A 72,089-nucleotide genomic window follows, 5' to 3' on the forward strand; every position below is an offset into this window, starting at 1 on the left:
CTATTTTCTATTTTTATTTTTTGTGTAGATTTTTTATTTATATATACATATTTAGTTTATATTTTTTAAAAGTTTTTTTTTTATTTTTTTTTGTTAAAAAATCTATTTTTTATATAAAAAATTATTTTCTATTTATTAAATAAAAATTTTCTTATATTTGATTTAATTCTATATTTTTCAGTTTTAGGTTTAATTTTTTTTATGTTATTATTTTCTTAATGTGTAATCTAATTTATATTTATTAAGTTAAATTTTCTATTATATTTTAATTTAATTATAATTTTAGTATTTTAGGTTTAATTTTTATAATGTACGTTATTATAAATATTTGCTTAACTTGCCTATTTTTTATTCTAATTTGTGGTTATTATATTTATTAGTTTTACTATTTAATTATAACTTTATAGTGTTAGTTTTATTTTTAATATTCATATGTATTTATGTATTTGTTTCAGGCTTTTATCACTAGAAGTCGGTAAAAGATGCGTACGAGGATTAACAAGCAATATGTATAAATTTTTTATTTTTTTATATTATTTTATTTGTATTCTAAGAATAATATTGAATATGATTTACGAATATAAAATTAATTTGTTTGAATTTGTATTTGAATAAATTATTGAATTTGTTTTTGTAATCAATGGTTGAACAAATTAATCCATTTTATTAGCATTTGTATAAATTTTTTGGTTTCTTAATAGACAGATTTTTATTGATAAATAAATAATTAATGAAAATAAGCTGTGCATGTCTTTTAATTTTATTATATTTTAATGTGTTGTGGATTTTGTGTTCGGTTGAACTAGTTGAGTGGTCAAATTATTTTTTAATTAGAAAATGGATCCACTTTATGAGAATATGTTCGCATTATAGGCGAAACTCTATCAAAATTCTGGTAGAATCTTAGGGGTAAAAAAATATCCTTAAAAGATAATAATAAGAATTTTAATAAAATTATAACTAACATATCAGATGCCAAATTTTAGGAAAATATTATTATATAAAATTTCTACTTTTGATGTGTTTTTTTTTTAAATAATTCATGATGTTGGTGGGAATTGAGATAGCAAACAGATGCGCTCCTAAGGAGCGTCTAAGACAGCCTACTCCACCACTCTTACCCCTTATTATAGAGACGTCACAAACACATACATTTTCTTCTTCTCCACCGATTTCTACATCCACATCAAGCCATTATTGCCTCTACCACCCTCCATTATACCTACAACTTCTTTACCTTTTACTTCTATTCCACCATCTACCATTACTGGTCCACCTGCTACCACTATTTCACCTCCCATAATACCAGTGCTACTATCTTAGGGGCCTCACTGGTCGGGTCTTCGTCAGAAAGTTCAAAGTCCCAGATCTAGATTGAGAATGTCACACCCGTACTCTAGCTATAGGTATATTTACATTCATTTTTGTATTTCATTTACATATATATTGATAGAATTTAAGTATAAGTTAGTATATGTATAGATATAGTTATAGAGGAAATGACTCAATTGAAGCAAATGATTGTCCTTAATTGCACAATTGAAAGCTTGAGGGTTTATAGGTATCAAAGCCATTTCATTAAGGGCTTAAATGAATATTTTACCATTAATTTATCCAAATCAGATCTAGAGACTTCTTTAAATTCGTGACTTTTAGTGAGAAACCACATATGGAAAGAAAAGAAAAGAGAAGAGAAGAGAAAGGAAAAAAAAAAAGAGCTTGATGGAGGCTGCTTGATTCTTCAAGTTTAGGCTTGATTTGCAAGTGAAATTGGTGATCAAAAATACTTTTCAAGCTTTAATCTCATTCTAGAAGCCTTTGATGATCGATTTGGTAAGTAATTTTAATGTTTTGGTTGATTTATATTAGGGTTTTTAAATTATAGAATTCGGGTTTGATGATTCTGGTTTTTCAGTCTTATTGTTTTGATCATATTTTGAGCTAGGAAGCTCTAAATTGAGTGTTATCTGATGATCTAGAAATTTTGAAAGAGTTGTCTAAAACTATTCCTTTTTTAGCTTGATCTAATCTAGCTTCTATGTTAATTTAATTAAAGGAAATATTTTATTGCTTAATCTGTGAGAGTAGTTGAACTTATTGTAATTCGACCCCTATAAATCTCCTTGTCGTCACCCAATAGAAGTCAAATTTTTATTTCATGTACTAGACACATAAATATAGTTCTGATCAAAATCTTAGCTCAAAACGGCTTTTCTATAAGTCCAAGAAGTTTTTTAAAGTCAGATATGGAAGTAGCTATTCTGATTATGTGAACCAAGTTTACAGAGTTCATGAGTTAAATGTAGTCGAGATACTTTTCGTATATCTTAAAATAGAAAAATCCAATTTGAGCTTGGTTTGTTTATGAAGAAACTTGTGAGAATTTTTTTATAACTTTTTAGTTTTGAATTGGAGCTAATTCTATCTATAACATGATTAATCGAGGCCATACTTTTAATTGCTCTGTCTGTCAGGATTATCGAAGCTGGTTATGTTGAGCTATCCTTAATCCCTTTAATAGTCAAGCAATTGAAGTGAAATTTTTATTGAAGGTACTAGACACATATCTATTACTGGTTAAAAATTAAGGTTAAAATTCCTTCTCTACATGTCAAAGAAAATTGTTTTAATATAAGCCTGAAAACAACTCTTATAGAGTTAATAAGGTTGGTTTGTAAAGTTAAGTTAATTTGCATATTTTGTATATAGTTTGGGAGCTGCATGATTATATCAATATATGGAATTATTATGTTGATGAATTATAAATAAATTTCATGCTTTAGGTGCTTGAAAAGGCAAGGAAAATAAGGTGCAAACTAATCAATTCAGTGAATTGATTATGTGTATTTGTAGACTGTTTTGGTATCAGAGCTCTGACTGAACTGAGAAGACTGTGGTCTATAAGTGCCTGACCAAGTCCAAGGTCTTCTACTATATCTAGGTTGCACATTCATTTTACAGTCTACAAATACACACAATCAATTCATTTATTTTTTTGACACCTAAAATTTTTTTGACATGTTTGCTTAATATTTGACGCATAGAATTTTTATTTCGACATGTGTACTTATTTTAACAGATGAGATTTAAAATTATGTGTAATTTTTTGGTTTTATCTATTAATTTATTGATTAATAAGTTACATTCCTAATTAAATACTCATTCTAATTCAAGAAATAGTATATTAATAATAAATTAGATTTCTAATTAAATAATGATTATTTTAAAAAATAGGATATTAATTATATTTTAATATTAAATTAACTAATAAATTAGTTCTCTAATTAGATAATAATTCTAATTATAGAAAATAATATTTTTAAATATTATATTCATTAATAAATTAATTTTAATTATAAATTAATTTCTAATTCTAAAAATAGTAATATCAATTATATTGATGGTATTAATTTATATAATATTAGAATTAATAAATAAATATTTTTAAAAAAATATATATTATTGCAATACCAAAGGGAGCCGAGAGCTGCTCATTCTATGATTCTCATATTGTAAACTCAAGGCAGGAGAAATCCTTAAGCTAAGACCGTATAGAGGCACCTTTGCCATGAGAGGTCTTTCTGCTCTTTTGGATTCTTATAGCCGAGTTAGTCCTTTTGAATCATATAAGAACAGATCGTGCAAATAAATAGCTCATAGCCAATGGATCGAGAAGAAGAGATGAAGAATTTAGAAAGCCATGAGAAGAAAGAGGAATATTATGTTGATAGATGAAAGGAAAAACTTGCTTCCTTTCATTACTCTCGACTCCCCTTTATATAAGAAGGCTAAATACAATAAGACAGAAAATATAAGGTGGGAATCTTATCTTTGACACATGTCTTCCTCAGAAGAGGAAATGAGATTTCCCACTTACAAAAGGATAAGTCCTATCTAATAATACACTGACTTCTCACATGCATATTAAGACGATAAGTCTTAATAATACACTTACATATCACATGCAGAAAAGCAGGAAATAATACACCTAATAAGACGAAAAAGATAAAATTGAAATCTCATCTTTTTCTTACATCTTGAATTATTTGAGGAGAAAGATAGTCTTTATGGCCAGCTCACGAACCACTACCATTGCCAGCTCACAAACCACTGTCATCGCCATCATCATCCATAGGTTGAGAATCTTGCATAATGGCATCCTTCTGTTCAGTGGTCAGACTTGGATCATCTAGTGGGGTTGGTAGTATAGGAAAAGTGGAATGTTCAATAATGGAGTGTTCACTTCATAGATGTCCATTGTAAGTGCAGACAAGTGGTGTAGAAACATCGGTCCATCCTAAATTATTTCTTAGTTGTAGAGTGAGCTTTAAATCCCTTGTTATTGTTGGAGGGGCAAGATGTAAGGGCATTTCAATTGTTCTCCAATAGTGACAGATATTTTAGGTGGCATAAGTGTCTTATGAGAGCTGAAGGTAAGGCCTGTGAAGAATATAGATGGCATGATATCCTGAAGCCTTGAAGTCATTGTCTGTGAACAATTTATTTTCATGAATGATTTTGAGGAGATCCTTTTTCCATTGGTATGGGGTTTTGAACCAAGTGAGGTATTTCCATGGATAGGTTCCTGCATTTGTTTCAATATTGAAGAAGTATAGGAGATCCATGACTGGTACTTTCATAGCATGATAGCAAACTGTGGAAAGACACCATAAAAACCATAATTCACTTTCAATTTATGGATGGGTAAAGGAAAGGTGATAAATTAAGCACCAAGGGTAATCTGGATAAAAGAAATTGGGTTGGATGGGTAGTGAGAAAGTCTGTTGGATAGTTGCCAAATAATGAAACATCATATTTTTGGCAAAATCATTGACTTGTTTGGTTGTGAGATTTGTGGGAAGGTCTGGTGGTGAGGGAGGTTGCATAGGGTTTCTTGAGGACAAAGAGGCCATGAAGATTATAGGAAGATTAACTGTTGAGGTGAGGAGGACAATAGGTTGGTGTTTGGGTTGCGGCTTTGACAGTCTGGATAAGAAATCTGGGATGAGATTTCTCGTTCCTTTTATATGCTGAACTTCAAAATCATATCTACTAAACCATGATTTTAACCTCAATAATTGAGGTTCTGGTAAGGTTTTTTGGTTGGACTCAAGGATTTTTGAAAATGAAGAATTATCCATCCGAACCAAGAAGTGTTGACCAATCAGGAAAAATTCAAACTTTTTTATCCCGTATTTGACTGCCAAGATCTCTTTGTATGTTGAATGGTAATGCTTTTCTGATGGAGAAAATTGTCCTGATGCATAACCACACAGATGTTCCTTGTTGTTGAGGTTTTCAAGAAGAATGGCCCCCACGCATGATTAGATGCGTCAGTCTGTAGGATAAGATTTCCTGTAGATGGACTGGTGAGGGGTGGAGGATTGTGAGCCAATTCTTTCAGTCTCGGACAGTCTGTCTACATTCCCCGGGAGGGTCCTTTTTGAGCATTTTGGAAAGATGACATGTGTAGCTGGATAGGTGTAGTATGGCTTTCCTGACATAGTTGAGTATCCCAAGAAACTGTTGTATTTGCTTTACAGAGAGATTCTCATCTGGAAAGTAATCAAGCTCTTTTGTCAAGTATGGACCATACGTGTATTGGCCGTCTTTGAAATGCATGCCAAGAAACTCTATCTCTTGTTGGCCAATAATACTCTTTTTCTCTGACAGCATGATTCCATACTTTTGGATGATAGCAAGGAATTGTTTCAGGAGTTGATGATGTTCCTCAGCTGTCTCCGAGAATAGGAGAATGTCATCAATGTAGATAAGGGAGGAGTAAAGGATAGGCCCAAAGATTTCTATCATTATTTTTTGAAACTGAGAAGGAGCTGTTTTGAGCCCAAAAGGCATGACTGTCCATTGATATTGGGCGTTTGGGATACAAAAAGCTGTTTTGTATCTTTCTGGAGGGTGGATACCCAACTGCCAAAATCCAGCCTTGAGGTCAAATTTTGAATAGTACTGGGCCTTTTGAATGTGGACTTTTAGGTTCGAAATTCGAGGGAGAGGAAATTTGTTGTCTTGTAAAAAATGATTCAGAGGCTTGTAATCAATAACAAGTCTCTTTTTCCCCCTTAACTTTTCAGATCTTTTTTCCACATAAAAGGCTTAACAGGCCCATTGTGAGGTAGTGGGCTCAATGAGGCCTTATTGTAGTAGAGTCAAGCATTCCGATCTGGCAAGGGCTAGATCTGTAGGAGACATTCCTAGATGGGTGGCCTTTATTGGGTTGATATCTTCATTGAGCTTAAAAGGGAGGCTGATATAGAACTGGAGATTTTTTCACAAGGGAAGAGGGTGTTGGAAATGTGAATGGGATTCTAGACAAAAAGGAAGAAATTTTTCTTTGTATTGTAGAAATGGTGGTTTTGTATCTGCTATAGTGAACAGATTAGAGGTATCTGTGTATTGGCGAAATTGCCTCTTGAACTTTATTCCATTGGGAAGAATTTGAAGCTTTTGAGCTTGATGATAAACATCAAACCCTATTAAGAGGTCTTTGTTTGGGAGATCTGGGCCAATGATGTGCGTCCATACCACGCAATCAGGAAAAAACTGTATCCCGATTTTTTACCTTGTGATTAGAGTAGTCTTGAAAGTTTGACCATTTGCTGCTCTGAAAAACTGAATATGGGATTTTCAGTATTCAGATAGGAGGACTTCGGGATTCATCATGCTTCTTTGAGCTCCAGTGTCAAAGAAAGCTATAACTGGAACAGGTTTTGCATACTTTGAAGGCAAGACTTGTATAGGAACATAAGGAACTAGAGGAATTTTAGTAGCAAGCTGAGATAACTCAGGAACTGAATATGGAGAGAAAGGGTACTGCATCACATTTGTCAGAATGTCTTTCTCTTCTGTTGAGGGAAGATTGATCATTAGAATTGGAATCTCACTATCATCAAAATCTGAAGAGGACTCTTCTGAAGATTCAGTAGAGTCGTAATATTCTGCTTCTAATTCAAAGAGACTTTCTGGAGTAAGATCATCTTATTCTGATAAGAGAGACTCTATATCTTCTTCGAATGAAACTGGTAGAGACATAGACATGCTGACTTGTTGTATCATCCTTGCTGATTTTTCCGTATTTTGAGGGCAATTCTTAGCATAATGCCCTTTCTTTCGGCAGATGTAGCATCTGTCTGATTTGTGGCCTTGATTCCTCTTTTTTCGGAAGTATCTGAATCCTTTTGAATGTGGCCTTTTCCCTCTGAATTCTTTGCTTCTGCTGCGTGGGTATTTTTGATGTCCGATTTTCTTCTTGTGGCTAGAGCAAACGCAATTAGAAGCCTTGCATTTAATCTTGAGGTGGCTTTTGTTACAAGCCTTTTGAACAATCAAATCTCGCTGAGACAATCTTCTGAGCAATTCTTGCTGGTCACATAATCTCTTGATAGAGGAGAGAGTGAACTACCAGATTTCTCCAAGAGTAATGGAGGTGACTGGTTTCTTTATCGCGGTGATCATGTTGTTGACTTCTGGTTGTATCTCATCTGGTAATGAGGTGATGAAAGTATATTTCAATGTATCATTACCATCGTGCCCTCCAATGACATAATATAACTTGGACATGGCAGAATAGTGTCTTTCCAGATCCTTGATCTTCAACGAACAACATTTTCGATCAAAGTATTCTTATTTTTGTTGTCGTATAATGAGATCATAACTTCCAAGGAACTGATTATGGAGGACTGTGACCACAGCTGATAGGGTTGGTAGCGTCACAAATTGGAGCCTGGTATACTCAGGTTGTGACTGGAACCAATCTTTTAAACTCCCTATGAATCTCGTAACAAATTCAGCAAGAACCTTTTTAAGTGTGGCACTATCAAAATTTATTTGGAGATCAATCCATGCCAAAAATTTAGAAAGTTTATCCCTCCATTTTGATGGAGGCAAATCATCAAAGGTGAACCAAGGTCCCGTGCCAGTTGTCGGTTTTGACCTTGGGTATGAAGCTCCAGTAGGAACAAAATATGATTGTGCATCCTCTGTGCCATCTTCAGACTCTACTACTTCTGGACTGGGTTCAGTAGTAGAGGTATTCATGAGAATTTCTGTGATATCAGCCATCTCAGAGGTATTTGAGGAAGAATCAGAATCATAAGGGCTGATGAGTGATTGGTCTGGCAATTTATTTTCTTTAGAAACTGGAGGAGGAGATATTTTCTTTTGTTGAGTTATGGAGCCTTTTGGATATAGATATGAGAAGGTACCAAAGGGTTGGTAAAGAGTTCCTTCTTGTTCTGGCTGTGGGAGGAAAGGAAACGAAGAATAGTATGAGGGGGCAATGGCAGAAGATGTAGAAGCTGCTGATGTAAAGGAAGGGATTGTAGAAGACTGATCTTTTCTAAGGTCATGTTCAATTTGATCAATCTGCCTTTTGAGCCTTGTAATTTCTTTTTCCTTCTGGATGAAAGCTGATGTAATCGGTTGAGGAACTCGAAGCTCTCTATCCAATGCTTGATATTTGGCGGTTAGAGAAGAATATAGTTGGAGTACTTCTTGAGAGAAGGTGTCCAACTTCTGGTCCAACTTGTGATTCAAATAAAGAGCTTGATCCAATTTTCCATCTATCTTCTTTAGATAAGAATTCTGAACTATGGAATTTGAGGTCTGCCAATTTAGGACCTCTTTTGGTGGAGTGAGAGGCTCTATGGATCCTGAGGGAGTAATCCTTGAGGGGAGGATCTCCGATCTTTTATTTTCGGACTTCCCTAGGGGAGGAAAATCTTCAGGCTGGAACATGAAACAACTTTGGATTGGATGGGGTGGTTGAACTTCTGGTAAATCAGAATGAGTCTCTTCTCTGCAAGTAGTAGAAGGCTTTTTCCCAAACACAATTTCCATTTGGGCCAAAAGTACCTTCATCTCATCAAAGGTGATGTCAAGGACAGTCTTTCCTTCTTTTGCAAGAAGTTCTAAGGCTTCCTTATACATAGGAAGAGGAGCTTTACTCTGATTTTCTTTTTGTTTCCTGTGGATGCCAATCCAAGGATCGTCTAGATCTCGGTCATCTGGCCTTGGCTCCATGACTGAACATGGAGTTTCTAGAGTCATGTCTCTTGGAGTTTTCTTAGAGTGTTGAAAATATGGTTCAGCAAAATCGAGATCATCTCCGCAGGTGCATCCTGATCTGCACATTCCTCGGTCAACATCCCAAATAAAGTGTCCCTTAATTCTGGCAGCATAGATATGATGTCCAGAGGACTTAAATAAGTGAATAGGGATCTTTTCTCTAGGTCTAGACACAGGCTGTATCATTGATGCCTGGAAGATAGAAGGTGCAGAAGAAGATTCTTCCGTTTTTGTGAAAATCGTTTTCACAGTACCATCCTTTTGGTTAACAAAAAGCGGGTCAGTAGCCTGAACAGGCTTGGCCTGGGATGCCTGGAGTTTCTCATAATTGGTCACCCATTCAGTTGGGATTAACTTCTGCAGATCTTCTCTTTCCAACTGCCTTGGGGCCTGGACTATTGTAGGAATTTGACCAGAGTCAGACATAATAAACAAAGCATCAGAAGAGGCTTGAAAGCCTGGGATCTTAAGATTAAAGGCATGGTCCTGTAATCTGTAGACAATTTGGTGGTGCAGGGTCGCAGAGAGAGCATCGGTCACTTGATTTGCTCCAGTGATCTGGACTTGGACCTTGAGTGCAGTTGACAAATAGGGATCATTAAGACATAGATTAAAATTTGGGAAGAAAGTCAGAACAACACTTCCAGTGTTAAGTGTTGTGACTATAGTTCCGATTACTACATGCTCGTATCTAAGATATCTGGTATCCAAAAGCGACATACGGGCCGTAACTGGTAGACCCATCCTGCCATGATATGAGAGGACTAGCCTGAGAGCTCCAAGATGGAGGTGTGTGTATCCCTGTTTATTCCATTGTTCTATGAAGGAAGTGGGAATCTCAAGAGTAATATACTGCTCCTGAGTGGTAGAGGTAAGGGAACATTGTGAAAAAGAGGAAGATTGGACATACTCTTTAACAGATAAAGGTTGTTTGTGGATGATTTGGTTGAAGATTTTTCTGACAAAGTTCTGTTTCTTGAAAATATTATATGGGTTAATAATGGGTATAAGAGTGTTTTCGATTTGGACATTTTCAGGAATATGAGAAATTTCCACAAGATGGTCAATCTTATTGGATATAGTTTTTCTACAAGAAGGAGAGAGTTGTAGAATGGAGGTATGAGTGGTGATTTCTGAAGTCGTGATAGCTGAGTTTCAATATTAAATATTAAAATTTTTTATATCTATACTTAATTTTATAATCAAAATAACAATAAGGGTCGTGCAACGCATGTATAAACAACTAGTATATATTTAATCACTCATTGCGCGGACATTAATCTAGTATATATATATATATATATATAAGAGCAAGAATTTAACATTACTCTCTATCCTACGTGAAAAGCTATATATCCTACATGAAAAGCTATATAACTTTTCAACCTATTTTCTCAATTCTTTATTCAACAGTCACAGGCTGCCCAAGAAAACTGGAAATTACATATGAGTGGTACGGGGAAGGTGAATACTGATGCAGCAATCTTTATAGATGGAACTTGGGTTATGGCTTTGTAATACGTGATTTAGAAGGATTGGTTTTGATGGCAGGAGCAAAACGGGTTCGTATGGGAGGAAATAGCACAGTTGCACAAGCTTTGGCAATGCGTTGGGTGCCGGAAACAATCAGGGATAATTGAGGTTGGATGTGATAGCAAGGTATTGATAGAAAGGATGCTCAGACGTATAGAGTGAGCTCATAATTTGGGATGTTCATACTTTAGCTGCTTTTGGTGGATTTAACTTTTACAAGAACTTTTGTTGGCGGTCTTTCTCAATTATATTTTGTATTTTAATTACTTTTCTATACATTTGAATTAGGAGTTTTTCAAAAAGAACTTTCAAGTGGGTTTTATAACACTTCTTTTTTAACGCGTAATAATGACTTTAAGATGCTCATATAAAATTGATTTTTAAGATGCAATTACAGGAAAAGTCTTTCAACGGATTATTTAATTAGTTTATGTAATTACTTTTTTATGCCTTTTCTTTAGTCTTTCAGTGTATGCTGCTGTATGTTTCAATAGCAACATGTCCATTTCAAAGTGGCTTGCATTAATTATTGCCCAATGAAGAATTGGACTGATTATCATTTTAAATTATATACCTAATTATATATTTCGAAAAATTTAAAGATTTTTCTCAATAGGAACATGAACATTTGAATTGTGAGAAAATTCCTGTTAATATATAAGCCTCTTGAAGTAGTCTATATACTTATTTATGATGGTGCAATGTCAAATTAATAATTAATGCTGTATTTAATCATTAAGTTTAAATTATCTAGGTTAGCACTTCCTTTAAATTTGGTACATTAGTGCGCTTAAGATAGGTTCAAATCTTCTCTATGTTTGTATTTAGTTAATTCCTATTCATATAATCTTTTTAGAAATTTAAATCGACCATATATTACACATTATCATCATACAAAAATAAAGGAATAAATATAAAAATATCATGTTGCATTATATTTTGACAATTTTAAGTATGAATAATATAATAATAATAGTTGATTGCAGTAAATTCATTTAAATCTTTGTCATTTGAAATTTTTTAACAGTAAAATATTTATTTTTGTCACGATCTGTAATCATATATTTTTTTATAAAATAAAAGCACATGCTTAAAATTGTCAAAAATTAAACATTATAGAGTACCTTTTTGTAATTTTTCCAAAATACAAAACAAATGAACATAACTAAAAACTACAAAAGAAAACTTATTTTTCTAATTTCTTATACTTTTTACACTTTTATTTTAAAAAACTAACTGATGAATATAAAATATTTAGAATTAAAATTAATAACAAAAATTAGTTGCAACACATTAATATAGTATGCATTTTGTTCTATAATAATATGAACCCTTGTAGTTAATTAATAAGATCTTTTCAAAATATGTAAATTTTATATATAATTTACTAAAATCGTGCAACACATGCGCATTCAAATAGTTTAATTATAATATGGAAAGGATAAAGTAGAATCCTAAGTTATTATTAAGGAGCTAACCAAAAAAAAAAGAAATTATATGTATGAATCTTTTATCTTTTGAAGGAAAAGGCGGTCCATCTATATTTTAGTTGCCTAAATCTAGACCTTCATGATTTGTTTCATAAATAAGAGCGTGAAGAAAGGGTTTTGTTTTAGGTTGAACTTGATCTGAAATTTTTAATTGGGTATTTAGCATAATTATTAGACAACAGCAAATAATTTCTTGGTTCTCAACTACTACATTAAAATGTTTAATTATACTTTTTTTAGTAGTTACTGATCATTGTTAAATACTCAACAATTTTAATCCATAAGTTTCAATAAACTATTGGTTTAAAAGAGTTTTAGAATTTATAACAGTCAAAATTGAACAACTTTAATTCATAAATATCTATAAACTATGAGGAATAGCTTAGTTAAAATAATTTTAAAGCATGTATTAGGGATAATGACTGATAATGCAAGCTTTTTTTTTTTGCTGCGAAATGTTCATAGAACTGTTACAATGAAATGTACTTAAAACCATATATCACGTAATTAAAAAATATTTATAGAACTAACATTACGGAATATTCAATTGATAAGATGTAATACTTAGTTTGAGATGGAATCCAAATTCTTCTACAGAACTAATCTCATAATTAAGTAAAAAAAAATTAATTAAAATATAATCCGAGTAGTTTTACAAGAAACACAAATGTCTCAAGTTAATGATTGAAATGATTTCATCAAGTTATAAGGATTTGGATGGATCCTACTTTGCAGTTTATTAAAGTCCTCTACAAGTTCTCTAAAACATTTTGGTCTCATCGAATTTGCAATTAAAAGAGAGATTAATGAATCTGGACTTTCTAAAATCCAGTTTGCTATGAGCCAGCGTTCCCCCTGAAAATGGCCTTTGAAAAAGAAAGAAAACACTGCGGACAACATGTGATAGATGTGCTAATGCTGGCCAATTTCCATTCATTGGTTACACATTGGAAGAAAGTCAAAAGCTTGATTCACTAATTCAGATCGTAACCGCCAGAAAAATAAAATGACGGAAATACCCCTGACAATGCTTCTACGAAACAACAGTGAAGAAGCAATTGCACCCTCTCAAGGGAATCAAAACCGACCACTGATCCAACTCTGTTCTGACGCTGTCATCTGCCAGGAGACCATTCCCATCGCCCTCTTTCCTAGAAAATCCTCTCCTTTCCTTGTATATATACACACCAAGTCCTCAGAACAAATACACAGGACAGGAGGAAAGGAAACAAAAAGAAAGTCAAGAAAACAGATATAATACACATATAATACAATGGCAGGAGGTTTTGAAGACTTGTTGCCGGTGATAGCAAAGCGGCTTGGAGGAGAGGGCTTGACAGAGGAGCTGTGTAATGGGTTTAAGATGTTAATGGATAAAGAGAAGGGAGTTATTACAGTAGAGAGTTTGAGAAGGAACTCTTGCAGTGTTCTTGGTATAAAGGATTTGGAAGAAGATGAGATTGTTAGTATGGTTAAAGAAGGCGATCTTGATGGTGATGGTGTGCTTAGTGAGATGGAGTTTTGTGTTCTGATGTTCAGATTAAGTCCTGATTTGATGCAAGAATCTAGGGCGTGGCTTCAATATGCACTTGAAGAGGAGCTTAATAGCTGGGGTCTTTGATCATCTGTTTGCCTATGGATACGACGGCGTTATCGCCAGAGAAACAGAGAAACTTATTGCTGTTCTTTTTTCCTTTTTTTTTTCTCTTTCCTTCTTCACATATGTTTTCTTTTTGTTCTTTCTAATTGATGTCGAAGAGAAAGAAAATTACATGGAAAAATGAAAGGGAATTGGCTGTTTAATATATATTTCATTATACATTTACATTTTACAATTCCTTATTATTATTATTATTCTCTCAGGTTATCAGATGCTTTTCTATTTAATGCACTAGATTAATCCCCATATAGCAGCTTATTAACCTGTGCAATCACTCAATTGAAATTGAAATGTATTTCTTTTTGAATCAAAATTGAAATGTATTTAGTAAATCATAGTTTATAAATCTAATTAGGAGCATTATTATTTTAGTATAATATAACTCTTAGTCATATTAAATCGGGATAATCTATGTAGTTCTATGCTGAAAAATAATTCACTTTTACTTAATTTACACGTGCATTAAAAAATTATAAGTTTTTTTAGTTAATGCCATTAATTTATCATTATTACTTATGCAAATATTTTAATACTTTTATCTTTTAATTGCCAATTTTCTTTTACATTTCAGAGAAATATAAGTTTTCTATACTATTCATAATTATTATAAGATATTATAATATACAAGTTCTAAAAAGAAAGATAACAATTTATTAAAAACTCCCATGGAGGAGCATATAAAATTAAAAGAAAGTTCAAATCCTGTGTCAATCAAAAGAAAAATAGAACCCTTGAATATGGAGATAAAGAGCGATGGTCCCTTAGGAAAAGATTCGGCGCCGCCAATAGAAAGGGATGACCGGACAAGGAAAAAAGCGAAAACTCGGATTGAGGACTAAGATCATATTATGGATACATCAGAAATCGTAGTGCTGCCTGAAGCACTAGTGTTTTTTCGAGATAAACTGATGCAAGACTCAATGAATCTGGAAAAGAATTTAGGGAACGAGCAATTCGATGGAGAAGTTGATGGAGAGGATATTCGAGAGTTCTCTAAGGAAGGTGTACATGCGATTGCTATATGGTAGAGGATGAAAACTTACTTGGCCAAACCTTGGTGTAATGCAGTGGTGGTGAAACTACTAGGAAGACCCATTAGTTATAAGGCTCTATGCAGCCGGCTTGAAGGGATGTGGCCAACAGAAGAAAAATTTGCTATTATTGACTTGGATAATTATTACTTTTTACTTCAGTTTAAAACGGAAAAAGATGCACAAAGTGCCTTATTGAATGGCCCTCGGATGATTATGGGACATTACTTAATGGTGAGACCTTGGAGCCCGGAGTTTGATAGTGCCATGAATCATATTCAGTCGGTTATTATTTGGATTAGGCTACTCGGGATGCCTATACACTTTTATCATAGAAAGGTGTTGAAGGCTATAGGAAACATAGTTGGCAAAGTGATGCGTATTGATTAGAACACAGAGACCATGAAAAGGGGGCGTTTTGCAAGGAACGTAGTGGAACTTGATCTAGGAAAACCTCTGATATCAAAATTCAAAATAGATGGCAGAATGCAATTGGTCGAATATAAGGGATTGCCTCGCATCTATTTTGAATGTGGGATGTTTTGGTCATGTCATGACTAGTTGTCCAACTAAACTGAGTAGGGAGGAAGATAAAGAGCAACCTTCTGATACAGCACTGCCGTTAGGACAGAAGGAGAGAACAATGACAAATTTTAGTCCCTGGATGGTAGTTGCCAAGAAAGAAGGAAATCAAGGTTGAAGGAAGGTAATGCCTCATATTGTAATGGTCCCTAAAAAGGAAAGGATAGTAGACTTGGATCTCGATATGATATTTTGGCAAAGCTGGAAAAGTGCGAAAATTAAAGAATTGATGAAGATATGAATCCTTTTATTAGGGATATTCAACCTAGATCTAGAGTGCACCAAAATTCTAGCAAATAACCTAGCCAACCCTCTGGCCCTAAGACCAGGCCCAAAAACACCTCGGATTCCCTAAAAAGGCAACACCTCAGTAATGTAACAAATCGGCCTTCCAAAACTCCACATGGTCCATAAAAACTTAAAATCAAGCCCTTTGCCGCCATGCAAAACCATGCATCCTCAAGTAAAGATGTGACTGCCCTAGCTATCAAAACCAAAGATATATCCTATATCCTAAACACAACTACCTTTGACTAAAACAAACATACAAATGTCCATTTTACTGAATGTCGGGACTTGAGAAGTAATAAGCTCTCTAGCTCTATTTCTTAAAAGCATGACAAGGCTAGAATGGACCGTCGTAAAAATAGTGTGATTGAGATTGATAGACCGCTAGACACTTTTGAGGGAAGTGAACCTGTGGATGGCTGCAAGATTGACTATGGTATTGAGAGGAGTTTGAATTTTCAGATGAGGATGAGGACAATGATGAAGATGATGAGGAATTTGAGGGAACATAAGATATGGAGGATGATGGATAGAGAGAGGACGATATCCTCATGCCGTAATGCGGGTGTATGCGTCTTATTTCATTAAGTTTTTATAGATTTAAAAATCTAAGAAACATCTAAGAGCATATGTGATTCGATGAGGCAAAAACATCAAGGGGCAACAAGGGTGAAGCAGTCACATTTGCAAGCTCTACGAAAAGAGTTTGAAGTTCTTAAAATGAAGCAAGGAGAATCTGTCAGCGATTATTTTGCTAAAACTCTTACCATCGTCAACAAAATGAAGGCAAATGGGGAGAGCAAGGGAGATGGTGAAGTGGTAGCAAAAATTCTGAGATCAATGACTCCAGATTTTAACTATGTGGTGTGTGCTATTGAGGAGGCTAAGGATACAAGTCTCTTGTCAATTGATGAACTGCAAAGTAGCTTGCTCGTGCATGAGCAGCGTATGAAAAAGAAGTCTTCGCTAGAAGAAATTCAGGCTTTGAAGATTTCTTCTGGAGAACAATTTGGAGGCAAAGGTCGTGGTAGAGGAAGCTCCAGAGGGGAAGGGGAAGAGGCAGCCAAACATTTGACAGATCTACCATTGAATGCTTCAAGTGTCACAAGTTGGGGCATTTTCAGTAGGAATGTTCTGCCAAGGAGGTGAATTATGTAGAGTTGCAAGAAGAGATGTTGTTGATGGCTTATGTGGATGTTGATGCACCTAACAAAACAGACATATGGTTTCTTGATTCAGGCTGCAGCAACCATATGTGTGGGAAGAAAGACTATTTCACTGATATTGATGAAAATTTCAGTGATACAGTGAAGTTAGGCGACAATACTAGTATGGTGGTTGCAGGAAAGGGTAATGTGAGATTGAAAGTGAACGATGTGGTGCAGATCATTACAGGAGTTTTTTATGTGCCACAACTGAGGAATAACTTGTTGAGTGTAGGACAGTTACAGGAGAAAGGGCTTTCTTTCCTGTTTCAGCATGAGAAGTGCAAAGTGTATCATCCAGAAAGAGGCTTGATTTTAAAAATTAAGAAGTCTGCAAATAGAATGTTCATATTTAGTGCAGTGTGTCAGCCTTTACCATCTACTTGTTTTAGTGCAATCACCGAAGATCTTGTGCAGCTCTGGCACTGCAGATATAGGAATTTGAACTTTAAAGGCTTGAGGACTCTTCAACAAAAAGAAATGGTGCATGGCCTGCCACAACTCATGTCTCCATCAAAGTTGTGCAAGGATTGTCTGATAGGAAAGCAACACGGAGATCCGTTTTCGAAAAAGCAGCACTTGGAGAGCATCACAAGTTCTACAGTTGATACATGCTGACATCCGTGGACCAATAACACCTATCTCCAACAGCAAAAAGAGGTATTTGATCACCTTTACTGATGATTTTAGTAGAAAAACATGGGTTTATTTTTTGATAGAAAAATTTGAAGCCTTCACTACTTTCAAAAAATTTAAAGTTCATGTTGAAAAGGAATCAGGTTTTTTTATTAAAAACTTATGAACGGATAGAGGTGGTTACATCACATGAATTCAACAATTTTTGTGATGAAAATGGCATACAAAGACAGTTAACAGCAGCCTACACGCCTCAACAAAACGAAATTGCAGAGCGAAAGAATAGAACTATTATGAATATGGTTCGTAGCATGCTTTCAGAGAAGAAAATTCCTAAAACTTTCTGGCCTGAAGCAGTAAATTGGGCAGTGCACATCTTAAACCGGAGTCCAACAATGGTGGTAAAGAATCAAGTTCCAGAGGAAGCATGGAGTGGAAGTAAGCCTTCAGTTGCACATTTTCGAGTTTTTGGTTGTGTTTCTCATGTGCATGTGCTTGATAGTACGAGAAGCAAGTTAGATGATAAGAGCATCAGTTGTGTTTTGCTTGGAGTTAGTGACGAGTCTAAGGCATACAGACTTTATAATCCAATTTCACAAAGGATTATAATCAGTAGAGATGTGGTGTTTGAAGAAGACAAGTGTTGGGATTGGGATAAAAAGTATGATGCTGAAATTGCATGTGATTTAGAATGGGAAAATCGCTTAGATGGAGAGACAACACTGGAGCATAATGAAGCTGGAATGAATTCTGATATTGATGATGAAGAAATCACGATTCCAATTCATCAGTTGAGGAAGGGTCTACAAGTTCTAGTGAAGAAAGAAGAAGAGTGCCACCAATATGGATGCGGGACTATGTTACAGGAGAAGGACTTTCTGAAGGTGACGAGGAAGCTTATTTTCTTCTGTTTGCAACAACAGATCATATTCACTTTAAAGATGCTGTGAAGACTGAGAAATGGAAACATGCCATGGATGTTGAAATGGAGGCAATAGAGAGGAATGGTACATGGGATTTGGTGGAATTGCCTGAAGGGTCAAAGAAAGTGGGAGTCAAGTGGATTTATAAGACTAAATATGATGAAAATGGAGAAGTGAACAAATACAAGGCTAAACTTGTAGTGAAGGGGTATGCTCAAGAGCATGGAGTAGATTACAATGAAGTTTTTGCACTAGTGGCGCGCATGGAGACAATCCGTTTGGTCCTTGCCCTTGCAGCTCAAAAACATTGGACAGTTTATCAACTAGACGTGAAGTCTGCATTTTTACATGGTGAGCTGAAAGAAAATGTATACGTAGAGCAGCCTTGTGGATATGTGAAACAGGGGAAGGATCAGAAAGTCTACAAGTTAAAAAAGGCACTTTACGGGTTGAAGTAAGCACCGCATGCATGGTACAGTCGCATAGAAGCTTATTTTTTGAAGGAAGGCTTTGAGAAGTGTGATTACGAGCACACCTTATTCATAAAATCTGAGAGAGAAGGCAGGATGTTGATTGTAAGTTTGTATGTTGATGATCTCATTTTTATTGGAAATAATGAGTTGATGATTGCAGATTTTAAGAACTCCATGAAGCGTGAATTTGATATGACTGATCTCGGAAAAATGAGGTATTTTCTTGGTCTTGAAGTGTTGCAAAAGCCTAATGGAATTTTTATAAGTCAAAAGAAGTATGCTGTAGAAATATTACGAAGGTTTGGGATGGAGAATAGCAATTTTGTGCATAATCCAATTGTTCCTGGTGTTAAGCTTAAAAAGGATGAAGGTGGAGTTAAGGTGGACAAAACCTATTACAAGCAAGTTGTGGGTAGTCTGATGTATCTCACCGCAACACGTCTTGACATGATGTTCGTGGTGAATTTAATCAGTAGATATATGGAAAACCCCACAGAAATGTAGTTGCAGGTTGCAAAACGAGTGTTAAGATACTTGAAAGGAACGATCGAGTTTGGAATCTTCTACAATAAGGGAGGAGATGGTGAACTTCATGTTTATTCAGATAGTGATTATGCTGGTGACTTGGAACATAGGAAGAGCACCTCAGGTTACGTTTTTCTGCTGAGCTCAGGAGCTATATCGTGGTCATCCAAAAAACAACCTGTAGTGAGTTTATCTACTACAGAAGTAGAATTCATTGCGGCAGCTTCATGTGCTTGTCAAGCTATGTGGTTAAAAAGGGTGTTGGGAAAATTGGGCCAGAATCAAAATAAGTCTACACTCATTCACTGTGACAACAGCTCAGCCATCAAGCTTTCAAAGAATGCAGTGATGCATGGTCGAAGCAAGCACATTGATGTTCGTTTTCATTTTCTTCGTAATCTCACTAAGGATGCTACGGTAGACTTGGTGCACTGCAGGACACAAGAACAATTGGCAGATATTATGACTAAACCTCTCAAATTGGATGTTTTCTTTGTTGAGAATTGTCTCTAGAACAGAGCGATCTAGAGCCCGAAACAAGTAATTCTTTGCTTTTAAGTCTTTCAGCTTCTGCTCTTCGATATTCTTCTTTTGCGCTTCTGTCAATGCACCTCCTTCTGCTGCTGCAGGGATTCCTATTTCCACCACACTCCAGTATTCTTTTGATCGCAAGAAGTTCTCCATGAGCATTGCCCAATGATCATAATACCCATCAAACTTTGGTACAGCTGGTTGCACAAACGAACTTTCTGTAGCCATTTTTCAATTAACACTCTCGTAGAAAACTGCTATTTCTAATTCAATCAGGCCTCGTGTGAGGCTCTGATACCAAATGAAAAGGATAATCTAATAACAGAAGAAAGAGAGAATGATCTCCTTTTATTGAATGTGAAAAACTGGCCTTTTAATAGTCATACAAAACAAAAACATCAGAAAATACGCAATGAAAAGTTAACCAATTTTAGACTACTTCAAACACTAACTCCCTAAGAAATAGGAGATTATTTTCTTAACAGTCTAACTAAGATAATTAATAATATAACAGAACTTTCTAACATTGAGAAGCTTATCTCGCACAATTAAATCTTTTATTTGAATGTCTAGACCTAGTATCCTTACTTTAATGGAGCCGAGAGTTAGTGGGTTGGAAGCTAACTATTCTTTTCAAAAGGAGGGGGAAAGTTTTTCGAGAGGGATTCGTGTTATTCGGAAATAGGAAATCAAAGTATCAGGGTTAGAATTCATAAGCAATTTATTTCAAATTCACATTGCTGAAGATATGGGGTGGGTATGTGTTTCATAAATATTTATAGCAACCTTGTTCCGAGTGGCAGGAAAGTCTTATGGGATGAGATTTCTAGATTAAATATGGATTACAAGACCTCATGGCTGTTAATAGGTGATTTTAATGCCATTCTTTTTACTTCATTTTAATGATTGTGAGTTGGTTGATCTGGAAGTTCATGGCTAGAAGTTCACCTGGGTGAGGGGTAGTCTTAAGAAGAAGTTAGATCAAGCCTTGTGTAACCAGCAATGATATGGTCCTATGCAAATGCATCAGTCCTGAATTTGCCTAAAGTGAGTTTACATCATTGCCCCATCCTAATCCATACTCAGAATGTTTGCAATGTTAAGCATACCAAGCTGTTTAAATTTATGGCCTATTAGATGCTCCACAAGGACTTCCAGAACTCTATGGAAAATTCGTGAAAGGGTAATGATGATTTTAAGAGTCTGGTTAATGGCTTCTCACTTAAAGCCTAGAATTTGCATATCAATGTGTTTGGAAGCATTCATAAAATGAAAAGAAGAATCCTAGCGAGATTAAGAGAAATCCAGCATGCATTGGAAACTCACTCAACTCCTAATTTATTGAAGCTGGATATGGGATTAAGGCAAGAATTTAAGAAAGTGCTTAATCAGGAGGCAGTGTGTTGGATTCAAAAATCAAGAAATGATTAGATAAATCTTGGTGACCGTAATACAAGCTTTTATCATAAAAGTACAATGCATAAGAGGAAGCATAATTAAATCTTGTTTCTTAGAGATTCTGATGGGATATGAACGGAGGATCAAAACTCCTTGAAGAACATGGCTATTAAGTACTTCTCTGATCTTTATACTAAGCCAATTGTACGTTATACTGTATTATTTGAAGGAGTGGTTCCCTTTGTTTGATAATGATGTCATGGATCGCTTGCACCTTACTGTATTGGATAAGAAAATTCATGATGCTTTACTCCAAATGCATCCCTTGAAAGCTCAACGGGTGGATAGGCTCCATGTAGTGTTCTTAAAAAAATATTGGCATTTGGTGTGTCGTTTGATACATGAAGTTTTTCTTAGGTAGAAAGATGTGGAAGACTTAAGCCAGACTGTAATGGTTGAAGACTTAAGTTTATTACTCAATTCTGCTCGATCAGTCTTTGTAACGTGATTTTGAAGCTAATCTCTAAGATGGTGGTTAACCAGTTGCAGAATATTCTGCCTGTAATGGTTGGCCTAGAGCAAACTAGCATTGTGTCAGGAAGGCATATCATGGACAACATAATTATTACCTAAAAAATTGTGCATTCCATGAGAAGAAAAAAAGGAAAGAATGGGTGGATGGCTATAAAGGTGGATTTAGAAAAGCCTATGACATGTTATCTTGGGATTTTATGAGAGAACTCTTAATGAGGCTAGAATTCCATCCTATTTATTTGATGTGGTTATGAAGTATATAACCTCCAACTCTATGGAGGCCAAATAGAATGGTGAATTAACTCCTTCTTCCAAACCTTCACAAGGTATTAGGCAAGGCGATCCGCTTTTGCCTTATATTTTGTATTATACATTAAGAGGCTTGCTCATGCAATTAGTAATGAAGTTCATCAAGAAAGATGGAGAACTTTGAAGCTTGGACGAGATGGTCCAGCTCTAACCCATTTATTCTTTGTAAATAATCTTTTCCTGTTTGCGAAAGCTAGTATGGATCAAGTTAAGATTATTATTGATGTCTTGGAAAGATTTTGCATGAGTTCGGGGCAGAGGGTGAATAAAGCCAAAAATGAATGTGTTCTTCTCATATAGTGTTCCCAATCCAAATCAGAGAGAGGTTGGACGTGAGCTCGAGGTAATGGTCACCAGGAACTTGGGTTCATATCTTGGCATTGCCCTTTCTTGCATGGTAGGGTGACAAGAAACAACTATAATGGAATTTTGGAGAAGGTTCAACATAGGCTAATTGGATGGAACGTTTAATCATAAGCCTTAGCTGGTAGAGTCACTTTGGCCTAAACCATCTTCATATACCGTTCCTTTTTAAGCTATGCAAGCAGTTCGGATTCCTTTTGGCATTTGTGATAAGATTGAGGTGATTTGTCACAGTTTTACTTAGAAAAGCACTAAGGAGCAAAGGAAGATGAGTGTAGCCAATTGGGATATTGTTTGTAGTCCAAAGTCGTAGGAAGGACTGGGGTTAAAAAATTTGAGGACTATGAATAATGCTTTTTTATAAAGTTAAATTGGAGTGTCATTCAAAATAAAAATGATTTGTGGGTACAGATTATTAAGGCAAAGTATGGTGTTCTGCAAGAGGGCATCCCTTGGACTCTAAATGGCTAAAACAGCTCGTCTCTACGGAGAGCAACGGGAGAAATTTAGGAGGTGTATCGGCATAATAGAGATGTGTTTGATGATAAATAACTAATTTCTGGTGTGATAAGTGGACTGATCTTAACCGTCCTTTAGTCCAGTTTATTTATCTGCCTCTGTCTATTCAAAAGAGGTCGAAATTTGTTAAAAAGCTTGAGATAGTATTTGCAATTTATTGAATTTAAAGGTAAAGGCTTGCTTTTTTTTTTCTTTTTTAATCTTTGGATTCTATTGCAGTCCTCTTGCTGATTAGATTTATATTATTTTGCAACTTTGGTACTTTACCATATCTATTTTATTGCACATCTCTTTCACTTTCTTGTTTAGGTTCAACCATTCTTTTAGTTAGTAGCACTTAGAATGTGTTTGCTACTGCAAAATCATGCATTTCAGTAAGCAATTTTTAGGCTTTGTTCATGTGTTATGTTAAGAATTATATTTTTAAGATTTATACCAACCAATTTTTATTGTGTCTCATATTACTAACTGCACTCTTTAATATTAGTCAACAATATGAAACTAAAAAGAAACAAATTGAAAAATGTGATATGTAAATAAGAAAAAGGTTAATATGGACTTCCGGCTGCTACGTTAGCAAATTATGGTCGGCTGTCACATCCATTAGTTTTAATTCATTTACTGGTACTAAGAAAAAATAAATTAAAGAATTAAGGATATCAATAGCCAAAGATGATATCAAAATAATACAGCTCATATTTATTTTCTGTAGTTTATTGACCAGCATATATCATCCTTATCTATTTGCTTCTTGTACCTATAAACATATATATTGTAATACTCATATATGGTGTCACTTATTTTAAAAATTTTAATTGAATACACTCCTTAAACTATCCAATCCTCATTCTCAATGTCACAATCACTACCCTCACTTTCATTCACATCATCACAATCATTCAGTACTACTTTCATCTAATCCTGTGCTAGGTACATATTCTTCGTCATCAAATTCAGAAAAGCAAAAAAATACACATCAGTTATAGCTTTATCGTCCTGTTCGTTACTCATCCCGCCTTACCCTGAGATTCCTATTTCTACCTCTAGATTGTCTATTTTGTGGCACCCTTTCCATTACCCATCCTACCTTGTACATCAACCCTAATAGGCCTAACTCTCAATCTAGCAGCTATGAACTCCCTCACGGGGACGCCATTAAGATTAGGGCCCTTACTCAATTGAACCTCATTAATATTAGATCCCCACTCAGTTGAATCTCGTTAAGATTAGGACTCTAATTTAATGGTACACCATTCAGTTTAAGTACATCATCCACTGTATTATCTTGAATTAAAACATCCAAAAACAAGAGGTCATTCGTACTGTTTTACACTTCTCATAAATAAAAATAGGAATATTGGATTATCCTTATACATTTTTAAAAAAAAGTAATGCTACCCCTGGCCCACCTAATGTCCATACCATATCCTATATATATCACTAAACGGCAAAGTAAATTAAATATATCTATTAGGGTGCACACCGCTTATAGTTACCACCGTTCTTCAACCTAACTTCCAGATTATATATATCAACATACATCATCTCGGAATATCAAAGGAAACATAAAACAACTCTATATTTAATGGCAACATATAAGGCATAATACAATAATTAACATTCAATTATCAGTTGTCTTAAAACACATGCATAAACTGCAACTATAATACTATTGCGATGTTGCCTGTCCTTATATACATGTAATGATTAAAATAAATTCCTTTTGAAACAACTAATAGTTCTTTTTTTCTTTTTAATCTATGCAAAGACGCTTGCAGAATTGATAATGATTCCTCAATAAGCCAAAAACCATACCTTCAACACATGGTCTTTTACAGTTTGGGCCATTACTTTCTAGAGGGAAGATGTACAGCGAGAGATTATTCTAGGTCATAATTTTTTAGAAAGAGAGAAAAAGAGTCATTAACAAGTGGTTAATTGTCATTAACCCTCTGATTAACCTACAAAAGATAATTACAGAACTTATGGAAAATTACAATTTCTGCACTTGAGACCATCTTGAGGTCATAAGATCAACATAAACAAGCACCACATTTACAAACACGAGGAGAGGTTACAACCATTTTTAAGCTTACCCGCTACTTGAACATAAAAGAGAACCATTATCAAATTTTTCCAGCTCATCCAGCCAACCATAACTCACCCTACTCAAACTTGTTCTTGATGATTGAAAGTTATGATCGATCGTAAGAATGTATTCTTTTATGTTTTAAGTCTCTTTCTCCATGTCTGTTGATTCATTGAGTTCGTGAGGCAATAAAAGCCTCTCTGACGAGCAAATTTTGCATTTTCCCAAGTTGAGAAACATCACCTACTTGCATATTTCAGAAATATGAATAATTGATAGGTCCAGTGACAGCAGAGGGGATGATGAGTAATGTTCTACCTTGTTACAGTATTAGAAGTTCCATCTATCTAACTGCCGCTTGGCTTCAGCCATGTCTTTTTGCGCCTTCTTTCTTCGATAAAATATTGGGCAATCCCGACTGAACAAAATGCAGTAGTAATTAAAATAAGAAAATATACAGAAATGTGGAAATTTGAAATCAGAGTGGAAAGTACGAGCAAATTCAAGCTCTTGAACACAAACACATGATCTCATATTCCTCTTCTTTTCTTTGTCATTTTTTTATTTTCCTTACTTAAAATGAGAGAATCTAATTCGTGGAAAGGAAATCCACGCTAAGTAAAATAGCCTTATTCAAGGGTTTTAAAGGTGGAGGAGAATAAACCTAGTGCAAAGCACATCCTGATGAAGAGAGCCTTGGCACTCTTGGCATTGTGTCCACAGCCTCCCAAATAGCAACTCTAGCTCAGACACTGCAAAGTGCAATTTATACATCCCAATTAACAGACTTCATTCATTTCAATGTACACAGTTATCATGTGAGAATAAAATCAGAAGAGATGTTTACCTTGAGAAACTGTTTTGCAGTATAGCTCTGCTTCTCTTCCTTTGCAGTGTGAGCAGAGGGTTCGATCTGAATTGCTGATCAAAACAGAATTATAAGTATAACGACCTCTATGACGGCTTAAGAAAAAGCTAGAATGCCATATCCAAGAGGAAAAGGCTCTTAGCATGAAAAGAGAAAGGGTTGCATAAATGCAATTGCTAAGGCACATTATGCCAAGAGATAAAGGTCCCTTTTGATAGAGAACTTTTCTCTAAAGGATACTGCAAGACATCTGACCAAGTTGCTATAGGTGTAAGAGAATGCAGAATTTCGTCTTTATTGTCAGTCTGACACAACAAACAGAAATAGAAGTTCACTGACCATATAAGAGAGCAGGGTACTGACAACTATTGAACTTGATAGAACATATCAAATGACGCTCAATATGCCTCACTTGTAGAAAGTCTAAAAAAAGACAGTACCTAAAGCAATTATAATTGACAATACTGGAAGAACACAATGTGCACCCTCAAGATCAGTTAGATGGAGAAAAAGCTGGTCTTTTACTATTTTTTGTACATAGAAAAGTGAGAAAAGTTAATTAAAAAAAAAAAAAACTTTTGAGCGTGTATATGGAACTCTATTAATACTAAGTACAGTGTGGTTCTTTTGGAGGGATCTCGGACATGATGGCCAGCAAGACAATGTGCATCAGTAATAGGTATCCCTGGAAATGGTTTACAATATCTGGCCTTGGCTAAACAATTAGGTAAAATCCTCCACATTAAAACTTAAAAATATTCTCCAAAAATTGCTTGACATTCTAATTGTTTGTCAACATTAGCACTCAACACTCATCCTTCATTACTGGCAAAATAAAATGTAGAACCCAGAAATGGTCCCAATATCATGCTTAGGAGACAGTAAAGATCTAATGGATTTCCAAAATCTAACACAAAGACCTAGTGGATTTCCAAAATCTTAGAAGTGGTCTCAAATGTATCCTCTGCACAATGGAAGATTTTCTGTTTCTTTGCATAGTATAAACTATAAATTGAAAACTGAAATGCATGGTTTCATGTGATTATAGTAAATAGTGAATATCTTGGTTAGATTAGAATATAGAAGGGCATAACTGTCACCTTCCTATATGCATTATGAAAATGATCACCACAAAAAGGACAAAAAAAAGGGCATAACTAAAGCTGCATGGGCTTTTCAAGTAATTAGGGAAAAAATCTAGTTTATAATGGTTATTCTAATTAACAAAAATCATTCAGAGAGTAAAGCTTAAACATCTTAAGGATGAGAATTATGGAAGACTTGAGCAACTCTGAAGAAATAGAAAGGAGTGTAAGGCAAATGGGGTAAGGGAGCCCAGGACTGAAAGAGGAGTGCAATGCAAACAGAACACACCTAATTAGAGCTTTGCAGCCAACACAAGTGAGCTGTTTCTTAGCAAATTTCATGATGCCACCATTTGAAGGAGTGGAGATGGAAATAGATCTTGTATGACTTCCATGGAGAAGTTCTTTGCTGGCATTCTTCAAAATGGGCTCAAAAATTCTTAGAAGTGGCTGCAAAGTCAACACGTTTAATTTAAATGTTATAGGAAAAAAAATTGGCTCCATACGAACATACACCAAACAAACCTTGCTAATTTGATTCTCAAGATAATATTGAGGGTCTATCGGTATGTTATTTTCTAGGACGTAGATAGGATCCTCAGATCTCTCATAAGCCTGATTACAAGTAGAAGATAAATTAGAATTAAACCTCAATAAAAATTTAAGAAATTTCCTGGAGAGAGGAGGGGGAAAAACCAGAATCACCCAAGTTTACCTTAGCACCTTTTGCAGCTTTTATAATGACATAAGGTACTCGATCTCCAACATTTGGAGCAGTGGCAGCATCTCTCTGTCAATCACAAACATAACAAGATTTTGTTATGATTTGAAATTATCAGCAGTTGGGCTAAACAAGAAGTTCGGAATCGCGTCTTTGTTGCTGTATAATGGAATATTTGAAAAGTCATCTTTCCATCTCTTATGGACTAAGGTGGTTTGCCACTTTCACAATTTTGCCTGGTAGGTCTATAGGGTGCAACCTATTTCAAACCCACCCCTCCCCCCTCCTCGAATAAAACTAATTACATTTCTCAAAATAAACCTTGGAGTGTAATCTGGTTCCTTCTTCCAAGATCTAAATTTATCAACAGAATATAAATCAAAGATTAAAAACCACCCAAATATCACCTTAGATTTTGTAGTACAAGGGGCATGAAGCCAGCCATCAAAATCAGCAATTTGGTACATACTTCCAAAACAATAATCTCATTAAATTTGTCTTTCCTCCAAAGATTTGACAAAAAACAAATTTAAACTTTTCATTTTTTATTAGCAGAAAAGAAAAGAAAATAAAATTATAGCACAAACTAAACAAGCATTTGAAGTTAACATTCTCATTTACACTCCTCCAAAAATAAATTTCAGATAGAATTGCTTCAAAATACTAAGAATGTCACTGATTGTAATATTGTCTACCCTGCAGATATTAATCTGTAATGAATTTAAGCAAGGTAGCAAGTCAATAATTCAAGTCAACTGCACTGAAGTAACAGAAATGCAGATACAGTAGCAATAGCAAGACGGAAACATCCAGTTGAGACATACAGTAGCTAAGCTACATGGAGGAGTTACTTGCAGAACGGTGAGAAGCACTTGTCTCTTAGTAGCTTAGTTCATTAGTTTTTAGTTTGATTCATTAGCTGCCGGTTATAAATGTAATTGACTTATCATAAAGGGAGAACATTATTTGTATTTAGTATTCAATTCCATAATTAAGCTCTGCAGTTCTCTCAAACTTTCTAGTTATCCTTGCCTCTTAGTAGTTTTATTCATTAGTTTTTTAGTTGATTCATTAACTGTCGGTTACAAATGCAATCAAGTAGCATAAAAGGAGAATGTTATTTTTTTTCAGTATTCAATTCCATAATTACGTTCTGAAGGAAGATATGAAATGAACACAACTATATTGACTCCTGAAATTGAAGGAGAAGTAAACAGAACAATATTCTAAAGCGTCACCCAACTGAACAAGCACAATAACTAAAAAATGCTAATTATGACCATTTCTCTATTAAAAGATAAAATCATAACAATCATAAATATGGACTTAGTATACTTGAGCATGAAAGGACTTGGAACTAATATATTAGAATGACAATTTTGACTAAAAGAGTAATTAGTAATCCATTAAGATATCAGAGCATAAATAGACTCATTTTAGACCCAAAACTTATCAGCCTAGCCAATTCTAATTAACTAGAAACTACTCAAACTACCTTAACTCCTAATATCCTAAAAGACTGTAAACATAAAATGCCAAAGCTAGGAACCTAACTTGCCACACCTAGCCAGGAAGTCTCTACTATTACATGATTCATATTCCTGGAGAATGAAATTGCAGCTAACCCGCAAATTCAGTTTCCCAATTCATTAATGCATCAATGGACACTAGAATCTATTGTTAAACATGTAACTGTTTTATTACAAAGGCTACCAACCAACAAGCCAGAAAGCAAGCGAGTCTATTGCCAAACTATGATGAAGAAGGGGGCGGGGTTCAACTTGCTAAAAATCCACAGAAGCACCTTCTTTAGCATTTTAACAACGTAAGATAAAAGAAAAATCAAAATAATATTGTTAGGGTACTTGGATTTTACAGAGATTGCATAAATTGTACCCAAATGAACAGTTTAAATTTCTTTAGGCATAAATAAAATGATATACTATTCCCAAGGTTTGCCTGCCAATAGAATTAAGACTTAAAAAATTCAGTTGCAACTTTATAAACCCATTCCTCGTGAACTTTTAAATTCTAACATATGTATATTTTGAAGTCTAAATAATTATAACTCTACCCTATAAATTCATAGCAGAAAACAAGCCTCAAAAGAAAGAAAACTGAAAAGAAAAACAAATGGAAATGTAAATTTATATACAAAATTGATAATTAAATCAATTAAGAACCTTGCGCATGCGCTCAGCAAGTTCAACATGAGCTGCCTTTACTTCATAGTCATCTCCCGTCTTTGTTAGACCCTGATAAATGAAGTAACTTAGTACAGGTATAATATTTGTGTTGTGACACAAGATTTATGGATGCTTATAGAAAGAAGTTTAAGAACAATAGCAAACCAAGACCCAGAACTGAAACCGTCTCGGCAATACAATATCCCACCTTAGTAATAACCAGAAGTGACAAATCCATGCGGTTCATGAGAAGATCAGAAATGGTATTCTTGACATACTGAACTGCACCAGGCACATCTCTGTCGATCAATATCTTGTGAAGGCACTCAGTTACCAGATTTTTAACCAATAAACAGTTGTCTCTTCGAACTGTTTCAATGCCTGCCCATGACTGGAGCAAATTAATAAACAACTCTCAATTAATATATTAGCCCCCCTTTGGGATTGAAGTGGGCAAAAGTGCTTTTAGAAAAAAAAGAAAAAAAAACTTTCTGTTTTTCTTCTTTTTAGTTTTGAGAATTACTTTTGGAGAAAGACAGGAAAATTGATGTTTTTTCCAAAAGCAGTTAATAAACAATTAAAAAATATTAAATTTCATAATTTTTAAAATTAAGAAGCTACTTTTTTAATACCCAACAACAATCCTAAACAGGCCCAGATAGTCAAATGGTTGAAAAGTTGACTGTTCACCTTTAGTATCCATTTTGTCAAATTTGTCTGAATTTGTCCAGTATAAACCAGCATATCTCTTCTTGCTAATCAACAAATATGGATAATAAACCTTTTCAAACTCTAGCTTGATGGGCTTCACATGCAAACAGGCCACAAATAAAACCACATGAATAAAAGTAAGTCATTGAAAATGTCCAAGAAAATTAAAAGGATAAAGAGGAAAAAAAAGGTTAAAAATTTGAATGAAAAAATTCAGAGACTTCAGATACTAGAATCAAAGTTAGCATTCAAGTCCACTAAACATTGCTGGCATCTCATATTCAAAACAAAGTTAGTATGATAGCTAATTGAAACCAAGTTCAAAAAACTGTATAGTAAGACTTCCCACTTCCTTTTTCCCACTATTGCTGAACTGGAATCCCTCTACTTCATGAAACCCGCCCTACCCAACTAGACAAGTAAATTACCACAAAGCCCCATTCTAACTGATGTCCCATGATATGGTTTATAACCTGCTCTAATAAAGATCAATGCTAACACTAATTTGCCAGGAAATTCAGTTATTTTTGGTCACACATGTTGGCGCGCTGGAAGCATGACTCATTCAAATAAGTGCAAATATGTTGGAGTCAAAATATAGCATTTCAGGTGTAGAAAATGAATTCCTAAGGAAAATAACAGGAAAATGAAGTTCAGTTCATGTCTTTCTTTTCAGAATAAGAAAGTTATAACTTAAGCCACAGAAACCATTTTAAACAATAAGAAAAAAAAAATGTGTGCACGTGAGTAAGCAAGCATGTGACTGTCCACGTGCGCGCATGGCAGAGAGAGAGAGACAGAGACAGATACAGAGACAGAGAGAGAGAGGACTGTTTCTAATGAAACTCAGAGATACGACATTATTTTTTTTTTTTAAGAAAAAAAAGAAGATTTCTTAATTTGTGAAATTCAACTTCTCCTCTCTGTTTTGGAAGTCTTCGAGTAGATTCAGTTAATTAGCAATTGAAAATGACAAGTCAGGTTAACCATTTAACGCTTCTTAGTTGCATAATTTCAAATGTTCAACACGTTCTCTCCCAGTTTACTTTAAAAATTGTATTTGCAACGAACTTATCAAACAATAAATTCAAAAAAAATCCATAATATGAAAACAGTATCAAACTTACTTTTATGAAAGTTCCACTGATATATTCAGCAGCTTCTCTTCCTAGCTTCATTGCTTCTGGCACAGTAGGCACACCAAATTGAACCATAACTGAATCTGTGTCCCCATATATAACCTAAAATCACCACTATGATCAGATCAAGCTATTCTAAAACGAAAATACAGACAAGGGCTCTGACATCGACTCATATTGAACTCAAGCCAGATACATAGAATATTAATAAAATAAAAGACTAATTGAAAAGGTGAAATAGAGAATACTAAAGAAACAGAGGAGGGGGCCGACAGGAGTGTAGGGGAGGGAAGGAGGAGAATGGGAAATGATCAAGCTCTTTTGTCAAACATACTAATAAATTGAGCCAAGTGCTCCACCAATTTCTCCAATCACAAACTTCAAAGAGCAAATGCTAGGATGGAAATTATAGTGCCAGCGCAATTTCTTGAAGTGTTTAATGGTGTAGGAGAAGGAAGAGGATAACTAAAAAGTTCAACACCGATGATTAAAGAGTATAAATAAGGACATGAAACACTAGGATTCCATTTTTCAGAGCTTCAAGCACTTCCACTAATTCAGGGAAGGTTTACACAATATGCATTAAAATTTCAGGTAACTACCAGCAAAGGTCCACAGAATGTATAAAAAGGTGCTAAGGCAACATAATATTTGTTTTCTTAGTTTTGGCAAGCACAAGGACACAACAGCGACAGAATTGAATAAGACAGATATTAACCAATAGAGAGGATCAACTAGACCTGGAACCATAATCATAAAACAAAGAGAGACACCTCATGACTATTTCAAACCAACACTATCTGATACAAGATACTAAATCACATTACCCCAGTTCAGTTGCAAGTGACATACCTCTGCATTGTGCTCATAGCCTCCCATAATGGTAAATTTGTCTTCTACAAGTTTTTTGGTGTGTTCAATCATTTGTCGACCTTAACAAGTGACATGTTAGATCACATGGTATAGAAACACTAGATTGCTTTTGAAAAGAAAATGTATAGACAGGAAAAACTTTTGTGAATACCATAGCTTGTGACACTTGATGATATCTCTAAACATGGCAATTGACCAACTGTAGCTCCTGTGAATCCATATACAGAGTTTGCACTGACCTGTGATAAGAAAAGAAATCAGAGAGCTGTCTATAATCCAATGAGAAAATGTATCTATCCTGAAGCATCTATAGATTGATGAGATATAAAGGCTTACCTTTAAGGCCAGTTGCCGCCCATCTAGAACAGCCTTCTCTAGTGGATCCTTGGCTTCCTGAAAGTAGATAAAATCAGAAGAAGGCATAAGCCTAGCAGTAACATAGAAAGCAGATAGTAAGAAGTGGCCACAAAGGTGCAATAGGGATAAATGTTCAATAAAATTATAAAGAAGCCAAGCACAAGTCCTATCCAAAACAAAATTAGAAAGAATAAGCTAATTACCTTTAAATCTGCTTTTGCTCTTCTACGAGCAGCTAATAGTTCTTCAAGAATTTCAGGTAGAATTCCCTGAAAGTGTATTTCTATCAATTATAAACCTCAGTCTTCTAGAGTTTCAGTTTCATTCAAGCTTACAAATTTTTGTGTTCAAGTAATAAAAACTTCTTTTTTTCTTTTTTCTTTTTTTCTTTTTTTTGAGATTAAGGGTATGGGGCGACAGAGGGCCTCCAAAAAGAAAAGAATGTACATCAGAAATAACGAATTAACCTTTTGCAAATTTGGTTTGACAAATGTTTCACCAGATGGTGTTTTGTTGACACATTCAGGTGGCAGGTTCAGTTTACGAACATCTTCAGGAGTCACCTTCACAAATGAGAATAAAATTAAATATCTTGCACAAATAGCATCTCATTTACAAACAGAAAAACAATTCCGCCTTAGGAGACAAACTATGGTCACTGTGGCAGCAGATAGAATCAATGATCATAATGATTACCAAAGTGCAGTAACATAGATTATATGCCATCATTATTGAAGGATATAGAGATGCAAAATCCAATGTCGCAATTGGTTTTTCATAAAACCCTGCATTGGCCTCCAAAACCTAACATTTATAAGATGCAAAAGCCGTTAGATATATTTCAACTCCAAGGGAAAAGTAAGGTGCAGATACCAAGACAGAATCTAAATGAGATAAAAATCATCTCATCAAAATCTTCCATAATGAATAGGCTATCATTAGAAGCACTAATTTCAGCCTTAATATGCTTGATCATAACTGTTATAACTTCTAACATCCACTGCACTGTCAAGGTGGCCTACAAAAATTACATCCATCCCAGGCACACAAGTCATCCAAGCAACTACATTGTTACATGAGGAGGGCAAATCCCCAAATAAAATAATCATGGTTACAACTGAATCTGCACATAATTACACTATTTCTGCTACTTAAGGGAAAAAAGAAAAAGAACAAAAAAGAAAAGGCATTCAAAAAAACTCACAATCAATATACTCTCCAGTTGGATATGAGAGAATGATTCCCACTACGGTAAAATATATAAGCAAACTGCACTGTCACGGTGGTCTACAAAAATTACATCCATCCCAGGCACACAAGTCATCCAAGCAACTACAACGTTACATGAGGGCAAATCCCCAAATAAAATAATCATGGTTACCACTGAATCTGCACATTATTACACAACTTCTGCTACTTAAGGGAAAAAAGAAAAAGAACAAAAAAGAGAAGGCATTTAAAAGACTCACGATCAATATACTTTCCAGTTGGATATGAGAGAATGATTCCCACTACAGTAAAATATATAAGCAAAACCAGACGTTCCAAAAGTAATAGCAAATAAGAATCCTTATGAACTGGAAAGTTTTGAAAATGAGTTGATGTAGTTGCCTTCAACTCCCTTCAAGAGAGGGTTGAAAGGGCGGGTATAAAGACAAAAATAAAGGAAAGATACAAATCCCAGAATATCATTTAACCAAGTGAAACAAATTTCATCAACTGCAATAAAATTCAAGCTTCAATCAATCATAAACATTCGCTTTTTACATATTCTAAAGCAGTAGCTTTTGTGAATCCTTACAGTATAGCAATCAATAATAACTGATCTGTAACCTCCTAGACATATGAACAATTTTACATTCTTTTAGCATGATAAGTTTGAATTATAAGAAAGCCAGGTAGACATATGAATATAATCTGCTCAAAGTTGCTGTAATATTTAAGACAGTAAGAAGGAAATGTAATATATTAACTCACAGTGGCGCCTTCATATGATCCTTGTTCAGATCCTGCCTGTTTGACATTAGGAATAACAAGGTTCTTCTGCTTAGCCTTCCTCAAGAGTTGAGAAAGCACCTGAATACAGGAGGTTAATATCCTAAATTTTATTAGGTCGACTAACTGAAAAATCATTCAATGACTCATGTGTAATGTCACTTTTAGTAACCTTAATACTTTGGCCCCTGGAGAGAAGGAAAGACATCGGGACTCCGGTAACACGAGCCATTTCTACATAGTTGTAAATGTACATCAACTTGTCCAAGAGCCGCTGTGGGAGATAAGCATCCTGCGTTTTCAAAAAGATAAGTAGTTTGCCATATTAAACATGACAATTGATCAATACTTGCAGAGTAATGAACAAGTAGCAGGCATTGTCAGTTTCATTACGTCAAGTTTATGTACTATGTCAAGAAAGAATTTGTCTATTTGCAGTCTCTGCTAAGATTTACCTTTCCACAAATTCATTTCACAAAGAGGCAATATAGCATTCAGTACAGTTAAATCAGAAGAGGATGTCAGCATTATGCATGACATTCCAAAAAGCAAGTAGGAAAAGGTGATAAGAAGGAAAATAGAACATAAACTAAACCATGCACCTTCAAACAATATACAGCAAGCCGCCTCCTAGTTTCTGCATTCCCGTTCTGAAGATCAGATATTATTGAATGGTGCACGTCTTCTTTCTACACAAAACAAATGGTGTGACATTAACACCAAATTTTAATTTCCCATAATAAAAATGAAGAAGATTAAGGTAAATGCAAGTACAAGCTAAAAAAGAGCTACAATAGCAATATGTGCAAATGAACACTTAGAAAAAAAAAATTGTCTTGTTTGCACTGCAATCAACGCCTTTGTTGGCAGTCTTAAAAACAAGTGCTAAAAACGTGCATACTCAAGGATACATAGTGGACAAATAATTATCAAAAGCAAACAGAAAAGATCTCACTGTATTGTAGGAAGACAAGATATGAAATTGTGCCTGGGTAGAGTATGTTAATGTATATAACATATGATTAAGCACACCATATATGTTTTCACCCTTCAAGAAGAAAGACTGAATGCACTATCTGAAAATAAAATCCTGAATGTTACCTGCTCAGAGAGAAAGTGTGCTGAGACGGAATTTAAAGAGTAAGAACTTAATTTATAATCACGTTGCATGGCCTACATAAAAAACAATACAACATATGAATATATTTGATCTCATAAAACCAATAACACAATCACACAAAGTAAAGATATTATTCTCACAAAACCTGAAGCAAATCAAATTGAACTCTCCCTTCCAATGTAACTTCTTTACTTTCCCTCGTTCCGTACTGTCTGTAACACCAAAAAGGTTTAAATGGCCAACCTTTCCATCAAATAGAAGTTGCAGTCAAAAGGTATTGAAATGGTATAGAGATTATGATCTACCATGCATTGAACAATAAGAAAGTTGCAAGCACATGCGAGAGAGAAAAATGTTTCATCAGTAAATATAAAGAAAGAACATCAAATATACACTCCAATTGCAGAAGGCAGAAACTGTTATCATGGAATTAGGTGGAAAGTAGTAATCATGCCAAAAGCTTTGATCCGCTAGAATGTTAAGAACAAAAAAAAAGGATTGAAAATTATCTTCAAGAAGAATTAAACCATTTAGTTTAAGTAAAGAGAATTAAAGACAAGATGATCTGGTTCAAGCTAGTTTTTAGAAGATAATTCATTAATTCAGTAAACAAACATTAAGACACGAAGAAGACTCAAAGTTAAAACATTTTTATTTTTGCATGAGCATTTATATTGTGTTGGATTTCAACCCACATCCTATATTTTCACCAGTCCTCACATTTTAACATGTGTATATGGACCTGATCTAATGAGTTTCCCGTTCTGTTATAATAGGTTTGTTGCTATGTGTTAGTGAGGCCTAGTGCTAATCCATTTATATAACAGACAGATAGGTTCAAACATGCATCAAAGACATATCTCATGAAAGCATAAACAAATGAAGTTAATGCTATATTTATGTTTTCGGCCTCACTACCAAATGGCTTTGGCTTTTGGTTGGCCAACTGCAACACCAGTGTTATATAAGAACTGCAATGTTATAAAAGAGGAAATGCTCCTTTTCCAAGTTAAGATATTCACTTATGATGCTAGCATTAAGAAATTGAAAATAAATAAATAAATAAATAAATAAAGGCAGGTGCAGAGGACACTAATGACAAGATCATATAGAACCTTGATGCACATACTGAAACCATACAGATGTTGCAAAGATTTGCAGTGGGTGAAATAAAATGCAGAATAAACAGAGCAGGGCAAATGAGAACATAAGATTCCACCTAAATACCAACATGAAGATTACTTATAGTCTATAGACAGTATAGACTAGTTTAAAGGGATGTTACAAGGTAACTAACAAGGCTAGAGCAAGGTACCTAGTTATAATTCATGAAAACCTTCGCACTAACTAATCAAGTATCTATGAATTGCTACAACTAAGGTAATTGAAGCGCCAGCATCTCAAAAGGTAAATGCCAAAAGCCTTCATAAGATTAAGCATATAATCACCTTAATCCTCTCCTGTCTCCACATACATCAAAAAATTATTGAAATTTCTAACCAGTTATAGTTCCATCCTTGCATTAACTGGTTATGAACAAAATTTTGTAAAACATATTCTGCAGAAAGAATATTTTCTAGGCATATACAAATAGGAAAAACAAATCAAAGGCATTGCATTTACATGATTCTAATAATAATACTGAAATGGTACTACTATGATTAAGAATTAAATGCTCAGGTATTGAATGTAAAAAAGAAAACAACCACCTACAAGAAAAACGCTAAACTACTTAATAGTTTGTCATTTTTTTCCAACAGAATTAGATATTTTAGTAGATACAAAAATGCAAAAGGAATAGTACAACTAGTAAACATAAGATACCTTGAAGAAAAAGTTGTATCTTTTACCCGAACCCTGCTATTCCTAACACGGCCTAAAACAGGAAATTCTGCTATTCCCAAAGTTTCAGCTCTCTATAAATGAAGAAAAAAATAGCATGTCAGATATACTCAATTATAATAAATGGAAAATGCCAAAAATAACAGGAAAAGAAAAAGGCATTTCTAACTACATAAACTTGAATGAGATTTTCAATTAGAGAACCTCTCACAGGAAAAGGCTGTAAAACAAGTTAAGTTTCCAATAGAAAATGCACAAGGAGAACAAAGGTAATATCTAATTACCTCAATGAGGTATGGCAAGTCAAATTTGCAGATATTATATCCAATTATAATATCTGGATCCACTTCACGGATAAAATCCTGCATCCAAGAACTCCTTACTATAACATAAAATGCACTAAAATTCCTCATCACATGAAACTTAGAATACTCTTTATACAGCAAGTATGATCAAGAAAATGATATATAAACAATTTTATCACCTGAAATTACAGTTGTGATACCAGAATGCTAGAGTTACAGATGTAACAATAAAAGGTAACTTTAATTTGCACCTTTCAGTTCAAATTGCCTTCTAAACATATAGAACGAAGTGATTTTGGTGCATTCATGAGCCAGGTGTTTCAACTGTAGTTTCCATGCAAAAATAAGAAATGGAGAGTTTGTTCAAAACAGTTTTAAATGCAAAATTGAAGAGTAAACTGCCAATTTAGTTAGTTTGATCTCCATGCTCACAAATAGTGCAAAACATCATTTTCTGAAACAAGCATTTAGCGCTCGCATTTCACACTCAAAAGATGATTCCATCCCCTTTGATTAAATACAGATAGCTAGAACTCTTATAGCTGCCCACGCTGAAAATGATCCTCCATAAGGACAGAACACCTATTATTTAACTATATACATGAGGCGGTACGATAATGACAAACCAAATTCATTAAGAAAACTGAGGAAGACAAAAAGATAACTGACTTAAATTCGATTAGATATTTACATTTCTATTTCATTTAGTTTTGCTCCATTTTTTTGCTTAGAACAGTTATTCCATTAAATAAACCGCATGTTATCTTGTATCTGATGGGTGCGTAATAAATATATAAGCAAATTCCCTCCAAATTTAACAAGCTACTGCAGTTGTAGCTATAACAAACAATTATTAACATATTAAAAGAAAATTGTGGAAAATTAGCGCACTTATACTGACAAGTTTCTCTTCAAATAATAAAATGCCTCAGAAGTACAGGACCAGTAATTTGTAGAATAAAACAAAAGGTTAGATGAAAAGGCAAGTTTAATACCCTCCAAGCCAGGAGGACTTTTCTCTCTGTGTCAAATGACATCACATCCACACCAACAATTGGAGAGCACGAGTTTAAGGTCATAACATTACGAATAAATGGCTTGTCCTCTCCTTGCAAAGTTACTAAATTGGCCACCTAGAATGAAGAACAGTTTAATTTTAACAGTGGTGGAAAGAAACAGCTATCATCTACCAAACAGAAGGATTGATTAAGATACAACATAAAGTTGCAACTAGGAGTAAACCTGAATAACAGGATCATGGGAAGGCTCAGGAAAATGACCCTTTCGACCAGCACACTCAATGTCAAAACTCAATATGCGAAATGGGGCCATTTTTGAGAATTCCCCTTCTGGGGCATGGCTGATCAATTCTGAAAACCTGAAACAATGGTTAAGGAGTTTTATACTATAAAGTTTACAGATGATCGAACATAATAATACTCTAGGGGAGGCATAATGATCTCCATGCATAAGGATACAGGCAATCAAACTCTAATTGACAATAGGACAAGTTCTTTAATGTTTTCTTATATTTTCCAGCAGGCACTTCAATCCAATTTCCACCAACAACATTGCAATCAATCATGAAGCGGAGAGCGAAGAGAACATTGCTTTCATATGTCATGAAGCTCTTCATACCAAGGCCATCTATGTGTATGCCTTTGTCAAGAATACCTGCAAATAATTGGGAACGAGCTGAAGTATTGAGTGAATGCAACTTTAAAAGTAATTTGAGTGAATGCAACTTTAAAAGTAATTTGAGTGAATGCAAGCAAAATAAAAGAAGGGGAACAAAAGAAGCAAATGGCAACATAAAAATTTCAAGATGTTTACCACGACAGCTGGCAACCACTGTTGGCAATGCAACTACAATCTTCAAAAAAGGATGTGATTCTTGCTGCTGGTAATACATAATGCTCCTTTTTTGCACCACTTCTATTCTCCGAATAAATTTTGGCACTTTACTGCTCCTATTTACCTCCCTCATCCTCCCCTTAAGCACCACAAACAAAGACGATACTTCTTGAGAATATTAAAGCAAGTATTTGGTCATGTTGCAATACACAAAGTTACATATATGCATGCACATATTTGTATAACCTTTACATATATAAGTAACAAGGTGGTAGAAGTAAATACCTCAAGGATCTGTTGGAAACTAGAAATGTCATCAGGGCCCATTCCAGAAGGGCAACTTATATAAAAATATGGCTCAAATCCATGGACATTGCAGCAAACGCTATGTCCTAACAAGAGAAAATGAATACACATCCATTTTAACAAATTCATATAAAGTAAAAACTACAACAACTTTTTATTTTATATAATTGTATTGAAGTTAATATATGGTAACGGGCACCAATTGAGAATAATTCCAGGAGATTGAGACATTAGAAATTCAAAGTTAACGGATTCTTGTCAAATAAAAATTTAATAAACTATACAAAACGTGGTGTAAATTGAGGAAGTAAATACACTGACCTAAAGTCTTAAAAAAGGTTTAATTTTCTTTTACTAACATAACAAAGACCCAACTAACCTTCCCTTGTGACACCGAAAATTCTGATAATAGCAGCAGGGCCAGACCTATCAGGCAAGAGTTCTCTATTACTCTCTCCAATCACATAATCAATCTCCAATTGCTGGAATACTGAAAAAAAAACACATATTACAATGATAAATCAATCGAATTTAAAAAAAAAGAAAACAGACAAACAAACAAAATTAAAAAGCTACTGCTGCTGCTACTCACTTATACTCTGAGATTGTGACAGATAGGCATGAGAAAGTGGGGGCCGGGCCCATCTGGATAAGCGAGAAGCCAGAGCCTCGTGTTTCTCGAGATCACGGAGAATGAGATTCTCTTCGTCCTCGGCAATGAGGGTTTCGTCAAGGAAAACATCTTCGTCTACGAATTCTTCGTCTACGGTTGTTGATGGCGTGGTGGCTTTATGCTTTGCTGCTGGTGGCGGTTGTGGTGTCGCTGGTGGCGGCCGTTTCCTGGTGTTGGCGCTTCGATTCATGGATGGCGTTTTGGCGGGATTTTGAGGTCTGTTGGCTTTTGCTTTAGTGAGAAAGCGAGGGAAAGTATAATAAACGGGAGAAAATGGGTCGGGTATGGAAATCCATTCTTTAAGTAATTAAGCCCAAGGCCATTTATTCTCTAAGGGATCCCATTTCAAATTTTATTTTAGGATACTAAATAAAAGGAATTTCTACACAAATACCTAAAAATTAATTTTTATATTTACAATTTCAAAAATTAATAAAAATACATGCCAAATATAAAAATCTAACTTCTATGCGTACCAGTAAAAACACACACTCCATCAAACTTTACTGGTTGTCCTACTCAATGAATATTAATATTTGATTCTCTTCATAAATATATTTTTCTAACCCAAACCATTAAAATAAATAAATAAAATAAGAAAAAGCTTAAATACATAGAAATACCATGAAAATTAATGTGCATTTTCTTAAAAAGTATTAATTGTATAAAAATAATATTAAATAAAAATTAAATAATTTTAAATTCTAAATTTAATCTCACCCAAATATTTCATTTAATTTTAAAATTATATGTTATTTTACAAAGAGTTACAATAATTTTTTATTAGTTAATTTAAAAATTATATAATTGAATTCAAACTTTACCTTTTAAATTGAAAGATATAAAATATCCACTTAAATTATATTTTACAAAAATATATAAAATTTATTCACGATATATATTACTATTCATTAATTATTTCATAGCAGTTAACACAAGAAAATAAAATATAAAAAATTCTCTCAATAAGAGTGATAATAAAAGAAAAAAAAAACTAAAAACCTAATTTGAAACTAAAAAATTAAATTGATAAAATAAGTAATTGAATCAGTAATTGTAATTTTAATTATATGTATAATTTGTACAGTTCAAGTTAATGTAACTAAAAAAATATAGAATTTATACGATATGTAGCAAAAAAAATAAAAATATATTTCTTTTAAAATATACAATATTTTAACATAATATATTTAATATATAATGAGTTTATTTAAAGTATATGATACTTTAATTTGTATTGAATTTTATTTGTTCAAATTTTGAATATCTATACATATAGGCGTAATACCTATTATCATCATAATTGACATTAGAAAGAAAATATAAAGTATATAAATTTTGATATAACATACATTCTCATACCGAAAAACAATAGTTTTCCAAATCTCACAGTTAACAATACATAATATACTCTAAGTATATTATGAGTATATAATTTACATTAAGTTTATTTCGAATATATAGACAGTAATATTGAAGTATATTATGAGTATATTTTGAATATAGAAAAAGTATCATCGTAATATATTTTGAGCATATTCAACTTATACTCAATTATATTCAAAAATAAAAAGATTCTATTCACACATATATTTCTTTGTCCCAAACCATTAGAAAAGATAAATAAAATAAAATAAGAAAAGCTTGTTATAATATATAAAATACCATGAAAACTGGCGTACATTTTCTTAAAAACTTTTAATTATACAAAAAATAATATTAGATAAAAATCAAATAATTTTAAATTCTAAATTTGATATCACCTAACTATTTCATTTAATTTTAAAAAAAATTATTATTTTATAAAGAGTTACAGTAATTTTTTATTAGTAATTTAAAAATTATGTAAATAGTTTCAAACTTAAATCTTTCAAATGACAGGTCAAATATCCACCTAAATTATATTAAATTGTGTTTTGTAAAAAAGTAAAAAAAAAAAGTCATTCGTGATATATATTACTATTTACTTATTTTATAGCATTTAACACAATAAAATAAAATAGAAAAAATTATTCTCTTAATAAGAGTGATAAAAGAAAAGAAAGAAACTAAAAATCTAATTCGAAACTAAAAAATTAAACCGACAAAATAAATCAATCGAATCTGTGATTTTAATTTCAATTATATAAATAATTAATACATAGGATATATGTAGCTGAAAAAATATAAAAATATGAAACAATTTTCAAGTATATAATAGTAAACAATATATATTAAGTATGTAACGAGTTTATTTCGGATATATGATTTTTAACGAGTTTTATTAGTTCAAATTTTAAATCATCTTTATATATATATATATATATATATATATATATATTTACAAATCTGGACATAATACATATTTCTTCCCATTACAGCGGATATTTGATAGAAAACATGAGGTATGTAAATTTTGATATAACATGCATTTTCATACCCAAAGATAGCTTTTCTCCGAATATATTATGAGTATATAATTTGCATGAAGTTTATTTCGAATATATAAAGAGTATCATTAAAGTATATTATAAGTATATATTGAGTATGCAAAGGATATCATTGTAATATATTTTGAGCATGTTCAACTTATACTCAAAACATGCTTATATTTAGAAATTCTTTTGTTGAGTTACACATTTAGACTAAAGCAATAAAATTTCTAAATGTATATAAGTCCTTTATAATAAATCCAAATAAATAGAATCTACAATTAAAATATATCTAAGAGAAAATGATATCTACTTAGCTTTAAAGTGTATAATCCCATTACTAAACCTATTAATAAAATCATAAAAATACTTACTATCATATATAGTATATTAATAGAAAATCACATAACAATTACATTAAGTTTATTTCTCTAAATTTTTTTAATTTATCCATCTCTTTAAGCCTGCCATGATTTATACTCACTATCAAAACCTCCATTTTTCTTAGATTTTGCATAAGAAAATAACACAATTGCAAGCTTCTTTCGTTATTCATCAACTTGTTGTTTAAAAGCCATATTAGACCTGTTTTTTTCCATAGAAAAGAACCCTATATCTATAAGACTAGTAAAATTGAAAAAATTATGAAAACTTATAAATTTTATTTTTTAAAGATCTAATTAAAAAATATTTAATAAGATTTGCATTTTCTTTTTAAATATTTAAAATTTTAGCTATTATAAACATGAATTAATATGAATTAACACGATCTTATCACATGAATAGAAAAAATTAGATTTTTTATCTAAATTTTTAATTAATAATTAAAATTAACCGAGCAATAGTCTTCAAGTAAACAAAAGAGTAAGACTAGAATTATAATAAAAAAACAAAATTAAAAAGAGCAAAAGTATCACAATACATGGTCTGCTAAATTGGAATTCATTTAGGATGATTCAAGTACAAATTTAATAAACTCCTTGTAGCTAAAGCACCAAAAGTTTCAGAATTTAATAAAATAACAAACTATATATAAGAGAAACATTACTGTATCAACATTAAAAATTAATCTTATTAAAAAGACTTGAACTTCTTTTTTACAGAGTTGAAAAAAATAGATCTTTAAATGGTTATAGTCATAATCAGAATAATTCAATTTCAAAAAGAAATTATAGAAATCCACCCACGTAAAAAAAATAAAATAATTGTACTTACAACACTTTAAAAAATATAAAATCATATATTCCTATTTATAACCTGCAACCATAAATCATATTAAATAATTAAAAAACTATTCTTTTAGATCAAAGTTAATCAGCAATTGAATATGTGTAGTGATGTAATGATATTATTGAAAATATTTTCTTAAATCGTTTTGAGCTATTTTTCTATATTTATTTAAAAATACTTTTATTTATAAATTGATATTATTAAAGAAGAACAACAATACCAGAAATGAGAAGGAGCACTATAAACTTCAAAAGCAATACAGATTTTAAAACTAAGTTCAATAGCAAAAACAAAACTTTAAAGAATAAAAAGGTGTAAAAATAGAGAAAGTAAATTAGCAAAAAGATTAAATTTGAAAAGCTAGCATATAAAAGTAAATTATATACGTAATTTTCTCTAAATAAACGTTACTTTTATCACAATTAACCATTTTGACTATTTTATAACATAAAGTATTTTAGGGCAGCACTATTTTATATTTAAGTTCTTTTTGTATTGAGTTAGAGTACAAAATCTCGTTTTAAAAAAAATAATAATAAGTAATCATTTCCGTATGCATTGGATATTGTTATTTTTATTATAAAATTAAGTTTATATATAAAATTTAATATTTAATTTAATATTTAATATTTATTTATAATATTTTAAAATTAATAGTAAATTAAATATTTTGAAATATCTTTTAGTTTTTAAAGATTTTAAATATTATTAGTATTATAATACAAAAAATTTTAAAAATATTTATTAAGAAATTTATTTTATATAAATTAATATTATCAATATAATTAAAATTATTATTTTTTAAATAGAAATTTATATAATTAAAAATTAATTTATTAGTGAAAATAAAATTAAAAATAAATTAAAAATACTATGTTCTAATTAAAATTATTATTTAATTAGAAAACTAAGTTATTAGTTAATATAATATTAAAATACAATTAATATGTTATTTATTAGCATTAAAATTATTGTTTCATTAGGAATATAACTTATTAATTGATAAATTAATAGAAAAATTATAAAATTACACATAAAATTTGAATTTCATATGTAGAAAATAAGTACACATTAGTGCAATAGTATAAAAATATTTTAAAGATAATTATTAATTAATTTTAGTATTATATAAATTACTACTGTCAATGTCAATACCCATTTTCTAGATCCAAATATCGATATAATTACAGAAAACTTTATGATAAAAGTTACTGTCTTTTTCGAGTCTCGAAAAATTGAGAATGAGTGAATCATAGTTAGGGTTGAGAATAATTGAGTTAAAATTATTATTTTTACAATCAACTTGGATTGTCAGAAAAAATTAAGTTTAAAAGATGAAATGACTGTTTTTACAAGTACAGGGATTAAAGTGTCAAATTTTTCTAAAATGTTTTGTGCATAAAGCCAATCAGCTCTGTATATAGCCGAATCGACTCTACACAGTGCCGATTGGCTATTTTTCGAGATTCAACACTTTTTCACACATATTTTTCACTTAAATGCTGAAATTAATGAAAAGATGTTTCTAAAAAAAATTTGTGATAATTATTGAAAATTTTTAAATATTTTTAGTGATAATTACTCGAATATAAAAGATTTTATTTTATTTCATTAGGTATTAATCTGATAAAAGGGAAAGATAATCAATTATTTTTATTTTAAATAATTAATACTTATATACTTCTTTAGGGTTTCCTAACCCTACTGCTAGAAATAAAGCAATATGCTTTAAGCCTAGGATTAGCTACATTGATTAAGCAACTACATTCAATATTCTTTAAGTAGAAAGACTAGCAACCTATATGTTTTGACAAATATTTTAAAAAGGCAATGAGAGTTTTAGGAAACAGAAAGAAAAGCTACTAAGAACTAATATTAGAAAACTTTTAGAGAACGACAAAAGTTTTTTTCTAGAGCTTACGCAGAGTTGGATTCTCAACCAATCTTAGATTCAATTGCTTTATCATCTTTAGAGACTCGCAAAACAACAATCTACAGCTACAACCTGAGGATTCCCTCCACATCCACATCATCAACATTACGTTTTCCTCTTAACTAGTTATTTTGTTTTATAATTTTAGAAACATGATTAGGATTTTTTAAAATTTTATATGTTCTGTATGATTAAAATAGATTTTCTCATGAATGAACATGTTTATAACTTGTTGGGTTTTGAATCTCATAATATGAACGTGCTGGGTTTTGAATATGATAATATGTCTTCTTATTGGATTTTGAATCTGATTAGTTAAATAATAAGGTAACATAATTTGATTTGTATTTTTATGTAATTAGATTAAATTCTTAGGGTTATATGATTGAAATTTAGAGTCTGCCTTGAAATATCATATTTGCCTACTGTATGTTTTGATTTTTAAGCTTTACATTTGATAGGCTATTTATATAGCTACAATCTAAGGTAGTGAACCTATCGATGCAGACTAGCACTAATGCGAGTATCAAGGTTGTATTCTCGGGAAAGTGAAAACCTAGAATTATTACTTCGTTCTTTGTTATCTAACCTAAAATATATGATGATGAATTCTAAATTTACTAATAACTGGAATGAGTTCTAAATGAGATGCAAGAATGAATAAATGAATGAAATAATCAAGACAAGAAATGCAAACCCAAAGGGAACCTAAACTAGTTGGTAATCAAATAAAAGATAACAGATTGATGAATCCAATTATGCTACCCGTGGATGAATTCTTAACTGAATTCGGTCTCCCTCTCGAGATAACCGAATTCCTAAACCGAAGAATCTAAAATTGGAATCTCATCCTAACGATCGATTATTAAGTTAGCATTAAGCTTTAATCTGCCTCTATTAAGCTTTGTTAATTATTAATCCGGGTAGTCAATTACCCTTATCTCTAAGTAACCATTAACCAGTTCTTGCTATTCAAAATTCCAATTACTTAATGAATTTCTCAATTACAGAAAGCAATATAAGGAACACAATTCACAATGTCTCATGAATAATGCGATATCTTATTAATACTGAAAGCAAGTAGAATACAAAAAGGAACTTAAACAATCCAACAATTTAGTACTAAGCCAACATAGTAAGGAAATCCCAATAAGTTTAATCGATCTAGATACACATGTTCATGTCTAAAACAACTAGGAAATCAATTATAATGAAAGAATAAAGAAAATGAAACAGATATACCCTTTTCCCTCGGAATTAGATGGATACCAAAATCCAAATCTACGCTGCGGTTGATCTCCCAAATTGCCTTTTGATTTGCCTCAAAACCTACTCTTGATCTTCAATATGATGTTTAGACTAATAGAATCTGTCTTTCAATAGGTGAAATAGTCTCCTAAAGTCGAATATCGAAGTTTGGAAAGGTGGCTCGTGCATGTATGTAAAAATCAAGTCGGAAAATCGAACCCTTTCCGAAAGAACTCGATTTTGCCTATATAAATGTTTCCAACATGGTACGTGCTCAAGCTGTCTTTGGACCTTCGAGTCATGAAAAATCTGCCTCTTCTCCCCCGATCGTGCCCTCGCGATCTTGTGCCACCACAGGCCTTGATGGAGGTCGTGGTGGCCTCGGAAACCATCTTAGAAAGGTCACTTTTGAGGGTAAAATGTCGATGGTTCGGCAGAGTCCAGCCGTGCTCAACCTTAAAATGCTAGCCTTTGCTCAATTTGATGGATTATGGTACGTATTCGCATGTATTTCCCTCGAATACTGATAATGTCCATCGATAATCACCTGAAACATGAAAGGAACCAAAACACAAGTGATTCTGGCATAAAACAAGATAACTATGCATAAAAATGGAAGTAATTAGGTATATAAACATGTGTAAATTAATGCATATCAACATTCTTTTAGGTTCTTTTTGGTTTTATGTTTTTATGCTTCTCATTTTATTTTGCACATTTTACTCGATTTTCTATCTTTTGTGCATGTGAAATCAATTCTTGGGCGTGAGAAATCGAAGAAAAATCGCAGAATCGACCCGTTGAAGCCTAGAGCCAATCAACTCAATGCAAACCTGATTCAACTCTACGTTGAACCAATCGACTCTATATCCTAAGCCGATCGGCTATGCACATTTTGGCTATAATTTTTGAATTTTTAATGTATTTCTTAGTAATATTTATGTACCGTTCTTACTTCTTAGGTGTTTTTCTTTTATTCTTAGTTGTAGGAAGAGTTGTAATAGCTAAAATTATATTTTTGCACTTTTATTTATGCTGAATGTATGCCAAATAGTTGTAATGTAGTTGCCTAATTAAAGGCCCGAATTAAAGCATAATTTATAATTGGGCTAAAAGTAAATGAAGGCATATAATTAATTAGTAACATGGACTAACAAATCAAACATGAGTTATATTTAATAAAATGGCTACACTTAAGAGCACCTCAGATGCTGTAATAAATGCTTGTAAATATGAACTGTCGTATTTATAGGGAATAACTGGTTAAACAATAAAATTAAAGACTAAGATAAACAAATAGGGAAGTTGGCTTCCGAATCCATATCTGGATGTGGTGAAGCTTCCTTATGAAATCTAATAAGCCATTCAAATTAGTAAAAGTATCTCGGAGAATTATCCGGGTGGCGACTCCATCTCCGCGCTAGTCTCTATGACTAGTTATCATGTTCCTGAATAGGTTGAAAAGTCTTGCAGTACCGTATACGCTAGAGACACTTGGGCTGAAACTGCTGCCCACAGTGGCGACTCCGCTAGGGATAAGAGAAGTTGATTCCAGTGTATGTTTGTTTTCAATTTTATAATTTAACAAGTGATTCTTGCATCATTTGCATGGTTATAATTTTTTCATTCCAATAGCTCTCATGGCGTCGGTTAGTGGTTCTTTGGTTCCACTCGAACATTAGAATTACAAAGATTGGATAACCATCACTTATAAATAATAAGTGAATTTTTTTCGCCGCATGGATCCTTGAATAGGGAGATGAGCCAAGAAATAACACCTTTTACCTGTAGGAGCCTTTTATCCTTATCCAAGACTCAACTCACGGTAATGACAGTAGTAATCTCCCTTAGTAATCCTATTGCTTGCTATCTTGGATGTTTTTCTTTATAAGTACTTAAACCCATATATTGGAAAGCCTTAGCCTAAAAACATGTGAAATTAGGCCACATGCTCAAAATATGCAGACTTTTTATTTGTACTGAAAAACATCATCTTGTTTGTTTTAAATCTACTTTGAGAGATTATGGCATGCGCGTCGAGCCTACTATCCCCTGTTGATAGAAAGCTCAGACCCAAAATCTTAGAGAAGAAAGACTCACCATGAACTGGGAGAAAGAAGGTCAGAAGGATGCTTTGTATAATAACTCTATATATGCTAACTCTTTTCCTTATTTTTGTGCATATCAAGTGCATCATGCTTCGCATGTATCATATTAACACTTTGTAGCCATATAGACACTCCTTTAGGTTAGAAAAGGCAAGACAATAGAAGGCTAGAGAGAATACCCATCTCACCGAGGATCCAAAATGTGCTAGAGCTTCTCGAAAAGCCAAGACATCAAGCTTCCACTAGCGAGATTGACGCTACATCTAAGATGACTAATGAGCAAGACGTTGAGGCCCTCAAGAATGTTGTCATTGATGATTTACTAGGTGTGATCTGGGAGGAGCTCCAATAACTTTTGGCTGGGATAACTGCAAATCAAGTCTCGCCTTTCGCCCTAATTGCTCTAGTAGCTAACCTTCCCATAGTTGTTGATCCGGCTGTAATTGTTATTAAAACTGATGCCGCTTCCAATGCTAATATTGAAGACCCTGCTAGGAGAAGAGTGCCCTAGAATCTTTGGGACTTTGATAAGTTTGTGTTGGACCAAACTAAAAGCGAGATCTCCTTTGCCACTAATAAAGCTGTGAGTGGCTTTAGCGCTAGGCTTGACAAGATGCACGACATGTTGCAAATCAAAGGGTTGGATCCGACCTATGATTTTGAAGAATTAGTTTTGACGGGTGAAGATAAGATGCCTGTAAAGTTTAGGATAATCAAGATGAACAAGTTCAATAGGACTAGTGAGCTGAAAATTCATTTAAGTAATATGTCACCATCATAGGATACACTAAGCTAAGCAGGACCCAAATTGTCAAGCTATTTGTATTGTCTCTAGAAGGACCAGTTATGAACTAGTATCATGGCCTAGAGAAATCCATCTAAGCTGAATGGCACGATTTATGTAATTCTTTTTTCAAGTAATACGACTACAATGCTCAGTTGGAAGTGTCAATCAGAGACCTTTAGTCCACCAAGCAACGGGCAAATGAGTCATTCTCTGACTTCTTGACCAGGTGGAGGAATAAGGCTGGGTTAATGAAAAAATAAGCCTTTTGAAAAGGACCAGGTTAGTATGATGGCCTGAAATATTCTTATATGATGGGTTGAAAGGCTTCAGATGATGAAACATAAGATTTTCATGGATCTATATGATGACAGGCTTCAGGTCGAAGAGATAGAGATTGACAAGAGAAAGACTATGCAAACCGACAGAAGGCTGAATTATCAAGTTGGAGGGAGCAAGACCCTAAATGTGAATGCTGTCCAGCAACCAAGGAAATTTTCCAACTTCAAGCAACCTCTCTCGAAGATCTTTGAGAGGTTAGTACAAAATGGCTTGCTCCAACCAACCACCCTCAAGAACCCACCTAACCCCGACGCACCCAGCTATAAAGCAAACACCTACTGCAAATTCCACCAAGCACTCGGCCACCACACAAACAACTGCATCCGGCTCAAGCGTGGAATTCAAGACATCATCGACACTAAAAATTTGATCGACCCAAACCAGCCCAATACCTGAAGGAACCCTCTAAAAAATTATAACAATACACCACCTCCAAATCAAGTGTCCATGATCGCCCCTGACTTCAATGGAGAGGAGATCATGAAATCTTCCCAAGACATGTCCCAACTCGAGCCAGAGCTAAAACCAAATAGCCCAAAAAGAACCTACACCGAGCTAAGGGCATCACTATTTGTGGTGTTTTAACATCTAAAATGGAGCGGGGAACTCAAGCCTCCATCACCAAGAAGTAGTCCTACTCCTCACAATAACTAATATTATGAGTATTATTAGGTTTTTAGGCATGAAACGGATTAGTATAACCTTCTTAAGCACGAAATTCAAGACTTGATAGACTACGAAGAATGACGAGTGGAGCAACTTCCTCGGTATGAATGTGAAGACCTGTTAGGGCAGTCCTCGGGCAAATTTACTTTTAAAGTTTGATATTCGAGGCCCTTTTTGGTTGATAGTCAGATTGAGGATATTGTGCCGAGTGGTTAAGGATCAGATGATGATCAAACGACCTATGAGCCTTGTCTTCTAGAGGTATAAAAGAAGGGTGAGAAGAAGTCAGTTATAACCATTGACATCTTGTACAACTATGAGGATGAGTGTGAAGTCCAAGACGCAAGGGCAAAAGATATATAGAAAAATAGTAACTTCGATAAAGAAGCTGAGCCATTGAGTAAGAGTGAAGACATGGGGGTGTAAGAGCTAAAATAAGTTGAAATAACGCTTGAAGAATGAGACAAATAGTTGTTAGAGTAGCTAAAGAAAGACAAGAAGACAGCTGACATGTAGGAGCTGTTGATGCACTCATTGGATCACAGAAAGGCTCTAATCCATGCCTTATTTGGTATAACTATTAGCACAGTAGGTGACTGACAAAACTACTAGGATGATCACTTTTTCAAACGAAGACCTACCACTAGAGGGAAGAGACCACAACAAGGCTCTCTATATAGTAACAAAGGTCAAAGGGAAAAGCACCCTATGTGTGATGATGGAAGATGGGTTAAGCATCAATGTGTGTCCTTATCGCATATTCCTTAAGCTATAATGACTGCAAAAGACCTGAAACTATTAGATTGGTTATAAAGGCCTATAACAAAATGAAGAGAGACGTGGAACGAATATTATTATTACTGGTAAAAATAGGTCCTATTGAATCCTAGGTGGAATTTACTATCCTGGACATCCTAGTAATCTTTGCTTTATTATTGGGTAGGCCATGGTTTCATACCCTGGAAGGATTCCTTTCCATTATACGTTAAAAAGTCAAGTTCCTTCATGAATGTAAGGTAGTGATTATTAGCACTAAGGGTGGTAAAGTTTTCTCGACCATTCAAGAAGCTATTAAAGAGATGGAAGCCCCTACTAGATTCCAAGTTGTTGTTATCTATGAGAATTACATGGATCTTAAAGTAGCCAGCATGTTTAAGAAAATGTACTTCATGCTTAGAATGAGGCTGGGAAAGAACTAGTAAGGTATTGTAGACCTGCAGAACTTCAAAGGTCAAAAGACTCGACACAGACTGAGTTACCGCGAGGAGGAAGACGAGGGAAAACTGAAGGAAAAGACTCTAAAAGACGTATTTGTCCAAGAGTACAAGCCTTACTCTAGGAAGCTCGAATCTATTACAGTAGTTGGGATTAAGGTACCGGGATTTGAAATATTCAAGAATCTGATCATCGATAGTCAAGCTGAGCATCAAGGAGGTTGTGATAAAGTCACCAACAAGGTAGAGGAGCTAAAGTTGGAAGAATTCATCTCCCTGAGTGAAAAGTTGAGTCAACAGGAGCTAGTTGCTCTAATCGATAAGCATATCATTAATGAATTCTTTGATGATGTAAAAACGTCTGATCTTTATGAGGATGACGTTTCTTTTATTTTTAAGATCAATGATATAAAGTTCGATTTTGCTAACTTGTGCAATGTTTTTCTTGATGGTAGTGTGCATTTTAGTAATCATGACATGTGCATGTTTGACATAAATTACATTCAAATTTGTCACGACCCGATCTGTGGGCCCGTGACCGGCACTAGGGAATAATTAGGCTTAATGCCACCAAGTCCCATTGTAAGTCTTACTAATTGATATTCAATAAAGTGCATATGAAAAATATAATATTAATCATGTCTGACATGCCATACACAAATCTAACTGGTCTTTGATAACATTTCACGCCCATTATGGACCAGAATAATCATAACAAATAAAAAATACTACTGCTGAAGGTCTATAATATAAAATAACTAAAAATATGAAAGTATAGATTATTTACAATAATCCCGATGAAGAAAGAAGTCAGGCTATCAAAATGCAGGACAACGAAGAACTCTAATTGTCACCTGAAAAATAAAATTAAGACTGTCAGTCTCGAGAGTGAGTTAAAATCACATAACCCTGTAACTATTACAGTAGATCTAGGTCATTCATGGGAATGAAAAGTAAAGGGTCTCCTCAATAAAATAATATTCATTAATTGTGTATCAAAATACGAGTAATGCCATAATTTAGAAAGAAAATACATTTAAAGACTTATTGGATAAGTGGCTCAGCAGAACCCTAACTCAAAACGCTAATAGCCTTTTGGCTCTCTTATTCCAATAGGTTTAGTGCCTAGATAGCGAAGCTCAACCAGGATCCTTACATCCAACCTGAACACTTGATTCCTAATTAAGCCGGTGCCTAGAGAGCATTGCTCGACTAAGGATCTTTCTCCAGCAGTCAAGCTTTCACAGCCTAAAGAGTTATACTCGACGAGAGTAAAATCCAAAAATAACCTTAATTACCTGTCTCTGATTATTACCGGTGTGCACAGGATCCTGATGCAACCCATCAGGTGACATGTTCTATTGCCACTTCATCCCAAAGTCATAATCATAACATATATAAAAAAAATCATAAATAGACTATTCATAGGCAACATAATTTATTCAATTGCATACTGAAAAATAAAGTTTAGTAATATCGGGTAAAACAAACATGCAAAATATTTGTAAAGATAATAATAATATTATTAAAATAACATTATTTAAAATATCATAAATAACGAGATAAATTAACTAATAATAATATTAATATTATTCGTGATGATTATCAATTAAATGAAGTTTACTTATAATAACGATAACAATAATCATACATAAACATTAATCATTAAATATCACATTAAATCTAGACATGCCAATGTACAATGATTATATGACTTTAACTCACAGTTTTGTCGCGCTCCGCAATTCGCTCCTAGCTTCGGGTGAAGCTGGCGGGATGGACGAATTATCTATTCACAAAAACACTCAGTTAATAGACATTCTTAAATTTTTCTAGGCCTAGACCTCTAGATTAGACTGCCTAAAAATATTTCAAACTTGAGAATTCTGTCGAAAATTCGGCATAACCTCCCCTAAATTATGGACATTTACCTCATGTACAACGGGTCCAAAAGCTGCTAGAAACACTTCAAATATTCTGCTATTAATTAACGGGAGTCGGACCACCAAAACTGTATTATTTTTCCTGACTCCGCAACAAACCACAAACCACAATTAATTAAATCCAATTAATTTTAAATTATCCATAATTGATAATTAATAGCCACAGTATTTCTCTAAAATTATAACATAATTTTTGAGTCTAGATAAAATTATACCGAGCTGAAATTTTAAAATTTCGCGCGTCCGAAAAGTACTGGGGTCCGAAAGCCGGTCCTGCCAACAGTGTCAGAATTCGAATCCGGAAGCACCTACACGAAGCTCGAGTTGTGGGGAGTCCGAAAACACAAGAGTTTCGGTCGGAAACTCGTCGGAAGGCACCAGATTGTGGCTGAAAAGGTGCTGCTCCGGTGAGGCTTGAGTGAGTCTACCGGCGAGGATTTCACTGCGGGGGAGCACGACCTAGAGGTTTTCGATGGTGGGGAGCTCGATTCCAGCGTCGGATGGTCGAAAGGACTGCGGTAGATGGTGACAACAGCTCTTCTTCCTTTGAAGACGTCGCTGCAGAGGGGAAAAAGGAGAGGAAGCACGACACGGCAGCGAAAGGAAGGGAGAGGCGCTGGTGGTGGTGGCGACAGCTCAGCATAGGCAGGGAGGGGAAGCAGCAGTCGGCGAGGAGAGAAGAGGAATGAGAGGAAGGAAAAAAGGAAAGGAGAGGGAGGGGGAAGAAAGGAAAGAAAAAGGAAAGGAAAATATTATTATTATTATTATTATTATTATTATATTTTATTTTATTATTATTTATTATTATTATTATTATTTTTAAAATTTATAGGTATTACAAAATTGATTTATTTAATCTAGGCACAGTTGAAAATCTCATGAAAATTCTGATAGCTCATGGTATAACTTTTGAGGAGAGAAGAGAATTGAAAAAATTAATAAAAAAAAAAAGTAGTTTTTACTTATCTTACGATGACATGTGAGAATTAGACAAAAAAATAGTGGAGCACCAGATCATGACTTATCCACACATCAAGCCGATTAAGCAAAAAATAAGAAGGTTAAGGTCGAAATAGGGAGAGAAGATTCGGGAAAAGGTCGCTAAGCAAGCAAATGCCAATTTTCTCGATGTAGTCAACTATCCTGAATGGTTGGCGAATATCGTTTGAGTTCTGAAAAAGGATGGAAAGGTTAGAATGTATTAGATTATCGAGACCTGAACAAAGCATACCCTAAGGATGACTTTCCTCTTCCTCATATAGATGTGATAGTTGACAGTGTGTGTTCAAGTGCGATGTACTCCTTCACTGACGGGTTCTTCGGATACAATCACATCATGATGGCAGTAGTGGATAAGCTGAAGATGGCATTCATCAGTATAGGATATGTACTGCTATAAAGTTATGCCTTTTAGACTAAAGAATGCGAGAATAACTTATCAAAGAGTAGCTACTACCTTATTTCACGACATAGTACACAAGAAGCTAGAGGTGTATAGATGATATGATGGTAAAGTCTGAAACGAAGGAAGGGCATTTCAAGCTCTTGATAAGTTTTTATGATGAGTGGAAATGTATAATCTGAGGCTTAATCCGAAGATGAGCGTATTTAGAGTAACATCAAGAAAGCTGCTAGAGCACATAGTGAGTTAACAAGGAATAAAGATCGTTCCAAACAAGGTAAAGACTATTCAAGAGATTCCAACAATAAAGACAGAGAAAGGGTCATAAGATTTCTAAGACGTTTGCAATACATCAATAGGTTCATTTCTAAGCTTAATATCTTCAAACTCTTAAGGAAACACCAACTTGTTGTGTAGATGAGCATTGTTAGAAAGCCTTTGACATAATTAAAGAGTATCTAATAAAGCCACCGATATTAAACCATTAACAAATGGGAAGCTGTTGATTTTGTATTTAGCTTTGGAAGAGGAAGCCATTGGGGCAATGGTAGCGCAGTATGGGCCTAACGACGTAAAACATGTGGTCTATTATCTTGGCAAGAAATTGATACTTTATGAGTTAAAGTATAACCTTGTGGAGAAGTCGTGTTTGGCCATATGATATGGGCTACGAGAAAATTGAGACATTATGTACAATCTTATAGGGTGCAGACAATTTTAAAAATAGACCCACTGAAGTATCTATTTGAAGCTCCGTCTCTTATAGGAAAGCTTGGCTAGATGGTTAGTGCTTCCAACATAGTTTGACATCGATGGAGCAGTGAACGCGACAGGTACAGGATTGAGAGTAATTTTGATCATGCTAGAAGGAGAATTACTACTAATGGCAAAGAGATTAGACTTTAAAGTAATAAATAACATGGTAGAGTACGAAACATGTTTATTTGGATTAGAAGTGACCGTGGTAGTAAGAGTGAAGTAACTGATGGTCTACGAGGACTCCATGCTGGTGATTCAACAAGCCATCAAAGAGTAGAAAATGAAAGAAGAAAGGTTGAAGTCATATGTCAACTATCTCAAGACTTTGGTTTGCAACTTCTTTAAATATTTGTTCATACACTTGCCTCGAGATGAGAACTCGATAGCGGATGCACTAGCTACTCTATCATCAATGTAGGACAACTCCTCCCTCGTAGCTTCAAATGAAGTCATTAATGATTGTAAAATGAAGAGCGCCTTATTATTAGAGAGACCAGATAATGCAAGTTTAGAAAAGCTAGAAAAGAAGCCTTGGTTTTCTGATCTAAAGAAATTTGTAAAAGACAGAGAATACTTGGAGGAAGCGTCTGCAAAGGAAAGGTAATGCACTTTAGATATAGGCCAGGAACTACATCAGCCATGAAGGAGTGTTGTACAGAAGGATGATTTTAAGTGTCCAGCTTCAGTGTTTTACTAAAGCGAAAGTGTGGGTTGTAATAGAGGAGATGCATAGAGGAGTATGCGGATCTCACATGAACGACATACTATTAACCAAAAAGAATATTACTGGTTAACAATGGAGAAAGATTGTATAGCTTTGATAAGGAAATGTTGTGAATGTCAGCTCTATAGGTACTTGAGCCACATACCTCAAATGGCTAGGTTTATAGACAGGAACATGATCTGCAGGTATGGGGTCCCACATGATGCTGTGACGATAAAACATGCAGTTCATAGGCGAAACAACAGACCTGTTAACGAAAAATAAGATCGAACATCACAAGTCTTCACCGTACAGACCTTAAGCGAATGGAGCGGTAGAAGCAGTCAACGAGAACCTAGAAAAAAATATTCTTGAAGATGGTATATAATCATAAGGGTTGGTCATTTCGGTTACCCTTTGCACTTTGGGGATACCGGGCAACTGAGCGGACTTCGATATGACAGACTCTATACTCTATGGTTTATGAGACTGAAGAAGTCTTGCTAGTTAAGTTAGAGTTGAAGTCTTTGAGAGTTGCGCTAAAGGCTAAAATATGAGAGTACCAATGGATCGAGCTGAGAGACCAACAGTTGGCTATGATTGATGAAAGGAGGATGAAAGCCTTTTATCATATGTAGATGTACTAGAGGTGGATAACTAGGGCATTCACTAAGAAAGTAAAGCTAGAAAAGATCAGAGCCAGTGATTTGGTGTTGAAACACATAAGATCTATTGCATTCGATCCAAGAGGAAAGTTCAAATCTCATCGGAAAGGACCATACTTAGTAAAAAGATTCTACTCAAGGGAGTCGCAAGAAAATTCTACTCAAGCATGCCACTAAGATATCAGACCTAAAAGGAAACGAGTTCTTTAAGCCAATTAACATGGATCGTCTCAAAAAATATTATGTGTAAATAAAAATGATAATAGAAAAAAATAGTTTGTTGATAAAAAAACCTAAAAAAGAGTAGTCATGCAAAAATCAAGGGAATAAAAAAGAAAATAATCAGCTAGAAAATCTGAAAAGACTGACTGATGATAATAGTTGTATCATGAAAAATCAAACATACATATGTCTGTTTATTACTCTACGTACTAACTAAAAGAAAAGCTAAGCTAAAGTTCTAAGTAAAATAAATCATATCTAAGAAGCATATTTTATTTTTTTCTTCTCTTTGCATCTGCATTCCTAGAATCAACAACTAGCTCTTATGTCCTCTTGAACCTTGCAAATTCAGGACAAATGGTAATTTGAAGTTCAACCCAAGTTTTGAAGTTGTCGTCAATGGTCAGATCACCTTCAGAGTTCAGGTCATGCTCTATATCGATGGGATCAAAGTCTCTCTATCTTATCGAGAAAATCCTTTATAAAAATATTATATGTCACATCAAGTGAATAAGAGTTGAAACAAATTAAAATGGACTATGTAGTATTATTTTAAAAAAATTTCTTCATTCTCCAAATTTTTTCATTTTTTTAAGTTTTAATTTCTGATCTATGAGGTTGAAATTCCACAATTCATCATTTTAAAAAAATAAAGAATTCTCATATTTTTTATGTTAATATTATCTCTAATAAATTTATATTATTTCAGAATTATTTTTAAATAAAAAATTAAACTTCCAATGAATTGTTTTTATTTCAAATCCAAACAATAGAATTTTTAAAGTTTATAAATTTTAAATCTATTTTTTAGCTAAATATATGGAATTTAGAATTCTTCAATTCAAACCAGCCTATAATGAAATTTATAATCGAGTTGGTTAAATTTTAATGAATATCAAATCTATTTATATATAAAACTAACTCCTATTCCGTCAAAAATGCTGCAAATGATAAAATCACTCCAATGAGTGTGATTGTAAAAACCTTTTGTACATAATATAGATTTTGATTACAAATAAGAGAATGACCAGAAAGAAGAAAATAACTTACAGAAGAAAAAAGAGACAAATACACTTGAATTATTCACCGGAAAACAATCATATTACAAGCACACCAAGTAAATTCCTGCAAAATAATACATACACACATTCAATTCCTTATTTTTTTCCCAGAAAGAAGCACTAAACTAAAAAAAAAAAAAGACAATAAAAAAATCTAATGATAAATTATCTATTAATTAACCACTGCACAATGCTTCCTAATCTCACCATCAGACCCAGTTTTAACATTGATCCTACCCATTTTCTCCATGGAGTTGGCATATTCTGCAAAGAAATCTTGTAGTGAACCCTTGAGGATCTGGTTAATAAAAGACAGGCTAACAGAATTTGTGGTCAAGGCAGCATCAGATTCAAAGAGACCCCTTCTTTTAAGTAGAAGTGAGTAATAACTAAGGTCAAATGTCTTGCGACTCCCAGGATCCATCTCAATCTTAGTAGTAGTGTCATCAGGACTCCTGCACTTCCTTGCCTTGAGATTGTAGCATATTCACTATCTAGATTTGAAGTTATACAATCTGTCCGAAATTGTTGAGCAGTGGGCCATCCCAATTGTGTGTGCCCCTGAAATAATTCAGCCAACCAGGTTTATGCGTCAGGCAGTGATTCCATATAAAAATATATGACATTTGCTTATTCTTAATACATACTACAGTAGGTTTACATGTTTCGTTAGAAAAAGAAAAATGTAAGGATGTGATGAGTATGTTCAGTAATTACCCGAGAGCAAGACAAGGTCTTTCAGATCAAGTCCTTGGTTGGCAAACAGTGTTTGGAGAGTGGTGATGTTGGCAAAGGGAGCTGGGATGGCTGTGGCCTCTGAGGATCTTGATATTACTCCATCTCTTATACCAGTTGGAACTTGCCAGGATGGACCTCCCTATCCACATAAAAGGAATTAAGAAGAAAATATAATTATTATATATATAGAAATCTTGAAAACATGCACTAATGGTTACTGTTATAGGACCTATACTTTGCTCCATTGCTTTGGTCCTACAAATGTAATATAAAGACAAAAATTCCTGTTGAACGAAGTAATGTTCCTGCTGTTGAGCAAGCTTAGCTCTTGCTAATGCAAGTCTTATTTCTCAAGAATATTATATATAAATATATTGAATCACATACTGTGGCGACTATGGAGTCCCTAGTGACCAGAGTAATAATATCTGCACAAGAAACAACGCCTGGACATTCATCTTCAAGCAAGCTCTTCACTCTATCAATGAAGTCGAAGCCTCTTAGCGATCGATTTGGAGCAGCAGCCTTTTTGGGTTGTTCGCCGCCATCGACGATGAGTTCAGAAGCACAGATGCATCACAGCCCTGACGCACAATATATACATTGCAACACTCCAGTTACTGTTAAGCAAGAAAGAGACAGAGAGAGAACGAAATAAGTTGAATTGAAGAATTAGTAGACAAACCCTGACAAAACAATCATGGAAGTGCATTCTTATGAAGGATGCTGTCAAAGAAGGAGCATTGTGGATGTGCTCATTGACAAAGTCAGAAACAATCTTCTCCGCTTTTGGGCAGCTTTTAGCATAAAAGTTCATCTGCAGTTGAGCTTCAGTTGAGCTTATAAATGCTAAAAGACCAAAGATGATCAGACCCAAATACCCAATATTCCCTCTCATCTTGAATGCTTGCAAGAAATTTTCAGACGGAGAAGGGGTTACTTGGATATATAGAAGAAGCTGCCCCAGTTGTACTTGCAAAGCCTAGAATATTGAAAGGAAAACTTATTGGCCTAGATTTGTGCTACAAGATAAGAAGCAAGTCGATAAAAACAGTCCATCTAGCTAACGAACATGTGCAATCTTGCATCCTCTTAATATACTTTAATTTAATGTGCATTAAAATATATGTGGTTAGTTAGACTTGTCTCCTTGATTATATTTCAGTAGTAAGGATTGATTACTTTATGGGAAAATCACAATCTTTTCCAAATTATAATAGAAGAATTAACACCGGATGCGCTTTTACTGAAAATATATGTAAGAATACCTCAATTTTTAATTCAATTACATTTTTAGTCTTTCTTATATTTCTTTTATGCTTTTTTTTTTTTTTGAAAAATAGTCAAATTGAAGTTCTAATATACCATCAATAGTAAAATGGTGATATCCAAAGCTGAAATTCATAGCACAAGCATTTTTGGAGGCGAAAAATTCATCGGTGGTGTCAGATTAGGCTAACAACACCAGGAGGTGATGCTTCTATCGCCGATAGTTGAATAAGATGGTTTCTCTCTCTTCGAACTATCCATTTCGGCAAAAATGACACCAACCAATGATAGAAGCTGGCGAAGCATGTGGAAATTGGTTTGGAATTGAAATCTGGCAGTAAGATAAGGCTATTAGGATATTGGACGACGGACAACAAAGGTGGCGGCAAGAGAGACGACTTATCGGTGAAAGAGAAAGTGATGGAAGGATTGAAATAGTTATTTGTCTATAGTGCAAATTGCAATTAAGTTCTCCTTTTAATATATATGTAAACAATTTATAATTCCAGGGGCAAAATCATCATTTTCTTAAATAATTTTATCAATCAACCATACTTTAATCATTATTTATTATTTAAATTAGATTAAAAACATGCAAATTTCACTAATCGAAAAAAGATAACAATAACATAAAGTAATTATAATAAATTAAATTCATAAATATGAAATAACACTCACACACATATATATATATATATATATGTATGATTAAAATATTTATCAACATCTGAAATTTTTATTCTTATTGGGTGCCATTTGTACCATATGGATTATGAAAGGTTCATTCGGCATATAGAAAAACAAATACAAATATTCTTATAGTTGCTTTAAGAATGGATAAAATCGTGTGATTGCTTTTGTTTTGCTCATAATGATAAAGAAGAATGCAACATTGAATTTGTTAATAAGCCAAAAAGAAAAAACTGAAAATTATGAAAGTAGATCCTTCCAATATTTGTGATTTTTTAATATACATATAATTGAGAATTTTAAACTCTATTTTGTAGCTTCTAAATGATTCATCCGATTTATACTCAATCTCACTATTTATCTCCATCTAAGATGCTTAATGCTGATGTTACAAATAATATGTATTATTGGTGAGGATTGTATTATTAAGGTAAGCTCCTACTCAGAAAATTTACAAAATCTTTGTTGTTATTGGTTCTAGCCAAGTATAATTCATATATCATATTTTATTCATTTCATGTTGATATTTTATTCACATATATCTTATCATATGAATTAATGTAAATATTCATAAAAATTTACTCATAATAATTTATTCTCTTTTTTCTCTCTTTGTGTGTATTTTCTTTATAGAACTATAAAAGTCACCATTGTAGATGAATTTTGATCCTGTATATTAAAAGGTGCCATCATATAGAAAACATGTTAATGGGAGTAGATTGTTATAACTAAAAGTCTTGAGAATTAACATTATATTATCTATTGTGTATTCATTATATGCTAATCATATTTTAAGATTGAATTGGCTGACAATATAATTTTTCTATCATTTCAATTGTATTTATATATATAAATAATCTTGCTCGAGATAGATGCTGACAAGAGTTTTTTTTGGGAAGATTTCTTATATCGAGAAAGCATTATTTTATATTAGGATAGTGTTAAGACAATAGATAAAAATATGATTTCAATTAAAGATTTACTAGATATTTTTTATATGTTGAAATTTAAAAAATTAATGTTTTTAATTTTTTTTCGATATCACTTAATATTTTCTCCATATGCAAAAGAGTTAAGAATATGGAGAAAATATTATATAGTTGTTTTTATCATTTTTTTTTCATAAATATTGGATTTTTGATAGTGTACATTTTATGCATACTAATTATCATATTTTCTTGGATATTATTGAACTATTTATGCTTAATTATGGATTTTAAATATGATTATTGATTTTCATGCTAGAAGGAACGCTTTGATGCAACATGAAGCTGAAAGGATGATATTTGATGAGTTTTCATAGAGATTGATGCTTTGGAGAATTTTGGATAAAATGGAGAAAAGATGGAAGAAGATCACTTCAGTTAGAGCGTGCCCGCGGCATATTCCAGAAATCCGAATTTGTGAAAAGAAGCTTAAAGTGATACTATTTGCCACGTGACTTTTTAATTTATTTTTGAGAATGTTTATTTACTAAAAACCCCTCACCACTTAAGATTATTTTAGGAATTCTTAGGGACCAAGTTCTCCTATAAAAAGAAAAAGACGAAAAGAGACAAGGAGAGTTTTTTTTAGGTTTGAAGAAAAGGGGGCTGCAAACTAGTTTTCTTCCTATCATCCATTGTTTTCCTTTGCTTTATTTTCTCTACAACAATTATGTGTGGCTGAACTCTTTTCTTTCCAACTCAAGGTTAATTAAGGTTTGAATTCATATGGGTTGTGAGATTTAATTGTTCTTCATTATTTTCTCAAATCTATTAATATTCATGTATCTTCTATGTCTATTAGGAATTCTATTTTTGTTGATTGTGTGAGAAGGCCTATTACTAAATGATCGAGATAGTCTATGCCAAATTATAATATTAAATCCGTAATTATTTAATTATTCTAATGATTAGTGGTAGAATAATATACCCATGTTATGTGGATACATGATCTAGTCTAAATGAATTCATCTTATGTATTTATTGGCTAGGGTTGGGTTTCTCTAAATTGCATTGCTATTGGTAAATTAAATCTTGGAAGCTTTTCTAGGGTTGTTTATTCAATAAGAGAACTAATCAAATGGCTTTTATTGATTAACGAAAAATTAAGGAGAAATTAGGTTGTTAGAGCTTCTCAACAACTATAACCAATTTATTAATGGATTTGGAAATTATATTTGCATCAATGATCAATTCAATGAATTAAAACTGAGATTATACCTTGGGTTGGAGTTTTCTCATATTGATTTATCTTCTCAAATTTTATTATTGCTTCTAATTGATTTCTAGTTTAATTTGTTTTGATTCCAAATTTAAAACCCCCCTAATTTTATTTGAATTTTGTTAAATAAATAAATCTTACCAATCTCTGTGGATTCGACCCTACTTGTCACTATTTACAAGTTGTTTTTATTTGAAGAGTAGGAATTAAAATTTGTTGGATTCGACACCCATCAAATTTTGGCGCCGCTGCCGGGGATTGGTGTCACTTAATTTGATTTATTTCTTTTATGCCTCGTTCTTCTCATACAGAAAAATTTGAATTTGATCCTGAGATTGAGAAAACCGCAAAAAGAATAAGAAAGGAGACTAAAGAACGTCGTAAGAATTCCAAATCTTCTTCACCTTTTGCACCTCCAGAATTGGAAACAGATTTTGACTTGGTTGATTCTTTAAGTGATTCTGAATTAGAAGAAACTATGAAAAATCAAGGAAGAACTCTAAGGGAATTGGCGGCACCAAATGTAGACCAACAACCGCTTTGTATTCAATATCCCGATTTGGAAGTAGCCTTTGAGCTGAAATCAGGTTTGATACATTTATTACCCACTTTTCGTGGTCTTGAGAATGAAGATCCTCATAAGCACTTAAAAGAATTTCATGTGGTGTGTTCGAGCATGAGACCACAAGGGGTATCCGAAGAACAAATCAAAATGCATGCATTTCCATTTTCATTAACCGATAGAGCTAAGGATTGGCTATTCTATTTGCCATCTGGTTCTATCACCACATGGACGGATATAGCAAGAGCATTCCTTGACAAGTTCTTTCCCGCCTCAAGAGCTGCAAGTATAAGGAGGAAAATATGTGGAATCAAGCAAAACAATGTGGAGACTCTCCATGAATATTAGGAACGGTTTAAAAAATTATGCGCGAGTTGCCCTCAACATGGAATTACCGAACAACTTCTCATCCAATACTTTTATGAGGGATTGTTACCCATGGAGAGAAAAATGATGGATGCCGCTAGTGGAGGCATTATAGTGAACAGAACTCCTCAAGCCGCTAGGGACTTGATCTCCATCATGGCTGCCAACTCTCAACAATTTGGCTTCGGTCAAGACTCAACACCAAGAAGAGTGAATGAGGTAAGTAGCAATTCTATCGAAACTCAATTGTCTTCACCAAAAGCCAGAGTTTGCAGAATTTGTACCGACCCAAGTCATCCAATCGACATATGTCCAACACTTCAAGAGGACTCTAATGAGCAAGTCAACATGGTTGGAGGATTTCCAAACAGGAAGTATGATCCCTATTCAAACACGTACAATCCAGGATATAGAGATCATCCTAACCTTAGCTATGGATCAAGAAATCAAAATTTCCAAAACCCTCATCAAAATTTCCAACAAAGATCGGGAAATTTCCAACAATCACCTCCCGTAAAGCAAGTTATGTCTCTTAAAGATATTGTTAAAGAGCTTGCTAATAATACAAGTGTTTTTCAACAGGAAACGAGAGCAAGCATTCAAAATTTAGAGGCTCAAATAGGGCAATTGGCATCTTTATTGAGCAAATTAGAATCTCAAGGTAAATTGCCATCACAAACAATTGTCAATCCAAGGCACAATGCTAGTGCAATAACCTTGAGAAGTGGAAAAGAATTGCAAGAATTTAATGATGCAAAAAGGCATGGACAAGCCTTAGAAGAGGAGGTTGAGAAAGAAGTGGCGACTTCATCGCAAGAAACCGATCAATCTTAAGTACCCAACAACGAGAAACAAAAGGTATTGGTGACAAAACCCCCTTTTCCTAAAAGATTTGCCAAATCTAAGAAACAAGAAGAGGAAAAAGAGATATTTAAGACATTTCGCAAAATTGAGGTAAATATTCCTTTACTTGATGCATTTAAGCAAGTACCTCGTTATGCTAAATTTCTAAAAGAGTTGTGCACCAATAAGAAAAAGTTAGAAGGTATGGAAAAGATAAGTGTGGGTGAGAATGTTTCGGCTATTCTTCAAAGAAAGCTACCTCCCAAGTGCAAGGATCCAGGTACGTTTACTATCCCTTGTAAGATAGGCAGTGTTGAAATTAAGAGGGCGATGTGTGATTTAGGAGCCTCAATAAATGTCATGCCTCTTTCAATTTATGCATCCTTAAAATGTGGTAAATTAAAAGAAACGGGTGTTGTTATACAACTTGCAGATAGATCGGTTGTGTATCCTGAGGGTGTCTTAGAGGATGTTTTAGTGCAAGTGAATGAATTGGTATTTCTTGCATGCTTTTATGTACTTGACATGGAAGAAGATAATTCTCCTAACTCAACGTCAATTTTGTTAGGAAGACCATTTCTTAAAACTTCAAAAATAAAAATTGATGTACATGATGGCACACTTAGCATGGAATTTGATAATGAGATCATAAAATTTAATATCTATGATGCCATGAGATATCCTAGTGATGTATCCTCAGTTTTTATTTTAGATGCGATTGACACTCTAGCGCAGGAAACTTTTGAGTTGGAACATGAAGACAAGTTGCAAGTTGCACTCACCAACAACCTCAATCCAAAAGAACTTCTACGCCTTGAAGCACTTTATGTGATAGATTCGCCTCTACAAGACACCATTTTTGCATTGGATGCACTCAAGCTTATGAGAAATAATATTGCTTATATTGATTTATCTTATTCTCATAAAAAGCTTATTCCTTCTATCATACAGACACCAAAGTTAGAATTTAAAGCTCTACCTAGTCATCTAAAGTATGTGTTTTTAGGAGAAAATGAATCCTTGCCGGTTATCATATCTAATAAACTCACTACTTTGGAAGAAGAGGTGTTGATTCGGGTACTTAGAGAGTACAAAGAAGCAATTGGGTGGACTATAGCTGATATCAAAGGATTGAGCCCCTCTTTGTGCATGCATAGAATACTTTTAGAAGAGGAGAGCAAGCCATCTAGAGAAGCCCAACGCCGACTAAACCCTCCTATGATGGAAGTGGTGAAGAAAGAAATTATGAAACTTCTTGATGCAGGTATAATCTACCCAATTTCTGATAGCAAATAGGTAAGTCCAATTCAAGTTGTCCCAAAGAAAACAGGTATAACAGTTGTAGAGAATTCAGACGGTGAGTCAGTTCCAACCCGCATTCAAAATGGGTGGAGAGTTTGTATAGATTATAGAAAATTGAATACTTCAACTCGGAAAGATCATTTTCCTCTCCCATTTATTGATCAACTGCTTGAGCGTTTAGCCGGTCGTTCTCACTTTTATTGTCTTGATAGTCAATCAGGTTTTCACCAAGTTCCGGTGGCACCCGAAGACCAAGAAAAGACAACCTTCACTTGTCCATTTGGGACCTTTGCATATCGACAAATGCCGTTTGGTCTTTGTAATGCACCCGCAACCTTCCAAAGGTGTATGGTTAGTATATTTTCAGATTATGTAGAGAATATCATAGAAGTTTTTATGGATGATTTTACGGTCTATGGTAATTCTTTTAATGAATGTTTGGCTAACCTTACTAAAATTCTTAAGCGGTGCATAGAAACAAACCTAATTTTAAATGATGAAAAGTGTCATTTCATGGTTGACCAAGGTCTTATTCTAGGTTATGTTGTGTCATCTAGAGGAATTGAAGTTGATAAATCTAAGATAGATGTGATCAAATCCCTGCCTTACCCCGCTAGTGTGCGGGAAGTTCATTCTTTTCTTGGTCATGCAGGATTCTATCGACGTTTTATTAAGGATTTTTCGAAAGTAGCTCAACCATTGTGTCGCTTACTACAAAAGGATGTTGAGTTTGTACTCGATGAGTCATGCAAGGAGGCATTTGATAAATTGAAAGATGCGCTAACTTCAGCACTAATTATTCAACCACCAGACTGGACCCTTCCGTTTGAGATCATGTGCGATGTAGCAACCATGCCGTGGGTGCCGTCCTTGGGCAAAGAGTAGGAAGAGCTCCACATGTCATTTACTAGGCCTCAAGATCACTAGACAATGCACAATGCAACTACACAACAACGGAAAAAGAACTTTTAGCCATTATTTTTGCTTTAGAGAAATTTCGCTCATATTTACTTGGAACTAACGTGGTTGTTTACTCTGATCATGCAGCTTTCAAGTATTTGCTTTCCAAGAAGGACGCAAAGCCAATGCTTATTCGTTGGATACTCTTACTACAAGAGTTCAACTTGACAATAAAAGACAAGAAAGGAACAAAGAATTTGGTCGCGGATCACCTTAGTCACTTAATCACAAATGAAGAGCCATCACCTTTGAAGGATGAATTTCCATATGAGCACCTCTTTTCTATTCATAATTCTATTCCTTGGTTTGCCGATTTAGTTAACTACTTAGTTACTAGAATGCTACCAAATGATTCATCTAGGGCTCAAAAGGATCGAATTAAGAGTGATGCCAAATATTATATATGGGATGATCCTTACTTATGGAAATTTTGCTCTGATCAAATCATTAGAAGATGTGTGTCACAACATGAAGTTGCATCCATTCTAACATTTTGTCATTCATATGCATATGGGGGGCATTTTGGCCCCAAAAGAACGGCTCGTAAGGTGTTAGAATGTGGATTATTTTGGCCCAATTTATTTCGTGATTCATACATGTTTTGTAAAGCATGCGAAAATTGTCAAAAGACGGGAAACTTAGGACATAGAGACCAAATGCCCCTTACCTCCATTCTTATTTGTGAAATATTTGATGTTTGGGGCATAGATTTCATGGGCCCTTTTCCTCCTTCTAATGGCAATATTTACATACCTCTTGCTGTGGATTATGTTTCAAAATGGGTAGTGGCAAAAGCTACTTGGACTAATGATTCTAAAGTTGTTGTAGATTTTCTTAAGTCTCAGATTTTCTCAACATTTGGCACACCGAGAGCTTTGATTAGTGACCGTGGCACTCATTTTTGCAATAGAGTGGTTGAAGCCTTATTGAAAAAGTGGGCAAGCAGAAGTCTCCAATAGAGAAATCAAATCGATCATTGAAAAAGTTGTCAATCCTAATAAGAAAGACTAGAGTGCACGACTTGAAGATGCGCTATGGTCATATAGAATGGCTTATAAAACCCCTATAAGTATGTCCCCTTATCGTCTAATCTTTGGGAAGCTATGTCACCTCCCGGTTGAATTGGAACATAAAGTATATTGGGCTGTCAAGCAATGCAATATGGAGATGGATGAAGCTGGTTCACAAAGAAGATTGCAACTGCAAGAGCTAGAAGAAATTCGTCTAGATGCATATGAGAATGCACGAATTTATAAAGAAAAGACAAAGAAATTTCATGATAATATGATTTCTAGAAAGAGTTTTTGTATCGGACAAAAAGTTCTTCTCTACAATTCTAGACTCAAATTATTTCCAGGTAAGTTGCGCTCTAGATGGAGTGGTCCTTTTACTATCACTAATATTTTTTATCATGGTGCAGTAGAAATTCAGAGCCAAGACACTGGAAAGATGTTCAAAGTTAATGGTCAACGTCTAAAACCTTTCTATGAGGGATTTCAACTTGATAATATTGCCGAAATTAACTTGGAGTGTCCAAGTTATACATAGCGTGCAGCCATGTCTAGCCGGAGACATTAAATAAAGGCGCTTTTTGGGAGGCAATCCAAATTTACTTTTTAGTTTGTTTTATTTTCTTGTCCTTTTGCAGTTTTATAGTTAATTTTCGTGCTTCCTTACTAATTTTTTTTTATGAGTTTTGGGGCAGAAAAGAACTATGTTTAGAGCACGGGCACGCTACATTTCGAGTTAACATAAAGATAACAGAGTGTGCCCACGCTCTAACAGAGAAGATCTTCTGCTCCAAATTCTAAAGAATTCAAAAAAAAAAATTAATCACCAATTTTTATTTTTTTCATCAAAATTTCGTTTACCCTAATATTTTCTGCAGCCTCCTCACTGATGCACCAACCGGCCTCGCATCCGGCCGTCGCTAGCCTCGGCTTCGCCGCGACGCACCAACCGGCCTCGCATCCGGCCGGTGTCGCTAGCCTCGGCTTACAGCGAAGCGCGACGCGATCCGCAGAGCGCTCTCGCACAACTCCTCGCGGTCTTGTCCCAACCAGCCTACGTGTTCTTCTCATTTGTCCTCCTTTATAAAAAAATCAGTCCAATGGTTAAGAAAAAGACGGTTCACAAGCCAAAGCTAAAGGCAACTCCACAATAACCGCGCAAGGCCAAACCAAATGCTTCAAGCTCACGAGCACGAATTGGGAAAGGGATGCATATTTTTCCCCCATCCGAAACTGAATTGAAAGGAAATTTGATATTCAGTAAGCAAGTCCACAAAGAAAGGTATAAATTTTTCTCTCAGCAATCTATTATTCCTTGCAAATATATTGATTGTTTGGCTTTAGAAAAATTGAATATTAAAGAAGATGTGGATAAATACATTGATAATATTGGATGGCAAAATACTTTTTCAATTAATTATCCATGTTATATTGAACTTGTGCGTGAGTTTTACACTACTTTTGAGTTTGACAAAAAAGTTGATATTAATTTGAACACTCCAGGTGTAGTATATTTTAGGTTGTTGGGTAGGGAGTTCAAACTCTCTATCACACAATTTAATCTTGCCTTTGGTTTTATCACGGATGATTATGCTAAAACTGATGAATATGCGAAGTCTGTTTGTGATTTTTTACCTGCATTTGAACCAGTTCCTTTGTATAAGCAAATGTCTATAGGCGTCAAATATAACCCTAGTAAGTCACAAGCTAGTTATCTACATGACCAAGCCTTGAAATATATTCATAGGTTTCTAGCTTTCACTTTTTCAGGAAGAAAAGATAATTCTGGCATACTTTCAAAAACTGAGTTCTTTTTCTTGTGGTGCATGCAAAATGGAATTAAAGTGAACCTTGGATATTGGTTGGCTTCTCAATTTGACAATGTTATTGTGAAGAAGCATCCTATGATTCTAGGTTCTTTGATTACTCAATTGGCTATACACACAAATTTGCTCGATATTGATAATAATGCATTGCATGTTGCTTGTGATATGCACCCTTTGGATATAAAATGCTTAATGAATATGGGTTTAGTGTGGAAGAAGGAAGGTGTGCCTTGTTTTCAGTCTACAGGTCCTATCGCAAAGAACATTTCAAAGCGAAAACTCCGTCAGGACGAGAATGAGAAGGAGAATTTAATTTCCAACAATGAACCATCTCCTCCTGGATCATCGTCCCAAGGGCGATATACTGAACAACTCCAACGCCTTGAATAGCGACAAATGGAAATAGAATTAAACTTGAT

At 33.9% G+C, this 72,089-nt stretch overlaps 4 protein-coding genes and 1 long non-coding RNA gene across 10 annotated transcripts; 2 read left to right on the plus strand and 3 right to left on the minus strand.

Annotated features, from left to right (window-relative positions):
• The first annotated feature begins 1,489 nt into the window (after positions 1-1,489).
• LOC8277723 (calcium-binding protein KRP1) lies at positions 1,490-13,932 on the plus strand. Of its 5 annotated transcripts, XR_007216796.1 has the most exons (4): positions 1,513-1,833; positions 2,475-2,552; positions 10,498-10,548; positions 10,636-10,944. XR_007216796.1 is itself a non-coding variant. In XM_025156754.2 (2 exons), exon 2 carries the CDS (start codon positions 13,381-13,383, stop codon positions 13,726-13,728), a length of 348 nt encoding a protein of 115 aa, XP_025012522.1. In that variant the 5' UTR covers positions 1,686-1,833; positions 12,940-13,380; the 3' UTR covers positions 13,729-13,932. The 5 variants fall into 5 exon arrangements, 1 of the variants encoding a protein (XP_025012522.1); XR_007216797.1 differs by lacking the exon at positions 10,498-10,548 and having other exon boundaries at positions 1,534-1,833; XR_007216795.1 differs by having other exon boundaries at positions 1,538-1,833; positions 10,498-10,944.
• Positions 13,933-16,307: 2,375 nt separating this feature from the next.
• Positions 16,308-16,817, plus strand: LOC107260974. Its single transcript, XM_015717200.2, has one exon. It carries the CDS (start codon positions 16,308-16,310, stop codon positions 16,815-16,817), a length of 510 nt encoding a protein of 169 aa, XP_015572686.2.
• Positions 16,818-24,862: 8,045 nt separating this feature from the next.
• On the minus strand, positions 24,863-41,500 carry LOC8277728 (DNA polymerase delta catalytic subunit). Of its 2 annotated transcripts, XM_048377066.1 has the most exons (31): positions 41,128-41,499; positions 40,915-41,025; positions 40,515-40,621; positions 40,209-40,368; positions 39,854-40,049; positions 39,618-39,753; positions 39,371-39,508; positions 38,355-38,432; positions 38,053-38,144; positions 36,374-36,440; positions 36,210-36,281; positions 35,711-35,797; positions 35,281-35,400; positions 35,091-35,189; positions 33,810-33,917; positions 33,581-33,676; positions 33,317-33,382; positions 33,093-33,149; positions 32,908-32,995; positions 32,736-32,815; positions 31,872-31,985; positions 30,724-30,838; positions 30,242-30,414; positions 30,031-30,102; positions 27,842-27,916; positions 27,652-27,741; positions 27,416-27,576; positions 26,021-26,094; positions 25,838-25,925; positions 25,492-25,591; positions 24,863-25,416 (listed from the first exon to the last, which is right to left on the minus strand). In XM_048377066.1, exons 1-30 carry the CDS (start codon positions 41,396-41,398, stop codon positions 25,504-25,506), a joined length of 3,279 nt encoding a protein of 1,092 aa, XP_048233023.1. In that variant the 5' UTR covers positions 41,399-41,499; the 3' UTR covers positions 24,863-25,416; positions 25,492-25,503. The 2 variants fall into 2 exon arrangements, with proteins under 2 accessions (XP_048233023.1, XP_048233024.1); XM_048377067.1 differs by having other exon boundaries at positions 24,863-25,591; positions 41,128-41,500.
• Positions 41,501-53,756: 12,256 nt separating this feature from the next.
• LOC107260977 lies at positions 53,757-56,193 on the minus strand. The gene is made up of 4 exons (XR_001534987.2): positions 55,303-56,193; positions 55,076-55,169; positions 54,870-54,933; positions 53,757-53,998 (listed from the first exon to the last, which is right to left on the minus strand). It is a non-coding gene; the product is annotated as an uncharacterized LOC107260977 (long non-coding RNA).
• A 3,436-nt stretch (positions 56,194-59,629) lies between these two features.
• LOC8277729 (peroxidase 3) lies at positions 59,630-61,585 on the minus strand. The gene is given in 5 exon segments (XM_015717208.3): positions 59,630-60,460; positions 60,617-60,776; positions 61,025-61,183; positions 61,186-61,221; positions 61,323-61,585. Coding segments are annotated over 5 exon segments (957 nt in total). The 5' UTR covers positions 61,536-61,585; the 3' UTR covers positions 59,630-60,071.
• Positions 61,586-72,089: the final 10,504 nt, after the last annotated feature.

This window comes from Ricinus communis, chromosome 7 (assembly GCF_019578655.1).
Source record: "Ricinus communis isolate WT05 ecotype wild-type chromosome 7, ASM1957865v1, whole genome shotgun sequence".
Lineage (NCBI taxonomy): Eukaryota > Viridiplantae > Streptophyta > Magnoliopsida > Malpighiales > Euphorbiaceae > Ricinus > Ricinus communis.

Excerpts from the sequence above, each read along its gene's own strand:
- LOC8277728 (XM_048377067.1), bottom strand. The coding sequence starts at position 41,398 with ATGAATCGAAGCGCCAACACCAGGAAACGGCCGCCACCAGCGACACCA. Across the intron at positions 30,103-30,241 it reads CACTTCTGGTTATTACTAAG|GGTCTAACAAAGACGGGAGA; the intron begins GTGGGATATTGT and ends TTCATTTATCAG. Across the intron at positions 27,742-27,841 it reads AAGCTGCAAAAGGTGCTAAG|GCTTATGAGAGATCTGAGGA; the intron begins GTAAACTTGGGT and ends ACTTGTAATCAG.
- LOC8277723 (XM_025156754.2), top strand. The coding sequence starts at position 13,381 with ATGGCAGGAGGTTTTGAAGACTTGTTGCCGGTGATAGCAAAGCGGCTT.
- LOC107260974 (XM_015717200.2), top strand. The coding sequence starts at position 16,308 with ATGAGGCAAAAACATCAAGGGGCAACAAGGGTGAAGCAGTCACATTTG.